Below are 72,089 nucleotides of genomic sequence, written 5' to 3'. Positions count from 1 at the left end.
TATTATGCAAAGCAGACGGCACAAAACGACATCTGCACACACAATACCCCATAACGACAAAGCAAGATTTTTTTCTTCACATTTGTTGAATATAAAAAATATTAATACCTTATTTACACAAGTATTCAGACCCTTTGATACGAGACTCATTTTGAGCTCAGGTGCATCCTGTTTTCATTGATCATCCACCTGTTGTAAATTCAATTGATTGGACATGATTTGGAAAGGTACAAACCTGTCTATATCAGGTCCCACAGTTGACAGTGCATGTCAGAGCAAAAACCAATTCATGATATCAAAGGAATTGTCTGTAGAGCTCTGAGACAGGATTGTGTCGAGGCACAGATATAGGGAAGGATACCAACACATTTCTGCACCATTGAAGGTCCCAAAGAACACAGTGAGATTACATTTATTGGACATTGATTGGACTAAATCGTTTTTGGTATATTTTAGTATATTAGTTGTCACTGTATTAGACTAAGCATAGGGGATTTGATGTTAAAATGTTGAAGATTAAATGGTGCTGGAATAGTGAAGGCAGCTCCTGTTTATTTTTTTATACTTGCGGGTAACGTGGTTCTAAATCAATAGTTGTTTAGTGGTCTGAAAATGATGAAACAAAGGTGTGGTTGAATTTATTCTGTCACGGTGTATTCTTATTGCCTCGGCCTTAGGCATACATGTCAAGGCATATGAACTAACATGTTATAGAGCAAACAACTCAACTATCACAAAACATAGGTTGTAATATGGCTAAATAAACTTCAGTTAGTGATAAATACGGCTGGTAGAATCCTGACTAGAACCAAAAAAAATTGATCATATTACTCCAGTGCTAGCCTCCCTACACTGGCTTCCTGTTAAGGCAAGGTCTGATTAAGGTTTTACTGCTAACCTACAAAGCATTACATGGGCTTGCTCCTACCTATTTTTCCGATTTGGTCCTGCAGTACATACCTACACGTACGCTACGGTCACAAGACACAGGCCTCCTAATTGTCCCTAGAATTTCTAAGCAAACAGCTGGAGGCAGAGCTTTCTCCTATAGAGCTCCATTTTTATGGAATGGTCTGCCTACCCATGTGAGAGACGCAGACTCGGTCTCAACCTTTAAGTCTTTACTGAAGACTCATCTCTTCAGTAGGTCCTATGATTGAGTGTAGTCTGGCCCAGGAGTGTGAAGGTGAACGGAAAAGCTCTGGAGCAACGAACCGCCCTTGCTGTCTCTGCCTGGCCAGTTCCCCTCTCTCCACTGGGATTCTCTGCCTCTAACCCTAGTACAGGGGCTGAGTCACTGGCTTATTGGTGTTCTTCCATGCCGTCCCTAGGAGGGGTGCGTCACTTAAGTGGGTTGAGTCACTGACGTGGTCTTCCTGTCTGGGTTGGCGGCCCCCCTTGGGTTGTGCCGTGCCAGAGATCTTTGTGGGCTATACTCAGCCTTGTCTCAGGATGGTAAGTTGGTGGTTGAAGTTATCCCTCTAGTGGTGTGGGGGCTGTGCTTTGGCAAAGTGGGTGGGGTTATATCCTGCCTGTTTGGCCCTGTCCGGGGGTATCATTGGATGGGGCCACAGTGTCTCCTGACCCCTCCTGTCTCAGCCTCCAGTATTTATGCTGCAGTAGTTTGTGTGTCGGGGGGCTAGGGCCAGTCTGTTATATCTGCAGTATTTCTCTTATCCGGTGTCCTGTGTGAATTTAAGTATGCTCTCTCTAATTCTCTCTCTCGGAGGACCTGAGCCCTAGGACCATGCCTCAGGACTACCTGGCATGATGACTCCTTGCTGTCCCCAGTCCACCTGGCCGTGCTGCTGCTCCAGTTTCAACTGTTCTGCCTGGGGCTATGGAACCCTGACCTGTTCACTGGACGTGCTACCTGTCCCAGACCTGCTGTTCTCAACTCGCTACAGACAGCAGGAGCGGTAGAGATACTCTCAATGATCGGCTATGAAAAGCCAACTGACATTTAGTCTTGAGGTGCTGACTTGTTGCACCCTCGACAACTACTGTGATTATTATTATTTGACCGTGCTGGTCATTTATGAACATTTGAACATCTTGGCCTTGTTCTGTTATAATCTCCACCCGGCACAGCCAGAAGAGGACTGGCCACCCCTCATAGCCTGGTTCCTCTAGGTTTCTTCCTAGGTTTTGGCCTTTCTAGGGAGTTTTTCCTAGCCACCGTGCTTCTACACCTGCTTTGCTTGCTATTTGGGGTTTTAGGCTGGGTTTCTGTTCAGCACTTTGAGATATCAGCTGATGTAAGAAGGGCTATATAAAAACATTTGATATGATTTACAGCTAAAGGCTATCAAATCTGGTCGTCTAGTGCATTGGGGACAGAGAATAAAAGGAGCAGATTTCTGGGTGTGGTAGAAAAGATTCAGGGCATAATGTACAGACAGGGGTTTGGTAGGGTGCGGGTACAGTGGAGGTAAACCTAGGCATTGAGTGACAATAAGAGGTTGCATCTCTGGAGGCGCTAGTTATGCTAGTTGAGGTCACCCTATTTGTGGGAGGTGGGGCAAAAGCGGTATCTGAGTCATGTTGAGTGGGGATAGGGGCTCCGCAGTAAAATAAAACAATGATAACTACCCTAAACAACAGTATACAAGGCATATTGACATTAGAGAGAGACATAAAGCGAGGCATAAAGCAATCACAGGTGTTGATTGGGTGAGCTAGCTAAGACAACAATGAGTAAGACAGCAACAGCTAATCAGCTAAGACAACAACAACAGGTAAAATGGCGATGAATGGGCAGAGAGGGTCAGTTAACTACACACAGGGCCTGAGTTCGAAGTCTGGGGCCGACAGATAAACAAAATGGAGTATCGTAATTAATGAACAGTCCAGCAGGCATCAGCTATGAAGCCAGATATCATAGGGTCCAGTGAACAGAAATAAATGAAACAGGGAAGTCGTTACTACGCTAACAAGCAGGAGACACAGCGTTCATAAAGGTTAGCAGGCCGGTGCTAGCAGAACCGACATCCGACAAAGGGCGGTTGAGGGAACATCGGACTGAATTACGTCGGCAGACCAGACGTGATGGATCGGCGGGGCTCCGTGTCGACAAAGGGTCCAGGTGAATTGGTTAAAGAGGTATTGTAGCTGGAGTAATTTTGTTTGCTAGCCGGGAGATGCGCCTGGCTCGGGGCTAACTTGTACTAGCTTCGGGACAAAGGCGTTAGCCACTCGGTAGCAGCTAGCTAGTTGCGATGATCCGATGCAAAGGTCCAGAGCTTACGGCAGGAATCCGGCGATGTAGTGGCTTCTAGTCGTGTTAGTGAAGAGTCCGGGGGGCATCAGCTGTGTAGCCGAGTGATCATAGGGTCCACTGAGCAGGCCGGGAGATGGGCCTGGCTCAAAGGCTAGCTTCGGGGCTGGGCCACTCGGTAGCAGCTAGCTAGCTGTGGTGATCTGGAGTAATGGTCCAGTAATGGAGTAATGGTGGAGAAAAGCAGTCCAATAATTCTCAGGGTTGATATTGCACTGAGCAGACTGGCGGGTTTTATCCAGGGTAAAAGCGGCTGGTGTCTGAGCTAGAGGTAAAGGCCGCTAGCAGTGGCTAACAATGACTAAATAGCTGGTAGCTAATTAGCTGGCTAGCATCTGATGGCTATCTTCTGATGGAGGTTCTAGCTGTAAGGTCTAAAAAAAATAGCGGATCCGTATCACATTGGGTGAGGCGGGTTGCCGGAAGGTATATTTAATTTAAAAATGGAAAAAGAGATTGAAATATATACAAAAGACGAAAAAAGACAATTTACACAGGACAACGACAAACACGTCTGCACTGCTACGCCATCTTGGATCACTATGTGATACTACGTTGAAGAATCTAAAATATATTTTGATTTGTTTAACATTTTTTGGTAACTACACGATTCCATATGTGTTATTTCACAGTTTTGATGTCTTCACTATTATTCTACAATGTAGAAAATAGTAAAACTAAAGAAAAAACCCTTGAATGAGTAGTTGTGTCCTAACTTTTGACTGGTACTGTAGGTGTATGGAAAATTGTTGACTGAGACATGGAAATGAAGAAAGTTTACATTCTGTCAAACATGTTATTGTTGAATCTCATGTATCCTAAGGGGGGAAGCACAGGGCAAATGTCTGGTTTCAGTCACAGATAAGGGAGGACAGGTGTGGATTAAGGAGGAGAGAGGAATTCGGCCCAGGTCACAGGTCAGATGGAGTGAGAAGGAACAGACCACAAAGGTTTTAGCGTCAGGCGGGGCCATGACTACACCAGTGAGAGGAACCAAACAAGTTCTTGACTAGCAACAGAGATGTATTGGCTGTCTAGATGTGCAAGGAGTTGATTCCGGCTAGTAGGAGGACAAAAATATATGTGTATGTGCAATCATGTTTTTGTATTTTGCAGTTGTTTAACCCAGTGGGTGAATGAACTTAGTTTGAGCTTTTCGTGAGTTTTTACTCTGTTTGTTCAGAACCTAACACAACCTTACCTAGTATAAATATCACCCAAAAAATTGACCCCACTACCATCAGTTGCCACCTCAATCATAAAAAGCTTGCCGTCAATGGGACTCCACCCGTTGTTTAGGCAGTCTTGATTCAGCTGGAAACAAACAGATTCAATCAGTGTTTTAGGACAATTTCAACAGTTATAATATGAAACAGTTTTAAAATAACTGACACTCTTCATCCTCTACTACTCTACTCCAGCTCTCACACTCTTTCCCAGATCTTACACTAATTAAGTAGATATCATCATTCTTGTTCACTGCCCAGCAGCCAAAGGGTCCACAACTGTAGTACTTCATACTTCCTGGCACTCTTGTCCATGGAAGGGGTGTCTGGTCCCTTGTGCGTGTCCGACAGTATGGAGTATCGTCCAACAATAAACTGAACACCTCCAGCATCCACCTGCTTCAGAAGGCCTGAAGACAACAAAGACAGACGGACAGACAAGCAAACGGGAGCACGTATCTGTGAATTCTGCCAAATGACTTACATGTTAAAATTGTAAAACATTAATCATTTTTTCAACACCCTGATGGTATCAGGAAAGCTAAGAAGCAGGTGTCCTCTGGATAAATATTGAGCAGTGCTCTCCACTTACCTGCAGCTTGCACCCAGTTACTGGCCACACACTTGTGAATTGAGTCTGCCTTGTTGATACCCCAGATCCCTGCTGGTCCTACAGTGATATGATTCAGGGAACCAGACAGGCAGACCCAATTATCACCTACCGGGTAGTAGGAAATTTTACTTGTGTCCGTTGCAACCACTTGCCCAGTCCTACATCAATCTGCATCAGATTCTTGATGTCCACTAGCTCCTGATTGTCCCATGCTATAGAGTCAAAGACATATGAGTAGATTGCACCAATAAAATCTTGATCAATTCCAAGTTCATCAAGCATGTTTCAGATGATGGTAACTTACCGTGACTGATGGTCAGGAGACAGAGGACCAATAGGACGGCTGCAGCGGCTCTCATGGTCTCTGTAGATCTACAGTATAAATTGAGATTTTACACCAGACTTCAATCGTCCCATTGCAGGGCTTTGCGCTTTAATAGCCCGGCACATAGCTTTAAAAGCAATGATGGCTTCCTGTTCCACCTGTTTATCAAAGAGTTGATGGGAGGCTGGACCGAGACAGGCTTTTCTGGTTCTTCTTTAATGGTTAGGGTAAATACAGACAATTAATGGATAGGTGAAAGACCTCGTTACCTAACTTCTACTGCAGCCCCGCTACTTAACTGCTGCAGCCCGGCTACCAAACTGCTGCAGCACCGCTCCCTAACTAATACTGCCCCGCTACCTAACTGCTGCAGCCCCGCTACCTAACTGCTGCAGCCCTGCTACCTAACTGCTGCAGCCCCGCTACCTAACTGCTACTGCCCTGCTACCTAACTTCTACTGCAGCCCCGCTACCTAACTAATACGGCCCCGCTACCTAACTGCTGCAGCCCCGCTACCTAACTGCTGCAGCCCTGCTACCTAACTGCTGCAGCCCCGCTACCTAACTGTTGGAGCGCCGCTACCTAACTGCTGCAGCTTCGCTACCTAACTAATACGGCCCCGCTACCTAACTGCTACTGCCCTGCTACCTAACTGATACTGCTGCAACTTAAAGGGAAACGCAACGCTGTTTTGTCAATCTCTCATATCAGTATCATGTTGAAATGGAATGTTATAACTATTTCTCCAGGCACGACAAGACTCTGGCTTCTATGAAACCTGGCCTGAGTAACCACAGACCAGATAAACAGATACAACAATCTCACTAGTGTAGACAGGGCAAACCCGTTTTCACAATTTCTGTTAGTTCCATTGATAGTACAATTATTTATTTTTTTATCAATATGCAGAAACAGTTTGTGATCCATTGAAAAGCTAATGTACTCAGATTACTTGTATTCTTTTTTAACTAACACATTATCAACTGCATATGCGCCAAGAACCCTGTTGTTTTGACAAGTGGCATTTGATCAGATCAAACACAACTGACAAATCTGGTGAATTATTTGTTTATCACTGGTAAGAAGAGAATTTGCTAAAGGCAGTCATCTACATTTTAGAGTGTCGGATGGAGATTCAGGGAGGCTGCCGAAACAGGGAAGGAAACCAAATCTGTTGCTTTTTATTTAACCACAAGTCACAATCGCTATCTTCGAACTCAAGATCATAAATAAACCAAGGCACAGCGTGCATGGAATTCCACATCTTTTTAATGAAAATGAAATTCACCAAAACAACAAACAGGAGCAAACCGAAAACGTGACGTTCTGGGGCTGCTCAAAGGCAGCTACACAAAAACAAGATCCCACAACTAAAGGTGGGGGGAAAAAGGGCTGCCTAAGTATGATTCCTAATCAGAGACAACGATAGACAGCTGCCTCTGATTAGGAACCATACTCAGCTCAACACAAAGAAATAGACAAACTAGATTGCCCACCCCACATCACACCCTGACCTAACCAAACTAGAGGAAAATAAACGTCTCTCTAAGGTCAGGGCGTGACATCACAACCATACAGGGTATATCAACATTGACAAGACTTGGCTGTTATTTCAGTGGTAGCAGACTGGGAAATATTTTAATGAGACATGTATTTTCAGCCAACAGAGTATTCTAAAGTTGTCAGTCTCAGCAAATTATACTCTCTTGTTTGATCCACTCAGCTATCTGTGTTGCAAAGGCAAACTTCAATATTTAAGTTCAAAAATGTTTTACACTGAGCAGAAATCATTGGGTTGATGGAGTATTCCATGTCTGCTGAACAATTACCCAATTTTAACTACAGCCATATCGAAGCTCACTGGACTTTTTTCAAGTGAAATGTTTTAAAGTGTACATTTATGTAAGGTGTTTATGTCGTGTCTGCGACCTAACTATTTGAACATTGATTGATGAGTAGTTATGGGATGCCTATTATGCTGCCTAGTTATGGGATGCTGATTGCTCATCTAAGATTGAACTATGAACATTTGAACCTTGACTGAGTGCCTAGTTATTGCACACTGATGGTAGATCGGGCTATGATCATGATGTAATATGAGAGATGATGAGCTATGACAAGGATTGCATTCTCAAGTGCCTTGCTCATACAGAATGATGGATGTTTTTGCCCACTACTAATTATTCTCAATGTGTGCACTGCATTGTGAAGCCAGACGTGGAGACGACCCAAAGACGACACAGGTCGTAGGTCACGTGCTTCATGCACATCAAGGATTTACATTAAAGTCTGAAAGGCACCTGCCCATAGAGCAAGTCAGGAGTATTTTTTTGGTTACCTGAAGATTGGATCACTTGCCTGAAAATGTAAATGAGCTGTTTATACTCAGAAGTGCCTTTTAACTACACATAGGGGTGGACTCATGTATTTTGGTTGTTATGTAAAAGAAATCTCAGAACAGGCTCAACTAGCCTGACTGCCATACATTGTCTGTCTTTCACTACACTTAAATGTAGAGGAACCAGAAAGATTTGTTTTAGGTTAGGACTACTGGAGTTAGTTTCAGTTGGCTTGAATTCACTTTTTTATATCACCGGCCCAATGATGCTACCTCAGAGCAGTGGGGCTAACTCAGAGCAGTGGGGCTACCTCAGAGCAGTGGGGCTACCTCAGAGCAGTGGGGCTACCTCAGAGCAGGCTTAACTTGCTTGACTGGTCAGTTCACTTTCCCCAGGAGGCAATAGGACAATCCTTACCGTCAATCCCTGCACATTTAGACATTGCTCCATCCAGTGCCCTCTGGTTTACTGGCTGTGATGCTGACTCTGTGTTGAAGAAAGAGGTGGGGTTCATGTGTTCAAAATGCCTTGAATCCCACAATATAATTTCCGTGATTTAGTGCTTCCAACCCCTTTGAAAAATTGAGTGTTTGAGCTGCATTGCATGAGTCTATTTATTCTGCATCTATTGAGACCAACCATATGTCTGTGTGACTAACGGGGGCTGAGCTAGAGCAGTGCTTGTGAGACCAGGGCAGACCCTGAAAACGGTTCTTCTCACAAAAACGTCTATAAAGTCTGAAGGGTTTGAGCTACAAATGATTACTGCTTTATTTTTATGAAATAGACTCCATTCTGAGTTGTGTGCTTGTCTTAATTATGAATATCTTTCTTTTACCGCAGTCGTACCCTGTACCTACCCTCTAAGCAGGGCCGGCCCGCTCATTAGGCAGGAATATTTTTATATCTTTATTTGACCTTTATTTAACCAGGTAGGCAAGTTGAGAACAAGTTCTCATTTGCAACTGCGATCTGGCCAAGATAAAGCATAGCAATTCGACACATACAACAACACAGAGTTACACATGGAATAAACAAAACATACAGTTAATAATACAGTACAAAAAAAGAAAACAAAAAGTCTATATACAGTGAGTGCAAATGAGGTAAGATAAGGGAGATAAGGCAATAAATAGGCCATGGTGGCGAAGTAATTACAATATAGCAATTAAACACTGGAATGGTAGATGTGCAGAAGATGAATGTGCAAGTAGAGATACTGGGGTGCAAAGGAGCAAGATAAATAAAATAAATACAGTAAGGGGATGAGGTAGATAGATGGGCTGTTTACAGATGGGCTATGTACAGGTGCAGTGATCTGTGAGCTGCTCTGACAGCTGGTGCATAAAGCTAGTGAGGGAGATATGAGTCTCCAGCTTCAGTAATTTTTGCAGTTCGTTCCAGTCACTGGCAGCAGAGAACTGGAAGGAAAGGCGACCAAAGGAGGAATTGGCTTTGGGGGTGACCAGTGAAATATACCTGCTGGAGCCCGTGCTACGAGTGGGTTGCTGCTATGGTGACCAGTGAGCTGAGATAAGGCGGGGCTTAACCTAGCAGAGACTAGATAACCTGTAGCCAGTGGGTTTGGCGACATGTATGAAGCGAGGGCCAACCAACGAGAGCGTACAGGTCGCAGTGGTGGGTAGTGTATGGGGCTTTGGTGACAAAACGGATGGCACTGTGATAGACTGCATCCAATTTGTTGAGTAGAGTGTTGGAGGCTATTTTATAGATGACATCGCCGAAGTCGAGGATCGGTAGGATGGTCAGTTTTACGAGGGTATGTTTGGCAGCATGAGTGAAGGATGCTTTGTTGCGATATAGGAAGCCAATTCTAGATTTCATTTTGGATTGGAGATGCTTAATGTGAGTCTGGAAGGAGAGTTTACAGTCTAACCAGACACCCAGGTATTTGTAGTTGTCCACGTATTCTAAGTCAGAGCCGTCCAGAGTAGTGATGCTGGACGGGTGGTTGGTGCGGGCAGTGATCGATTGAATAGCATGCATTTAGTTTTTCTTGCATTTAAGAGCAGTTGGAGGCCACGGAAGGAGAGTTGCATGGCATTGAAGCTCGTCTGGAGGTTAATTAACACAGTGTCCAAAGAGGGGCCAGAAGTATACAGATTAGTGTCTTATTCGTAGAGATGGATCAGAGAATCACCAGCAGCAAGAGCGAAATCATTGATGTATACAGAGAAGAGAGTCAGCCCGAGAATTGAACCCTATGGCACCCCCATAGAGACTGCCAGAGGTCCGGACAACAGGTCCTCCAATTTGACACACTGAACTCTATCAGAGAAGTAGTTGGTAAACCAGACGAGGCAATCATTTGAGAAACCAAGGCTGTCGAGTCTGCCAATAAGAATGTGGTGATTGACAGAGTCGAATGCCTTGGCCAGGTCGATGTATACGGCTGCACAGTAATGTCTCTTATCGATGGCTGAGGTGCACCCATGACCAGCTCTGAAACCAGATTGCATAGCGGAGAAGGTACGGTGGGATTCAAAATGGTCGGTAATCTGTTTGTTAACTTCGCTTTCGAAGACCTTAGAAAGACAGGGTAGGATAGATATAGGTCTGTAGCAGTTTGGGTCTAGAGTGTCACCCCCTTTGAAGAGGGGGATGACCGTGGCAGCTTTCCAATCTTTGGGAATCTCAGACGATACGAAAGAGAGGTTGAACAGGCTAGTAATAGGGGTTGCAACAATTTCAGCAGATAATTTTACAAAGATAGTGTCCAGATTGTCAAGCCCGGCTGATTTGTAGGGGTCCAGATTTTGCAGCTCTTTCAGAGCATCAGCTATCTGGATTTGGGTGAAGGAGAAATGGTGGGGGCTTTGGCGGGTTGCTGTGGAGGGTGCCGGGCAGTTGACCGGGGTAGCGATAGCCAGGTGGAAAGCATGGCCAGCCGTAGAGAAATGCTTGTTGAAATTCTCAATTATAGTGGATTTATCGGTGGTAACAGTGTTTCCTAGCCTCAGAGCAGTGGGCAGCTGGGAGGAGGTGCTCTTATTCTCCATGGACTTTACAGTGTCCCAGAACTTTTTTGAGTTTGTACTACAGGATGCAAATTTCTGTTTGAAAAAGCTAGTCTTAGCATTCCTAACTGCCTGTGTATATTTGTTCCTAACTTCCCTGAAAAGTTACATATCACAGGGGCTGTTCGATGCTAATGCAGAACGCCACAGGATGCTTTTGTGCTGGTCAAGGGCAGACAGGTCTGAAGTGAACCAAGGACTATATCTATTCCTAGTTCTACATTTTTTGAATGGGGCATGCTTATTTAAGATGGTGAGGAAGGCACTTTTAAAGAATAACCAGGCATCCTCTACTGACGGGATGAGGTCAATGTCATTCCAGGATACCCCGGTCAGGCCGATTGGAAAGGCCTGCTCGCAGAAGTGTTTTAGGGAGCGTTTGACAGTGATGAGGGGTGGTCGTTTGGTCGCAGACCCATTACGGATGCAGTCAATGAGGCAGTGATCGCTGAGATAGAAAACAGCAGAGGTGTATTTGGACGACGAGTTAGTTAGGATGATGTCTATGAGGGTGCCCGTGTTTACGGATTTGAGGTTGTACCTGGTAGGTTCATTGATAATTTGTGTGAGATTGAGAGCATCAAGCTTAGGTTGTAGAATGGCCGGGGTGTTAAGCATGTCCCAGTTTAGGTCACCTAGTAGCACGAGCTCAGAAGATAGATGGGGGGCAATGAATTCACATATGGTGTCGAGGGCACAGCTGGGGGCAGAGGGTGGTCTATAGCAAGCGGCAACAGTGAGAGACTTGTTTCTGGAAAGGTGCATTTTTAGAAGTAGAAGCTCGAATTGTTTGGGTACAGACTTGGATAGAAATACAGAACTCTTATGCTGCCGTCTATGGAAGCACATGAAACCGCATTCATAAAATGCGGTTTCAGGCGACACTGTAGGCTACGTTATACCGTAAATTTGATTGGACTGATCATGTCAACATCATACTTTCCAAATCTTAGCTAGCATGCTAGCTAGCAAGACAAGCATTCATCATCATGAATCACATTGACAATCTACTGGGAAATACTTTCCAATCCTTGTCATATGAAGATAAATTATAAATAAAACATCTCTTTGCTCATCGGCCACTGGACATAAACATTACACGACAAGTTGAAAATCACAAATTCAACAATGAGTGGTTTGGAAGGAATCAGTGGCTAATTGCAAGTGCCGCAAAGCAATCACTATTTTGCTTTCCCTGCCTGCTATTCGGTGGAGATGGTGTGTGGTCCAAGTCTAGGTTTAAGGTTTGAAAACATCTTTCTGAAAGGGTCTCATTATCAAGCTTAAAAGGATAAACATTCACACGCAACACTATGGGCCAGAAAAGGTTGAAATCATTGGCCATGCACCAATCCAGCATGACTTCATCCAGAGAATGCCAGACTTTGATGACAAAGTTTCATGATGACAAAGTTTGCCCACAAGAGGGACTGCCATGCCACCTTCCTGTTCAAGTGAGCACAGCACAACAATGGTGAGTCCAAAAATATTTATTGTAAACTGCTGCATAAATTATGTAGTATGCCAGGGAGATATGTAAACTGTAGCTGAGAAAGTAACACTTACTGTATGTTGTGTAGTATGCCGGTAGCCCATGTGTCACCATAAGAACTTGTTCCCTCTCCCCCTCAAAACTTAGCTGAATGTTCTGACGGGTGGTGCACCTGTAGCCAATAGCCAGTTTTAGAGAACTGTCATCATTGAATATTGTAGGAGCTTTTATTGTCTGCTTATATGCCCCTGTTATTTATCCTACGGTTCTGACTTGGTGTATAGGGAGAATACTGTAAGAACGGCCCATTCTGTTGCTGTCCATTTCAAAAGTGCTGAAACAAATAGGCATATCAACTACGTCCATTTAAACTCGCTCATTAATGTCTTAATCAAAATGATGGCTTCCCTCTTATCCGCTCATTGTTCCCTTATGCTGTATTTTGTACATCTCAATTGTTATGTTGCTTATATAGGTCTATCTCATTAGTATATTGTTCATAATTTTAGGTAATTTTTGACTTATGCATTTAATTGTTTTGCTTACTTTGTGTATTATAATTAGCTCAGGTGTTTTTCTCCATGAGGAGGGGACACTATACAATGTTGTTGGGTCTGTAACCATGTTTGCCAGTGACAGTCTCTTTCCATTCAAATATTTATTTTCAACAAAAAGTTTGTTTATAGACCCATGTAATTCCAGTTGATTTTGCAAGTGTTGTTTTGTTTGCTCAATGCGCTGTCTGAGAGTCGGTATATTGCCTATAAAAGTGCATCCTCGTGATTGTATTTTCCTTCCTTTTTAGACCACAAAGGCCTAATAAAATACTTCAAATGGTAGGCTAACCGTCTCTCTCTCTCTCTCTCTCTCTCTCTCTCTCTCTGTGTGTGTGTGTGGTGATTTAAAGAAGAGTAAAGGTATTAACCTCTCTAGGGCCAGTGGGACGATTTCGTCCCACCTACGTAACAGCCAGTGGAATCCCGGGGCGCGTTATTCAAATACCTTAGAAATGCTATTACTTCAATTTCTCAAACAAATGACTATTTTACACCATTTTAAGGCCTCAGCACATTGCTGAATTTATCTGAACTAACATCTGAATTTCAGTCAGTGTCCATTTTGAAAGTACTGAAGGAATAGGCCTACCTCGTCGCAGCTCGTTTGCTAATGATCAGAACAAACATGATTCATTTACTGAACATGAATGTAATAATGTTTGTGTATGGTTCAAAGTCTAAACTCATGTCGGCATTCACTATTATTGAAGCAGATAGTGATTCTTATCAAGTTACACAAATCCACAAGGAATCAATGTAAACCATATTTATTTAAGCAAATCAGCCATATCAGCTATGTTTTAAAAAATGCAGTAAATTAGGCCGAATGAACTGTATTGCTGCCAGACGAGGCTCAGCCTGGTCTCATAAACGTAAGTCTGGGACACTCAAATGAGTATGATATGTTAGGTTTGGTATGACATATGATTACTTAAGTCTGGGTGGATGGGTGGGCGTATAACGCGTTTGAATCTCATCACGGCTAGCTTTAGCAATTTAGCTAATTAGCAACTTCAACTACTTACTATTTATTAGGTACTTTAAAACTACTGAACATGTTAGCTAACCCTTCGCCTAACCTTAAACCTTTTAGCTAACCGTTCCCCTAATCTTAACCCTTTAACCTAACTCCTAAACTTAATCCCTAACCTAGCCTAGCTAACATTAGTCTGCTAGCTAACGTTAGCCACCTAACCAGAATATGTAACACATTGTACGCTTTGCAAATTCGTAAAATATAATACAAATTATAATTCGTAACATATCGTGTGAAAATGGTAATGGACATCCACAAATGAATAAATCCCATACGAAATGTAACATATCGTACTAAATAGTGGTCTCGGATTTACGTACAGAATAATACTAATTACTCTGAGACCAGGTTGCCAGGCTCCGCTGATAGCCAGGTGTATTGGTGGTAAGGATTCACTCCATGGTGCTGAAAGGAAAGCTCTGCTGTCGGGATAGCTTTATGTAGGCCCTAGTTTGTGGGCACTGTCTGTCACCCTTATACTGCAATTAATGGATTGTTTAATGCAGTGGTGTAAAGTATTTAAGTAAAAATACTTTAAAGTACTACTTAAGTATTTTGGGGGGTATCTGTACTTTACTTTACTATTTATATTTTTGCCAACTTGTACTTTTACTTCACTACATTCCTAAAGAAAATAATGTGCTTTTACTCCATACATTTTCCCTGACACCCAAAAGCAAATAGTCCGATTCACACCCTGATCAGAGAACATCCCTGGTCATCCCTACTGCCTCTGAACTGGTGGACTCACTAAACACACATGTATTGTTTGTAAATGTTGTCTCAGTGTTCAAGTGTGACCCTAGCGATCCGTCAATTTATTGTGCCGTCTGGTTTGCTTAAAATAAGGAATTTTTACTTGTACTTTTGATACTTATGTACATTTTAGCAATTCCATTTACTTTTAATACTTAAGTATATTTCAAACCAAATACTTTTAGACTTTTAATCAAGTAGTATTTTACTTGGTGACTTTCACTTGAGTCATTTTCTATTAAGGTATCTTTACTTTTACTCAAGTATGACAATTGAATACCTTTTACACCACTGGTTTAATGTTGTGTTGTGTCGTGGCGTTGCTGGAATGTATCTAAAACAATTTGTTCAGTTTGCCCCACCAACATGTACAGTCGTGGCCAAACATTTTGAGAATGACACAAATATAAATTTTCAAAGTCTGCTGCCTCAGTGTCTTTAGATATTTTTGTCAGATGTTACTATGGAACACTGAAGTATAATAAAGCATTTCATAAGTGTCAAAGGCTTTTATTGACAATTACATTAAGTTGATGCAGAGTCAATATTTGCAGTGTTGACCCTTCTTTTTCAAGACCTCTGCAATCCACCCTGGCATGCTGTTAATTAACTTCTGAGCCACATCCTGACTCATCGCAGCCCATTCTTGCATAATCAATGCTTGGAGTTTGTCAGAATTTGTGGGTTTTTGTTTGTCCACCCGCCTCTTGAGGATTGCCCACAAGTTCTCAATGGGATTAAGGTCTGGGGAGTTTCCTGGCAATGGTCCCAAAATATCGATGTTTTGTTCCCCGAGCCACTTAGTTGCCACTTTTGCCTTATGGCAAGGTGCTCCATCATGCTGGAAAAGGCAGTGTTTGTCACCAAACTGTCCCTGGATGGTTGGGAGAAGAAGTTGCTCTCGGAGGATGTGGTAGATACCATTTTTTATTCATGGCTGTGTTCTTAGGCAAAATTGTGAGTGAGCCCACTCCCTTGGCTGAGAAGCAACCCCAAACATGAATGGTCTCAGGATGCTTTACTGTTGGCATGACACAGGACTGATGGTAGCGCTCTCCTTGTCTTCTCCGGACAAGCTTTTTTCCGGATGCCCCAAACAATCGGAAAGGGGATTCATCAGAGAAAATGACTTTACCCCAATCCTCAGCAGTCCGATCCCTGTACCTTTTGCAGAATGTTAATCTATCCCTGATGTTTTTCCTGGAGAGAAGTGGTTTCTTTGCTGCCCTTCTTGACACCAGGCTATCCTCCAAAAGTCTTTGCCTCACTGTGCGTGCAGATGCACTCACACCTGCCTGCTGCCATTCCTGAGCAAGCTCTGTACTGGTGGTGCCCAGATCCCGCAGCTGAATCAACTTCAGGAGATGGTCCTGGCGATTGCTGGACTTTCTTGGTCGCCCTGAAGCCTTCTTCACAACAATTGAACCGCTCTCCTTGAAGTTCTTGATGATCCGATAAATGGTTGATTTAGGTGCAATCTTAATGGCAGCAATATCCTTGCCTGTGAAGCCCTTTTTGTGCAAAGCAATGATGCCAGCACGTGTTTCCTTGCAGGTAACCATGAATGACAGAGGAAGAACAATGATTCCAAGCACCACCCTCCTTTTGAAGCTTCCAGTCTGTTAAACGAACTCAATCAGCATGACAGAGTGATCTCCAGCCTTGTCCTCGTCAACACTCACACCTGTGTTAATGAGAGAATCACTGACATGATGTCAGCTGGTCCTTTTGTGGCTGGGCTGAAATGCAGTGGAAATGTGGGGGATTCAGTTCATTTGCATGGCAAAGAGGGACTTTGCAATTAATTGCAATTCATCTGATCACTCTTCACAACATTCTGGAGTATATGCAAATTGCCATCATACTAACTGAGGCAGCAGACTTTGAGAGTGGTTACATTTGTCTAGCTACATACCTCAGATGTTTACCAAAACAAGTGGTGGGATGTCTGTGTACTACAAACTGTAGCTTTAAAGGACATCCAACTTTTACATATTTTACCTTACACTGTCTACACATTTCTTTATAAGTCTATTATATGTTTAGATCTGATTTCACTTGCCAGAATTGATATATGTATCTATTTAAGTGTTTCTGTAAAGAGCTTCACAAAGAATGTACAGTAAGTATAAGATTTATACATAAAGAATAATAAGTATAAGTTATTACTACAACTGGAGGGGAAAAGGGTGGAACTATTCACATAGTTCAGTAGCAACCTTACCTGGTATAAACACTACCCGCAGAGTTGACCCCAAAGACACTACCATCAGTTGCCACCTCAATCATGGAAAGCTTGCCTTCAATGTGACTCCACCCCTTGTTTTGGCAGTCTTGATTCAGCTGGAAACAAACAGATTCAATCAGGGTTTTAGGACAATTTCAACAGTTATAATATGAAACAGTTTTAAAATAACTGACACTCTCCATCCTCTACTACTCTACTCCAGCTCTCCCACTCTTTCCCAGATCTTACACTCATTAAGTAGATATCATCATTCTTGTTGACTGCCCAGCACCCAAAGGGTCCGCAGCTGTAGTACTTCACAGCTCCTGGCAATCCTGTCCATGGAAGGGGTGAGCCTGGACCCTTGTAGCCAACTGTGGCACTACTTGTCAGACAGAATGGAGTATCGTTCATGTTAGCCCCCACAATAAACTGTTCACCTCCAGCATCCAACTGTTTCAGAAGGCCTGAAGACCACAAAGACAGACTGACACACAGACAATCAAACAAGTAGCACTTATGTGTGAGTACTGCAAAATGACTTGCAATAACAATGTTAAACTTGTAAAACATGAATAATTTTTCCAAGAACACCCTGATGGTATCAGGAAAGCTAAGAAGCATGTGTCTTCTGGATAAATATTGAGCAATGCTCTCCACTTACCTGCAGCTTGCACTCAGTTACCGGTGACATACTTGTAGATTGAGTTGGCCTTGTTGATTAAACAGCATGATCATTACACAGGTGCTGGGGAGAATAAAAGGTCAGTTTTGTCACACAACACAATGTCACAGATATCTCATGTTTTGAGGGAGCGTGCACTTGACAAGCTGACTGCAGTAATGTTCACCAGAGCTGCTGCAAGATCATTTTATGTTAATTTCTCTACCATAAGCCGCCTCCAAAGTCTTTTTAGAGAATTTGTCAGTATCTCCATCTGGCCTAATGCAGTCCATCTGTATGCCTTTGTGTGGGCGAGCGGTTTGCAGTGAAACGAGTGCAGGTAGGGTTATGGTATGCGCAGGCATAAGCTACAGACAACGAACACAAGTGCATTTTATCGATGGCAATTTCAATGTAAAGAAATACCATGATGACATCCTGAGGCCCATTGTGAGGCCCACTTTTTTTTATGGCATCTGTGACCAACAGATTCATATCTGTATTCCCAGTCATGTGAAATCCATAGATTAGGACCTAATGATTTCCTAAAATGAACTGTAACTCAGTAAAATCTTTGAAATTGTTGCATGTTTTTGTTCAGTATAGATAGCTACAATAGTTGTCTTGGTAACCAAACAGAGACTTACCAGTTTAGCTAACCAAACCATCAGTTGTGGCCTGCTATTATGATAATCAAATTCAACAATGCCAATAATGTTTTGAATTGAACTTTTGTAGGTTCAAAAGCAGCTCAAATGTAGAACATGTAAGAATGAACTTGCCATTGAATTGTAATGTTTTGATATACCGTTCGTTAGAGAGAAATAATGCACGCTCTAGAATGCCCTTCAAGACAATTAAAAACGAGTATTCGAAGATGCCATGATATAAGTGATTTTAAAGCTTCCGTTGTTTTCCTTTGTGACCCTCCTACTGTACTTGGTAGGTGGTATATTTGTAGAGTTGTTTGATAAGGTTGCTAAGCACCAAAGTGTTATAGTCTGGCACATGAGGAATTGAAAAGTTGTATGGTTGAGAGGGATGAGGCAAAAGAGATAGCAAATAGGTCTGGCTGTAATACCGATTGGCAAACATACCATAAATAGAGAAATCATGTGACTAAACTGAATAGAAAGAAGAAGAAACTACACTATGAAACAAAGATAAATAGCTTAAAGAATTATAGTAAAATGTTTTGGAGTTCCTTCAATGAAAATTTGGGCAAAAAGGCAAACTCCTCTCCATCATTCATTGAATCAGATTGCTCATTCATCACAAAACCCACCTGTATTGCCAACTACTTTAATGAATTTTTCATTGGCAAGAATAGCAAACTTAGGCATGACATGCCAGAATTTTATTTTTTATTTTTTGTCTATCAACAATGACAAGTCACCGAGGTCTGACAACTTGGATGGAAAATTACTTAGGATAATAGCGGACGATATTGCCACTCCTATTTGCCGTATCTTCATTAGAAAGTGTGCGCCCTCAGGCTTGGAGGGAAGAAAAAGTTATTCCCCTAACTAAAAATAGTAAAGCCAACTAGCTAACGTTAGACATTTAGCCAGAATGTGTAACATATTGTACGCTTTGCACATTTTTAACATATACTACCAATTGTAATTCGTAACATATCATACTAAATGGTAATGGACATCCACAAATGAATACATCCCATACAAAATGTAACATATCATACTAAATTGAGTGGATCGGATTTACGTACAGAATAATACTAAATACTCTGAGACCAGGTTGCCAGGCTCCGCTGAGAGCTAGGTGTAGTGGTGGTAAGCATTCTCTCCATGGTGCTGAAAGGAAGCTCTGCTGTTGGGATAGCTTTATGTAGGGCCTAACAGTTTGTGGGCAGTTTGTGTTGTGCAGTGGCTTTGCTGGCATGTATCTAAAAAAAAATTGGTTGAGTTTGCCCCACCAAGATTTCGATGCTAAAATCACCACTGGCAGAGCAACCTAAAATCCCTCTGTTCAATATCATAAAAAAAAACAATAACACAGAAATTACAATAGTTTCAAAATGAATGCTTTATTTTTGCAGGAAATGATTATATAATGAGATAATAAACAATGACAAGGATTCCATCCAATCCTATTGATGACCTCTGAAGCACAGCAAAACCCATGTGGATTGTGAGCAACATGACCATGCCCTAGTTTACACTACACTTAAATAGCCTCCATGGCAAAGATCTATTGAAGTGTTAATCAAGGAGTGGTCAAGAAAATATAACATCTTCATTGATATTTTTTTAAATGGCAATAAGATAATTGAAGAACTGAAAATAATAGGTAGAGCAATAGGTTTTAAAATGAAGGATTTTTATGAACTAATGAACTAAAGGCTTTTCCAGAAAGAGAGATCAATGAGTTCGCAAGTGAACTTTAGACACATCCCGAACGGCCTTCAGCTACAGAGAAGAGGCTAATGTGTGCACACCATGGTGCCGCCAGACTTGGAGACGACCCAAAGACGGCCCAGGTCGTAGGTCACGTGGCCCATGAGCATGCCCATTGGGATATTGCTCCATCCGGTGCCCTCTGGTTTACTGGCTGTGATGCCGTCTCTGTGTTGAAGAAAGGGTTGGGGTTCATGTTTTAAAGCTTATCCATTTTTTTTAAGTACATCCATTTTTGGACTTTAATAATTAAATATAGCCATAGATTTTTGAAGAATATAACTTCTGCATCTTGAGCTTTATTCAACCACATTAGAAGCCAAAATGTAAGCTTTTACTCAATTGTTTGTAAACAATGTTATTGTAAACAAACAATGTTTAGCTTTAAAAGAAAATATAAACTTTTTTTTTTTTTAAATAAAAAAATTGTTGTGTCTTTGCATCCGTAGCTCCATGTATGAATGTGAGAGTGGTTACATTTCTCTAACTACATTCCTCAGCTGTTTACCAGAACAAGTGGTGGGGTGTCTGGGAAGTTGTTGTTTTTTATCCCAAACTGTAGCTTTACAGGACATCCAACTTTTACATATTTTATCATACACTGTCTACACATTTCTTAATAAGTCCTATAAGTTTAGATCTGATTATATTTAACTGATTTTATTTATGTACCTACAATATTTTAGTTTTTGTGTAAGGAGATTCACATAGCATGTACTGTAAGGATCAGAGTTATAATTAAAGGTATACCATTATTATTCTAAGTTATTATTACAAGTCATTTTCAAGTTAATACTGTTGGGGGGGGGGGGGTGGTGGACCATACACATAGTTCAGTAGCAACCTTACCTGGTATAAACACTACCCGCAGAGTTGACCCCAAAGACACTACCATCAGTTGCCACCTCAATCATGGAAAGCTTGCCATCAATGTGACTCCACCCGTTGTTTTGGCAGTCTTGATTCAGCTGGAAACAAACAGATTCAATCAGGGTTTTAGGACAATTTCAACAGTTATAATATGAAACAGTTTTAAAATAACTGACACTCTCCATCCTCTACTACTCTACTCCAGCTCTCACACTCTTTCCCAGATCTTACACTCATTAAGAAAATATCATCATTCTTGTTGACTGCCCAGCACCCAAAGTGTCCGCAGCTGTAGTACTTCACAGCTCCTGGCAATCCTGTCCATGGAAGGGGTGAGCCTGGACCCTTGTAGCCAACTGTGGCACTACTTGTCAGACAAAATGGAGTATCGTCCATGTTAGCCCCCACAACAAACTGGTTACCTCCAGCATCCAACTGTTTCAGAAGGCCTGAAGACCACAAAGACAGACAGACGGACGGACAAGCAAACAAGGAGCACATATCTGTGAGTACTGCCAAATTACCTACAAGTTACAATTTAAAATATCAATCGTTTTTTCAACAGCCTGATGGTTTCAGGAAAGCTAATAAGCAGGTGTCCTCTGGATAAATATTGAGTAATGCTCTCCACTTACCTGCAGCTTGAACCCAGTTACCGGCCACATACTTGTAGATTGCATAGTCCTTGTTGACACCCCAGATCCCTGCTGGTCCTACAGTGATATGCTTCAGGGAACCAGGCAGACGGATCCATTTATCACCTACCAGGTAGTAGGGGATTTGACTTGTGTCCGTAGCAACCACTTGCCCCAGTCCTGCATCGATCTGCATCAGATTCTTGATGTTTACTACCTCCTGACAGTCCCATGCTATGGAGACAAAGACATATGAGTAGAGTATACCAAGAAAAACTTCAACTCCAAGTTGATCAAGCATGTTTCAGATGATGGTAACTTACCATGACTGATGGTCAGGAAACAGAGGACCAATAGGACGGCTGCAGTGGCTCTCATGATGTCTATGTAGATCTACAGTATACGTTTGGTTGTACACCAGACTTCAATTGTCCCATTGGAAGACTTTGCGCTTTTATAGCCCTGCACACAGCTGTCAGCAATGATGGCTCCTGTTCCACCTGTTTAGCGAAGACTTGATGGTGTCCGGTGTCTGGGAGAGGGGAGAGGAGAGTTCCTTTGTTCTTCTCACGTTTTCTCTGTTTACATTTTGAAATACAGTGCCTATAGAAAGTCCACACCCACCTTGGATTTCTTCAGATTGTATTCACAAAGTGGGATTAAAACGGATATAATAGCAATATAATGACAATTTTATCGTCAACAACCTACACAAAATACTCTGTAGTGTCAAAGTGAAAGAAATCTAATATACTTTGAAATGAATGCAAAATAAAACACAAATGTACCTCGATTATATAAGTTTTCACCCCCCTGAGAGGGAAGTGTTATTTTTACTGTACTTTTTGGTACCTTTTTGAATAATGTATTGTATGGTTGTATTTTACATGTCTGCTGGACTCGTAAGCTTTTCAAATAAACTTTTGTCCAGGTTCTAAACGTGTCCAGGTTCTAAAACACTGGACCAGTGGGTATCTGGATGTCGTGGCGGTCCACAGTGGTTCTTCCTGTTCACCTTACAGTGAAATGCTTAATTACAAGCCCTTAACCAACAAACTAGTTGAAATAAATAAGTATTAAGTAAAAAATGGATAAGTAAAAAATAAAAATAATAAATAATTAAAGAGCAGCAGTAAAATAACAGTAGTGAGGCTATATAGAGGGGGTACCGGTACATAGTCAATGTGTAGCACAGGTTAGTCGAGGTAATTGAGGTGGCAGTCTGAAGGATGAATCTGGGTTTGGCGGATGCCAGGAGAGAGTTACCTGCCCGAATGCATATTGCCAACTGTAAAGTTTGGTGGAGGAGAAATAATGGTCTGGGGGTGGTTTTCGTGGTTTGGGTTAGGCCCCACTATGTTATATAGTTTATGTAAAGGTGTTGTGGATCATGGCTAGACTGCAATTTGCAAGTGTTGCCACAGATTTCCAAGCAGACTTAACTCAAAACTGTAACTTGGCCACTCAGGAACATTCACTGTCTTCTTGGTAACCAACCAATGTAGATGTGTCTTAGTGTTGTCTTAGTGCCGCCCCCGGCAAGATGCCTCCCTGGGCGGCTGTCCATGTCGCCTATACCTAAATCCGCCACTGTATGTATGGGGGACAGAGGAAGGGTCAGCCCCCTATTATTTCACACAGAGTGAGTCCATATAACTTATGTGATTTGTTAAGCCACATTTTACTTTTGAACTACTTACGCAACAACTATATTTTAGTTCATTAATGGTTATTAATTTGTAAAACATTTCAGATTAGTTTTTTTTACTTTGACATTATGGAGTATTCATGGAGTATTTTGTGTAGATAAATGACAAAAACTATACAATTACATATTTTTCAATCCCACTTTGTAACACAACAAAATGGAGGTGTAGACTTTCTTTAGGCCTGTACGTTTGCTGTGTCAACCTACAGTAAATCACAAGCGCTGTGTGATCAACAATTGAAGTGTAGAGTATTCACATGCATAAAGATGGCAGCCTCCTCTGCTGAGAAAAACAGCCTAGACCAGGACGAGACTGTTGACGATGCTGGTGACCAGCCTTCGCTGTGTTTCCGTGGTCTCTTTGTTGTGTTTTTGTGATGACCAGACTTCACTGTGTTTTTGATGGTGACCAAAATAAGCCAGTCACCAGAATCAAGTCACGTCATGCTAGCTTGAAAAGGGATGTTTAATTCCTATCAGAATCCAGCCAGAGTGGGGATATCAACAATTTTGAACTTTTCTTCTCACACAATATGCATCCAGAATGACTGCCGGGGTTAGAAATAATACTAAATACGACTACCCAAACTGTTGGACGTGGTCAGACCAGCTTCACCAGCTTCGTCACCAGTATAACAGCATCACCATTGTAAGCTTGTATGTGTCCAAAATCCAGTGAAGGTTTGTCACCTGTGTCGAAAACACAGTGAATGAAGGCTTGTCACCATTGTCCAAAATACACTGAAGGCCTGTCACTAGCAAAACCAGCTACACCATGCTAGTCAGACCAGCTAGAACAAGAATAAACTGTCGCATGAATGTACAAAATCATCATCAGTTTTAACTGCATGAAGGACTATTACTGAGTCGTCCACAAACAACAGGTTGAGTTGGTTCTCGTACACTCTTAGGGAAAAAAAGGTGAGATCTAGATCCAAAAAGGGTTCTTCAGCTGTCCCCATAGGAACATTTTTTGAAGAACCCTTTTGGTTCCAGGTAGAACCCTTTTGGGAGGTCCTACATGGAGCCCAAAAGAGTTCTATCTGGAACCAAAAAGGGTTCTACTTTGAATCAAAAATAGTTATTCTATGGGGACAGCCAAACAACCCTTTTGGAACCCTTTTTTCTAAGAGTGTAGTGGCTACGACAGAATATACAGTATATATCGGAGTGGCGAGAGGAAGTCCCAGAGGTGAGCCTGTTGATGACGCCAGCTCCCCTGACAGGCACCCATTTACCCTCAACCTCTGGCTTCTAATGGTAAAAACGTCAAGTGTCCAGCCCACTAGATGAGTCCACACCTACAAGTGAAAGTCACCCAGTAAAATAGTCCATGAGTAATGGTCTAAATATACTATCAAAATTAAAAGTACAAATAATTTTGCATTCCTTATATTATGCAAAGCAGACGGCACAAAACGACATCTGCACACACAATACCCCATAACGACAAAGCAAGATTTTTTTCTTCACATTTGTTGAATATAAAAAATATTAATACCTTATTTACACAAGTATTCAGACCCTTTGATACGAGACTCATTTTGAGCTCAGGTGCATCCTGTTTTCATTGATCATCCACCTGTTGTAAATTCAATTGATTGGACATGATTTGGAAAGGTACAAACCTGTCTATATCAGGTCCCACAGTTGACAGTGCATGTCAGAGCAAAAACCAATTCATGATATCAAAGGAATTGTCTGTAGAGCTCTGAGACAGGATTGTGTCGAGGCACAGATATAGGGAAGGATACCAACACATTTCTGCACCATTGAAGGTCCCAAAGAACACAGTGAGATTACATTTATTGGACATTGATTGGACTAAATCGTTTTTGGTATATTTTGGTATATTAGTTGTCACTGTATTAGACTAAGCATAGGGGATTTGATGTTAAAATGTTGAAGATTAAATGGTGCTGGAATAGTGAAGGCAGCTCCTGTTTATTTTTTTATACTTGCGGGTAACGTGGTTCTAAATCAATAGTTGTTTAGTGGTCTGAAAATGATGAAACAAAGGTGTGGTTGAATTTATTCTGTCACGGTGTATAATTATTGCCTCGACCTTAGGCATACATGTCAAGGCATATGAACTAACATCTTATAGAGCAAACAACTCAACTATCACAACACATAGGTTGTAATATGGCTAAATAATAAACTTCAGATAGTGCTAAATACGGCTGGTAGAATCCTGACTAGAACAAAAAAATGTGATCATATTACTCCAGTGCTAGCCTCCCTACACTGGCTTCCTGTTAAGGCAAGGTCTGATTAAGGTTTTACTGCTAACCTACAAAGCATTACATGGGCTTGCTCCTACCTATTTTTCCGATTTGGTCCTGCCGTACATACCTACACGTACGCTACGGTCACAAGACACAGGCCTCCTAATTGTCCCTAGAATTTCTAAGCAAACAGCTGGAGGCAGGGCTTTCTCCTATAGAGCTCCATTTTTATGGAATGGTCTGCCTACCCATGTGAGAGACGCAGACTCGGTCTCAACCTTTAAGTCTTTACTGAAGACTCATCTCTTCAGTAGGTCCTATGATTGAGTGTAGTCTGGCCCAGAAGTGTGAAGGTGAACGGAAAAGCTCTGGAGCAACGAACCGCCCTTGCTGTCTCTGCCTGGCCAGTTCCCCTCTCTCCACTGGGATTCTCTGCCTCTAACCCTATTACAGGGGCTGAGTCACTGGCTTATTGGTGTTCTTCCATGCCGTCCCTAGGAGGGCTGCATCACTTAAGTGGGTTGACTCACTGACGTGGTCTTCCTGTCTGGGTTGGCGCCCCCCCTTGGGTTGTGCCGTGCCAGAGATCTTTGTGGGCTATACTCGGCCTTGTCTCAGGATGGTAAGTTGGTGGTTGAAGTTATCCCTCTAGTGGTGTGGGAGGCTGTGCTTTGGCAAAGTGGGTGGGGTTATATCCTGCCTGTTTGGCCCTGTCCGGGGGTATCATTGGATGGGGCCACAGTGTCTCCTGACCCCTCCTGTCTCAGCCTCCAGTATTTATGCTGCAGTAGTTTGTGTGTCGGGGGGCTAGGGCCAGTCTGTTATATCTGGAGTATTTCTCTTATCCGGTGTCCTGTGTGAATTTAAGTATGCTCTCTCTAATTCTCTCTCTCGGAGGACCTGAGCCCTAGGACCATGCCTCATTACTACCTGGCATGATGACTCCTTGCTGTCCCCAGTCCACCTGGCCATGCTGCTGCTCCAGTTTCAACTGTTCTGCCTGCGTCTATGGAACCCTGACCTGTTCACCGGACGTGCTACCTGTCCCAGACCTGCTGTTTTCAACTCTCTAGAGACAGCAGGAGCGGTAGAGATACTCTCAATGATCGGCTATCAAAAGCCAACTGACATTTACTCTTGAGGTGCTGACTTGTTGCACCCTCGACAACTACTGTGATTATTATTATTTGACCATGCTGGTCAATTATGAACATTTGAACATCTTGGCCTTGTTCTGTTATAATCTCCATCCCGCACAGCCAGAAGAGGACTGGCCACCCCTCATAGCCTGGTTCCTCTCTAGAAATCGTCCTAGGTTTTGGCCTTTCTAGGGAGTTTTTCCTAGCCACCGTGCTTCTACACCTGCATTGCTTGCTGTTTGGGGTTTTAGGCTGGGTTTCTGTACAGCACTTTGAGATATCAGCTAATGTAAGAAGGGCTATATAAATACATTTGATTTTGATTTGATTTACAGCTAAAGGCTATCAAATCTGGTGGTCTAGTGCATTGGGGACAGAGAATAAAAGGAGCAGATTTCTGGGCGTGGTAGAAAAGATTCAGGGCATAATGTACAGACAGGGGTTTGGTACGGTGCAGGTAGAGTGGAGGTAAACCTAGGCATTGAGTGACGATAAGAAAGGTTGCATCTCTGGAGGCGCTAGTTATGCTAGTTGTGGGAGGTGGGGCAAAAGCGGTATCTGAGTCATGTTGAGTGGGGCTAGGGGCTCCGCAGTGAAATAAAATAATGATAACTACCCTAAACAGTATACAAGGCATATTGACATTAGAGAGAGACATAAAGCAATCACAGGTGTTGATTGGGAGAGGTAGCTAAGACAACGAGTAAGACAGCAACGGCTAATCAGCTAAGACAACAACAATAGGTAAAATGGCGATGAATGGGCAGAGAGGGTCAGTTAACTACACACAGGGCCTGAGTTCGAAGTCTGGGTCCAAAAGATAAACAAAATGGAGTACCGTAATTAATGAACAGTCCAGCAGGCATCAGCTATGAAGCCAGATATCATAGGGTCCAGTGAACAGCAATAAATGAAACAGGGAAGTCGTTACTACGCTAACAAGCGGGAGACACAGCGTTCATAAAGGTTAGCAGGCCGGTGCTAGCAGAAGCGTCTTCACCGACATCCGACAAAGGGCGGTTGAGGGAACATCGGACTGAATTACGTCGACAGACCAGACGTGATGGATCGGCGGGGCTCCGTGTCGACAAAGGGTCCAGGTCAATTGGTTAAAGAGGTATTGTAGCTGGAGTAATTTTGTTTGCTAGCCGGGAGATGCGCCTGGCTCGGGGCTAACTTGTACTAGCTTCGGGACAAGGGCGTTAGCCACTCGGTAGCAGCTAGCTAGTTGCGATGATCCGATGCAAAGGTCCAGAGCTTACGGCAGGAATCCGGCGATGTAGTGGCTTCTAGTCGTGTTAGTGAAGAGTCCGGGGGGCATCAGCTGTGTAGCCGAGTGATCATAGGGTCCACTGAGCAGGCCGGGAGATGGGCCTGGCTCAAAGGCTAGCTTCGGGGCTGGGCCACTCGGTAGCAGCTAGCTAGCTGTGGTGATCTGGAGTAATGGTCCAGTAATGGAGTAATGGTGGAGAAAAGCAGTCCAATAATTCTCAGGGTTGATATTGCACTGAGCAGACTGGCGGGTTTTATCCAGGGTAAAAGCGGCTGGTGTCTGAGCTAGAGGTAGCAGTGGCTAACAATGACTAAATAGCTGGTAGCTAATTAGCTGGCTAGCATCTGATGGCTATCTTCTGATGGAGGTTCTAGCTGTAAGGTCTAAAAGAATAGCGGATCCGTATCACATTGGGTGAGGCGGGTTGCCGGAAGGTATATTTAATAAAAAAATGGAAAAAGAGATAGAAATATATACAAAAGACGAAAAAAGACAATTTACACAGGACAACGACAAACACGTCTGCACTGCTACGCCATCTTGGATCACTATGTGATACTACGTTGAAGAATCTAAAATATATTTTGATTTGTTTAACACTTTTTTGGTAACTACACGATTCCATATGTGTTATTTCACAGTTTTGATGTCTTCACTATTATTCTACAATGTAGAAAATAGTAAAACTAAAGAAAAACCCTTGAATGAGTAGTTGTGTCCTAACTTTTGACTGGTACTGTAAGGTGTATGGAAAATTGTTGACTGAGACATGGGAATGAAGAAAGTTTACGTTCTGTCAAACATGTTATTGTTGAATCTCATGTATCCTAAGGGGGGAAGCACAGGGCAAATGTCTGGTTTCAGTCACAGATAAGGGAGGACAGGTGTGGATTAAGGAGGAGAGAGGAATTCGGCCCAGGTCACAGGTCAGATGGAGTGAGAAGGAACAGACCACAAAGGTTTTAGCGTCAGGTGGGGCCATGACTACACCAGTGAGAGGAACCAAACAAGTTCTTGACTAGCAACAGAGATGTATTGGCTGTCTAGATGTGCAAGGAGTTGATTCCGGCTAGTGGGAGGACAAAAATATATGTGTATGTGCAATCATGTTTTTGTATTTTGCAGTTGTTTAACCCAGTGGGTGAATTAACTTAGTTTGAGCTTTTCGTGAGTTTTTACTCTGTTTGTTCAGAACCTAACACAACCTTACCTAGTATAAATATCACCCAAAAAGTTGACCCCACTACCATCAGTTGCCACCTCAGTCATAAAAAGCTTGCCGTCAATGGGACTCCACCCGTTGTTTAGGCAGTCTTGATTCAGCTGGAAACAAACAGATTCAATCAGTGTTTTAGGACAATTTCAACAGTTATAATATGAAACAGTTTTAAAATAACTGACACTCTTCATCTTCTACTACTCTACTCCAGCTCTCACACTCTTTCCCAGATCTTACACTCATTAAGTAGATATCGTCATTCTTGACTACCCAGCAGCCAAAGGGTCCACAACTGTAGTACTTCATACTTCCTGGCGCTCTTGTCCATGGAAGGGGTGTCTGGTCCCTTGTGCGTGTCCGACAGTATGGAGTATCGTCCAACAATAAATGGAACACCTCCAGCATCCACCTGCTTCAGAAGGCCTGAAGACAACAAAGACAGACGGACAGACAAGCAAACGGGAGCACGTATCTGTGAATTCTGCCAAATGACTTACATGTTAAAATTGTAAAACATTCATCATTTTTTCAACACCCTGATGGTATCAGGAAAGCTAAGAAGCAGGTGTCCTCTGGATAAATATTGAGCAGTGCTCTCCACTTACCTGCAGCTTGCACCCAGTTACTGGCCACACACTTGTGAATTGAGTCTGCCTTGTTGATACCCCAGATCCCTGCTGGTCCTACAGTGATATGATTCAGGGAACCAGACAGGCAGACCCAATTATCACCTACCGGGTAGTAGGACATTTTACTTGTGTCCGTTGCAACCACTTGCCCAGTCCTACATCAATCTGCATCAGATTCTTGATGTCCACTAGCTCCTGACTGTCCCATGCTATAGAGTCAAAGACATATGAGTAGATTGCACCAATAAAATCTTGATCAATTCCAAGTTCATCAAGCATGTTTCAGATGATGGTAACTTATCGTGACTGATGGTCAGGAGACAGAGGACCAATAGGACGGCTGCAGCGGCTCTCATGGTCTCTGTAGATCTACAGTATAAATTGAGATTTTACACCAGACTTCAATCGTCCCATTGCAGGGCTTTGCGCTTTAATAGCCCGGCACATAGCTTTAAAAGCAATGATGGCTTCCTGTTCCACCTGTATATCAAAGAGTTGATGGGAGGCTGGACCGAGATGATCGTGGACTTCAGGAAATAGCAGAGGGAGCAACCCCCTATCCACATCGACGGGACCACAGTGAAGAAGGTGGAAAGATTCAAGTTCCTCGGCGTACACATCACTGACAAACTGAAATGCTCCACCCACACAGACAGTGTGCTGAAGAAGGCGTAAATGCGCCTCTTCAACCTCAGGAGGCTGAAGAAATTTGTCTTGACACCTAAAACACTCACACACTTTTACAGATGCACAATTGAGAGCATCCTGTCGGGCGGCAACTGCACCAACCGCAACTGCAGGACTTGCTGCACTGTCGGAACTAGAAGCACAAGCATTTTGCTACACTTGCATTAACATCATGTGTACGTGACCAATAACATTTGATTTGAAGAACACTTTTAAGGCGTTACATACTGTAGCACCTTTGTTTTCTAAGAGTGAAGGCTTTTTAACTCTGGTATATTGAAATGACCATCGAACAGCAGGACATCTCCCAGATTCATCCTTTAGTGTTTGTGAAGTTCTATGCAGGTGTCCCCATCTGCTGCATGTTAATACATGTTCAGTATTGGGGGGGGGATTAGTCCGTCTATTTACAGAGCAATATGGTCTACAAAGAGTGTTCACAATGTACTGTTGGCAACTAGTCATTTGTTAATAATAAACTACACATGTCCGTCAAAGAGTAGTGTAGTGATTAGTGGGTAGTTACACATCTTTAATAGAGCACACTATAAAAGGTGTTGTCAAATATGTACCTGACACTACATAAATAAGGCACCTGTCAATCAAACTATGCATCAGGGACCTAAAGGTTCACCAGTTCCTGCACACTGTAGCACTGTAGTACTCTAGTCATATTTAACCTTCTGAGTAAGAAGATTCACAAAACAGATCTTTAACTGGATCTTTGCAGAGCTACCTTAAATCCCCCTGTTCAATATGATTTAAAACACACTGAAATGAGTTTCAAAATGAATGCTTTATTTGCGGGAAAATATGATATAATGAGATAATGACAAGGACTCCATTCAATCCTATTGATGACCTCTGAAGCACAGCAAAACCCATGTGGATCGTGACCGTGCCCAAGTTTACACTACGATCAAATAGCAGCCATGGCAAAGCTCAATTGAAGTGTTAATCAAGAATAAACTTTTATAACGTTATTGCTTGCCAAATTGTGTAAGAAAACATCATTGATAAATTCTTTATATCATTAAGATCAGTGTTTACTATTGATAGAGATAAAGTACTGAAAAATATAGTTAGAGCAATGGGTTTTAGAATGAAGGATTCTTGTGAATTAATGTTGAGAATTGAGATTGTTCCAGACAGAGAGATCAATGAGTTAGCAAGTGAACTTGTCAGATCCCGAACGGCCTTCAGATGCAGAGGAGAGGCTAATGTTTGCACACCATGGTGAAGCCAGACTTGGAGACGACCCAAAGACGGCCCAGGTCGTAGGTCACGTGCTTCATTGGCATGTACATTGGGATATTGCTCCATCCGGTGCCCTCTGGTTTACTGGCTCTGATGCCGTCTCTGTGTTGAAGAAAGGGGTGGGGTTTGCGTTCAAAGTTTATAAAACATTTGTGGACTTTAATAATTCTATATAGCTATTGATTTTTATAAGAATATCACCAATAACTCTAGAGCTTAACACAACTGCATCAGAAGCCAAAATGTAAGCTTTTATTCAATTGTTTCTAAACAATGTTATTTCCAAAAAAATGTGTAGCCCTTTGTATGAATTTGAGAGTGGTTATCTGTTTACCAAAACAAGCATGTACTGTAAGAACCAGAGTTATTCATAAAGGTATATCATTATTATTCTTAGTTATCATTACAAGTCATTTTCAAGTTAATACTGTTGGGGGGGGGTGGTGGACCCGGACCTGCTTTTCTGGTTCCTCACTAACGGTTAAGTAAAAGACAGACAATTTATGGTAAGGTGAAAGACCACCCTTCTTAACTGCTGCTACCCAGATACCTAACTGCTGCAGCGCTGCTACCTAACTGCTGCTGCCATGCTACCTAACTGCTGCTGCCATGCTACCTAACTGCTGCAGCGCCGCTACCTAACTGCTGCTGCCATGATACCTAACTGCTGCTACCCCGCTACCTAACTGCTGCAGCGCTGCTACCTAACTGCTGCTGCCATGCTACCTAACTGCTGCTGCCATGCTACCTAACTGCTGCTGCCCTGCTACCTATCTGCTGCTGCCCTGCTACCTAACTGCTGCTACCCCGCTACCTAACTGCTGCAGCGCTGCTACCTAACTGCTGCTGCCATGATACCTAACAGCTGCTGGCCCACTACCTAACTGCTGCAGCGCTGCTACCTAACTGCTGCTGCCATGCTACCTAACTGCTGCTACCCCGCTACCTAACTGCTGCAGCGCTGCTACCTAACTGCTGCTGCCATGATACCTAACAGCTGCTGGCCCACTACCTAACTGCTGCTGCCCCGCTACCTAACTGCTGCAGCGCCGCTACCTAACTGCTTCTGCCATGCTACCTAACTGCTGCAGCGCCGCTACCTAACAGCTGCTGGCCCGCTACCTAACTGCTGCTGGCCCGCTACCTAACTGCTGCAGCCCCGCTACCTAACTGCTGCTGCCCCGCTACCTAACTGCTGCAGCACCGCTACCTAACTGCTGCTGCCATGCTACCTAACTGCTGCAGCGCCGCTACCTAACAGCTGCTGGCCCGCTACCTAACTGCTGCAGCCCCGCTACCTAACAGCTGCTGGTCCGCTACCTAACTGCTGCAGCCCCGCTACCTAACAGCTGCTGCCATGCTACCTAACCGCTGCAGCGCCGCTACCTAACAGCTGCTGGCAACCTACCTAACTGCTGCAGCCCCGCTACCTAACAGCTGCTGGCCCGCTACCTAACTGCTGCAGCCCCGCTACCTAACTGCTGCTGCCATGCTACCTAACTGCTGCAGCACCGCTACCTAACAGCTGCTGGCCTGCTACCTAACTGCTGCTGCCCCGCTACCTAACTGCTGCAGCCCGCTACCTAACTGCTACTGACCTGCTACCTAACTGCTGCTGCCATGCTACCTAACTGCTGCTGCCATGCTACCTAACTGCTACTGCCATGCTACCTAACTGCTGCAGCCCCGCTACCTAACTGCTGCAGCCCCGCTACCTAACTGCTGCTGCCCCGCTACCTAACTGCTGCTGCCCCGCTACCTAACTGCTGCTGCCATGCTACCTAACTGCTGCAGCCCCGCTACCTAACTGCTGCTGGCCCGCTACCTAACTGCTGCAGCGCCGCTACCTAACTGCTGCTGCCATGCTACCTAACTGCTGCAGCGCCGCTACCTAACAGCTGCTGGCCCGCTACCTAACTGCTGCAGCCCCGCTACCTAACAGCTGCTGGCCCGCTACCTAACTGCTGCAGCCCCGCTACCTAACAGCTGCTGCCATGCTTCCTAACCGCTGCAGCGCCGCTACCTAACAGCTGCTGGCCCGCTACCTAACTGCTGCAGCCCCGCTACCTAACAGCTGCTGGCCCGCTACCTAACTGCTGCAGCCCCGCTACCTAACTGCTGCTGCCATGCTACCTAACTGCTGCAGCGCCGCTACCTAACAGCTGCTGGCCCGCTACCTAACTGCTGCTGCCCCGCTACCTAACTGCTGCAGCCCGCTACCTAACTGCTACTGCCCTGCTACCTAACTGCTGCTGCCATGCTACCTAACTGCTGCTGCCACGCTACCTAACTGCTACTGCCATGCTACCTAACTGCTGCTGCCATGCTACCTAACTGCTGCAGCCCCGCTACCTAACTGCTGCTGGCCCGCTACCTAACTGCTGCTGCCCCGCTACCTAACTGCTGCTGCCATGCTACCTAACTGCTGCAGCCCCGCTACCTAACAGCTGCTGGCCCGCTACCTAACTGCTGCTGGCCCGCTACCTAACTGCTGCAGCCCCGCTACCTAACTGCTGCTGCCCCGCTACCTAACTGCTGCAGCACCGCTACCTAACTGCTGCTGCCATGCTACCTAACTGCTGCAGCGCCGCTACCTAACAGCTGCTGGCCCGCTACCTAACTGCTGCAGCCCCGCTACCTAACAGCTGCTGGTCCGCTACCTAACTGCTGCAGCCCCGCTACCTAACAGCTGCTGCCATGCTACCTAACCGCTGCAGCGCCGCTACCTAACAGCTGCTGGCCCGCTACGTAACTGCTGCAGCCCCGCTACCTAACAGCTGCTGGCCCGCTACCTAACTGCTGCAGCCCCGCTACCTAACTGCTGCTGCCATGCTACCTAACTGCTGCAGCGCCGCTACCTAACAGCTGCTGGCCCGCTACCTAACTGCTGCTGCCCCGCTACCTAACTGCTGCAGCCCGCTACCTAACTGCTACTGACCTGCTACCTAACTGCTGCTGCCATGCTACCTAACTGCTGCTGCCATGCTACCTAACTGCTACTGCCATGCTACCTAACTGCTGCAGCCCCGCTACCTAACTGCTGCAGCCCCGCTACCTAACTGCTGCTGCCCCGCTACCTAACTGCTGCTGCCCCGCTACCTAACTGCTGCTGCCATGCTACCTAACTGCTGCAGCCCCGCTACCTAACTGCTGCTGGCCCGCTACCTAACTGCTGCAGCGCCGCTACCTAACTGCTGCTGCCATGCTACCTAACTGCTGCAGCGCCGCTACCTAACAGCTGCTGGCCCGCTACCTAACTGCTGCAGCCCCGCTACCTAACAGCTGCTGGCCCGCTACCTAACTGCTGCAGCCCCGCTACCTAACAGCTGCTGCCATGCTTCCTAAACGCTGCAGCGCCGCTACCTAACAGCTGCTGGCCCGCTACCTAACTGCTGCAGCCCCGCTACCTAACAGCTGCTGGCCCGCTACCTAACTGCTGCAGCCCCGCTACCTAACTGCTGCTGCCATGCTACCTAACTGCTGCAGCGCCGCTACCTAACAGCTGCTGGCCCGCTACCTAACTGCTGCTGCCCCGCTACCTAACTGCTGCAGCCCGCTACCTAACTGCTACTGCCATGCTACCTAACTGCTGTAGCCCCGCTACCTAACTGCTGCAGCCCCGCTACCTAACTGCTGCTGCCCCGCTACCTAACTGCTGCTGCCCCGCTACCTAACTGCTGCTGCCATGCTACCTAACTGCTGCAGCCCCGCTACCTAACTGCTGCTGGCCCGCTACCTAACTGCTGCTGGCCTGCTACCTAACTGCTGCTGCCCCCCTAGCTAACTGCTACTGCTGCAATGGATTATCTGGATTATCTCTTCTATTATGTCAATCTCTCATATCAGTATCATGTTGAAATGGAGTGGAATGTTAAAACTATTTCTCCAGGCACGATGTCACATTCTGACCTGTAAAGGTGTTATTTGTTAGTGTTTAGTTTGGTCAGGACGTGGCAGGGGGGATTTGTTTTATGTGGTTCAGGGTGGTTGTGTGTATGTGTCCATGTAGAGAGGGGTATTTGATTTATTAGTCAAGGGTTTTTGTTATTGTTCTATGTTAGTTTATTTCTATGTTCTGTCTAGTCATTTGTATTTCTATGTTTAGTTAATTGGTGTTGGGGCCTTCAGTTGGAGGCAGCTGTCTATCGTTGCCTCTGATTGAAGGTCCTATAATTAGGGGTGTGTTTGTATTGTGGGTAGTTGTAGTCTGTTTTGTGCTTGTCACCTGACAGAACTGTTAGTGTTGTTTCTGTTAATTGTATACGTGTTTATTTTTGTTTCTCCTTCTTATATTAAAAAGAGAAGATGAGTATACACTTCCCTGTTGCGTCTTGGTCCTCCACACACGACACTCGTTACACACGACAAGACAGTGAGTTCTATCAAATCTTTAACCACAGACCAGATAAAGAGATACAACATTCTCATTAGTGTAGCCAGGGCAAACCCATTTTCACGATTTCTGTTAGTTCCATTTATAGTCCAAAAAAATATGTTAAAAAAAAGAAACAATCTATTATCAACTTCAACGAATCACAACCTTACATAGAATATCAACATTGACAATTGTTGGCTGTTATTTCAGTGATAGCACACTGGGAAATGTGTTAATGAGACATGCATTTTAAACCAACAGAGTTTTCTAAAGTTTTGGGTCTGAATACTTTCCGAATGCACTTCTATTCTCATAGATTATATATATTTTAAATTAAAAATGATGAAAAATAATCATTTTTGCTAAGAGTATTATTACATTACTGACTATGACTTTTTAAACCACCAAGCTGTAACACGGGTCGTATAAAGGGGACCAAGGCGCAGCGTGTAGAGTGCTCATATTTACTTTTAATGAATATACTTAAACAAAACGACCGACAACAGTTCCGTCAGGTGACATACACTAAACAGAAAACCACTACCCACAAAACCCAGGAAGAAAAACCCCTACTTAAATACGATCTCCAATCAGAGGCAACGAGGATCAGCTGCCTCCAATTGGAGATCAACCCAAACAACCCCAACATAGAAATAGAAAAACTAGAACTAAAACATAGACATAGATAAACCCAAAACACCCTCTGTCACGCCCTGACCTACTCTACTATAGAAAATGACATCTTACTAGGGTCAGGACGTGACACAAGCAGTCTCTGCAAAATATACTCTCGTGTGATCAACTCAGCTATTTGTGTTTCAAAGTTCAATATTTAAGTTTACAAATTATTTTTAAAAATTCCACATTGATTAGAATGGGTTGATGGAGTATTCCATGCCAGCTCAACAATTTCCCAATTTTAGGTACAGCCATATCTAAGCTCACTGGACTTTTTCTAAGTTACATTTTTTTAATTTTACATTTATGTCGTGGCTGCGACCTAACTATTTCAACATTGATTGATGCCTAGTTATGGGATGCTGAATCCTCATGTAAGATTGAACTATGAACATTGACTGAGTGCCTAGTTATTGGACACTGATGGTAGATCGGGCTATGATCATGATGAAATAATGAGAGATGATGAGCTATGACAAGGATTGGATTCACAAATGCCTTGCTCATATCGAATTATGGATGTTTTTGCCCACTACTAATTATTATGAATGTGTGCACTACATGGTGAAGCCAGACTTGGAGATGACCCAAAACTCTATCGATGACATGGTGTGAATCAAGGAATGACAATATTAACATAGAGTGCTGAAATAAAGTATTACCATGAATGGACTAAATACAGAAATACATTTTAGAATAAAATAGTCTTACAAACAAAATGTCTGGTTACTGTAACAACATGTGAGAGCTTTGTCTAAATTTTCCAGTGACAAACAGCTGTGAGACTCAAAAGATAAACTTGACTGTAAAATATGATCTTAGATCAGCTTTAAAACTAGCGTTACAACTCCATAGACAGCTGTACAGGAGACGGTCAACTAGCAATACAACCCCTCAGACAGCTGTATAGGAGAGGGTCAACTAGCATTACAACCCCTCAGACAGCTGTACAGGAGAGGGTCAACTAGCATTACAACCCCTCAGACAGCTGTATAGGAGAGGGTCAACTAGCATTACAACCCCCCAGACAGCTGTATAGGAGAGGGTCAACTAGCATTACAACCCCCCAGACAGCTGTACAAGAGAGGGTCAACTAGCATTACAACCCCTCAGACAGCTGTATAGGAGAGGGTCAACTAGCATTACAACCCCCCAGACAGCTGTACAAGAGAGGGTCAACGAGCATTACAACCCCTCAGACAGCTGTACAGGAGAGGGTCAACTAGCAATACAACCCCTCAGACAGCTGTATAGGAGAGGGTCAACTAGCATTACAACCCCCCAGACAGCTGTACAAGAGAGGGTCAACTAGCATTACAACTCCTCAGACAGCTGTACAAGAGAGGGTCAACTAGCATTACAACCCCCCAGACAGCTGTACAAGAGAGGGTCAACTAGCATTACAACTCCTCAGACAGCTGTATAGGAGAGGGTCAACTAGCATTACAACTCCTCAGACAGCTGTACAAGAGAGGGTCAACTAGCATTACAACCCCTTAGACAGCTGTATAGGAGAGGGTCAACTAGCAATACAACCCCTCAGACAGCTGTACAGGAGAGGGTCAACTAGCATTACAACCCCTCAGACAGCTGTACAGGAGAGGGTCAACTAGCATTACAACCCCTCAGACAGCTGTACAGGAGAGGGTCAACTAGCATTACAACCCCCCAGACAGCTGTACATGAGAGGGTCAACTAGCATTACAACCCCCCAGACAGCTGTACATGAGAGGGTCAACTAGCATTACAACCCCCCAGACAGCTGTACATGATAGGGTCAACTAGCATTACAACCCCGCCAGACAGCTGTACAGGAGAGGGTCAACTAGCATTACAACCCCTCAGACAGCTGTACAGGAGAGGGTCAACTAGCATTACAACCCCTCAGACAGCTGTATATGAGAGGGTCAACTAGCAATACAACCCCTTAGACAGCTGTATAGGAAAGGGTCAACTAGCATTACAACCCCTCAGACAGCTGTATAGGAGAGGGTCAACTAGCATTACAACCCCCCAGACAGCTGTACAGGAGAGGTTCAACTAGCATTACAACCCCTCAGACAGCTGTACAAGAGAGGGTCAACTAGCATTACAACCCCCCAGACAGCTGTACAAGAGAGGGTCAACTAGCATTACAACCCCCCAGACAGCTGTACAGGAGAGGGTCAACTAGCAATACAACCCCTCAGAGAGCTGTACAGGAGAGGGTCAACTAGCATTACAACCCATCAGACAAGTACATACTGTAGAAACAACATGTGAGAATACCAAAGTCAGGATGATTGATTTGAAGTTATTCATGTAGTAAGTACATGGTAATAGATAAATAAAAGTATCTTGTACTTATAAGGTCCTCAATACTAACCTTTAGGACTAAAGATGACTACTATATAATTACATTGTATTACTTTGTATTTACTGAGTCAGTATGTACAGTTGGATGTTTACCTGTGAATTCACTGTATCACAATTCCAGTGGGTCAGAAGTTTACATACACTAAGTTGACTGTGCCTTTAAACAGCTTGGAAAATTCCAGAAAATGATATCATGGCTTCCTGACAGACGAATTGACATAATTTGGGTCAATTGAAGGTGTACCTGTGGATGTATTTCAAGGCCTACCTTCAAACTCAATGCCTCTTTGCTTGCCATCATGGGAAAATCAAAAGAAATCAGCCAAGACCTCAGAATTTCTTTGTTGTTTACCTCCACAAGTCTGGTTCATCCTTCAGAACAATTCCCAAACGCCTGAAGGTACCACGTTCATCTGAACAAACAACAGTATGCAAGTATAAACACCTTGGGACCACGCAGCCGTCATACCGCTCAGGAAGGAGATGCGTTCTGTCTCCTAGAGATGAATGTACTTTGGTGCGAAAAGTGCAAATCAATCCCAGAACAACAGCAAAGGACCTTGTGAAGATGCTGGAGGAAACAGGTACAAAAGTATCTATATCCACAGTAAAACGAGTCCTATATCGACATAACCTGAAAGGCCGCTCAGCAAGGAAGAAGCCACTGCTCCAAAACCGTCAGAAAAAAGCCAGACTATGGTTTGCAACTGCACATAGGGACAAAGATCGTACTTTTTGGAGAGTCAACTGGAGGTGGGGAGAGCTGCCACTTTCAAGGTGTGGGACTCTAACCCAGAAGTTTATAAGAAATCCTGCTATGCCCTGCGACGAACCATCAAACAGGCAAAGCATCAATAAAGGGCTAAGATGGAATCATACTCCACCTGCTTCGACGCTCGTCCTAAGTGGCAGGGCTTGCAAACTATTACAGACTACAAAGGGAAGCACAGCCGCAAGCTGCCCAGTGACACGAGCCTACTAGACGAGCTAAATTACTTCTATGCTCGCTTCAAGGCAAGCAACACTGAGGCATGCGTGAGAGCATCAGCTGTTCTGGACGACTGTGTGATCACACTCTCCATAGCCGAAGTAAGACCTTTAACCTCCCTGGGCAAGGTGGGACGCTTGCAAAAACCAAAACCACAGCTAAATGCAGCACTAACCTTTGATGATCTTCATCGGATGACACTCCTAGGACATTATGTTATACAATACATGCATGTTTTGTTCAATCAAGTTCGTATTTATATCAAAAACCAGCTTTTTACATTAGCATGTGATGTTCAGAACTAGCATACCCACCGCAAACTTCCGGTGAATTTACTAAATTACTCACGATTAACATTCACAGAATACATAACAATTATTTAAAGAAGTATAGATACAGAACTCCTTTATGCAATCGCGGTGTCAGATTTTAAAATAGCTTTCGGCAAAAGCACATTTTGCAATATTCTGAGTAGATAGCCCAGCCATCACGGCTAGCTAATTTGACACCCACCAAGTTTGGCCCTCACCAAACTCAGATTTACTATAAGAAAAATTGGATTACCTTTGCTGTTCTTCGTCAGAATGCACTCCCAGAACTTCTACTTCAACAACAAATGTTGTTTTGGTTCCAAATAATCCATAGTTAAATTGAAATAGCTCCGTTTTGTTCGTGCGCCGGCATTTCGTGACAATTGTTTTCAAAATATTTCATTACCGTACTTCGAAGCATGTCAAACGCTGTTTAAAATATATTGTTATGCGATTTTTCTCGTAAAATAGCGATAATATTCCAACCGGGCGACATTGTATTCATTCAAAGACTGAAAGAAAAACATGGAGTCCTCTCGTGGACGCTCATCTCCAGTGTCATTGTTCCCTACCTGACCACTCACAAAAACTCCTGCTGTTTTTCGCCCAGAGACTGCAGAGACATCATTCCACTTTCTGGCGCCTTCTGAGAGCCAATGGAAGCCTTAGAAAATGTCACGTTACAGCAGACATGCTGTATTTTTGATAGAGATGCCACAGAAGGAGAACAAATTGTCAGACAGGGCACTTCCTGTATGGAATCTTCTCAGGTTTTGGCCGGCCATATGAGTTCTGTTATACTCACAGACACCATTCAAACAGTTTTAGAAACTTTAGAGTGTTTTCTATCCAAATCTACTAATTATATGCATATTCTCATTACTGGGCAAGAGTAGTAACCAGTTTAAATCGGGTACGTTTTTTATCCGGCCGTGCAAATACTGCCCCCTAGCCCCAACAGGTTTTAAACAGGTCAACATTCACAAGGCTGTGGGGCCAGACGGATTACCAGGACGGGTGCTCCGGGCATGTGCTGACCAACTGGCAGGTGTCTTCACTGACATTTTCAACATGTCCCTGATTGAGTCTGTAATACCAACATGTTTCAAGCAGACCGCCATTGTCCCTGTGCCCAAGAACACGAAGGCAGCCTGCCTAAATTACTACAGACCCGTAGCACTCACGTCCGTAGCCAGGAAGTGCTTTGAAAGGCTGGTCATGGCTCACATCAACACCATTATCCCAGAAACCCTATACCCATTCCAATTTGCATACCGCCCAAACAGATCCGCAGATGATGCAATCTCTATTGCACTCCACAGTGCCCTTTCCCACCTGGACAAAAGGAACACCTATGTGAGAATGCTATTCATTGACTACCGCTCAGCATTCAACACCATAGTACCATCATAGCTCATCGCAAAGCTAAGGATCCTGGGACTAAACACATCCCTCTGCAACTGGAACCTGGACTTCTAGACGGGCTGTCCCAAGGTGGTGAGGGTAGGTAGCAACACATCTGCCACGCTGATCCTCAACACTGGAGCCCCCCAGGGGTGCATGTTCAGTCCCCTCCTGTACTCCCTGTTCACCCATGACTGCATGGCGAGGCACGACTCCAACACCATCATTAAGTTTGCAGATGTCACATCAGTGGTAGGCCTGATCACTGACAACGACGAGACATCCTATAGGGAGGAGGTCAGAGACCTGGCCGGGTGGTGCCAGAATAACAACCTATCCCTCAAAGTAACCAAGACTTCCGACCACCCCCCCATTCTCATCGATGGGGGTGTTGTGGAGCAGGTTGAGAGCTTCAAGTTCCTTGGTGTCCACATCACCAACAAACTTGAATGGTTCAAACACATCAAGACAGTCGTGAAGAGGGCACGACAAAGCCTATTCCCCCTCAGGAAACTAAAAAGATTTAGCATGGGTCCTGAGATCCTCAAAAGGTTCTACAGCTGCAACGTCGAGAGCATCCTGACTGGTTGCATCACTACCTGGTACGGCAATTGCTCGGCCTCCGACCGCAAGGCACTACAGAGGGTAGTGCGTACGGCCTGTACATCACTGGGGCTAAGCTGCCTGCCATCCAGGACCTCTACACCAGGCGGTGTCAGAGGAAGGCCCTAAAAATTGTCAAAGACCACAGCCACCCCAGTCATAGACTGTTCTCTCTACTACCACATGGCAAGCGGTACCAGAGTGCCAAGTCTAGGCCAAAAAGGCTTCTCAACAGTTTTTACCCCCAAGCCATAAGACTCCTGAACAGGTAATCAAATGGCCACCCGGACTATTTGCATTGTGACCCCACCCCAACCCCTCTTTTACGCTGCTGGTACTCTCTGTTCATCATATATGCACAGTCACTTTAACCATATCTACATGTACATACTACCTCAATCAGCCTGACTAACCGGTGTCTGTATGTAGCCTCGCTACTTTTATAGCCTCGCTACTGTATATAGCCTCGCTACTGTTATTTTCCCTGTCTTTTTACTGTTGTTTTTATTTCTTTACTTACTTATTGTTCACCTACTACCTTTTTTGCACTATTGGTTAGAGCCTGTAAGTAAGCATTTCACTGTAAGGTCTACCTGTTGTATTTGGCGCACGTGACAAATACACTTTGATTTGATTTGAAATGACCTCTGGTCTGATGAAACTAAAATAGAACTGTTTGGCCATAATGACCACCGTTATGTTTGAAGGAAAAAGGGGGAGGTGTCAGGTGTGTGCGTACTGGTAGCGAAGTCAGGTGCAGGAGAGCAGAGATTTGTGAACAGGTGCACACTTTATTGAGGCAAAGGTGCAAAACGCGCAAAACAGTCACAAGAATTATGTTTAACAATAAACATCTTCGTGAAAATACCATGGAAGAAACAAACCAGTCTGGTGCGTCAACAATAAACAGGTAACACAAACAATCTTTCACAAAGACATGGGGAACAGAGGAATAAATACATGTAGATTGATTGGGGAATGAAAACCAGGTGTGCAGGGAACAAGACAAAACAAATGGATACATGAAAAATGGAGCGGCGATGGCTAGAAAGCCGGTGATGTCGACCGCCAAACACCGTCCGAACAAGGAGAGGAGCCGACTTCGGCGGAAGTCGTGACAGGAGGCTTGCAAGTCGAAGAACACCATCCCAACCGTGAAGCACGGGGGTGGCAGCATCATGTTGTGGGGGTGCTTTGCTGCAGGAGGGACTGGTGCACTTCACAATATAGATGGCATCATGAGGAGGAAAATTACATGGATATATTGAAGCAACATCTCAAGACATCAGTCAGGAAGTTAAAGCTTGGTCGCAAATTGGTCTTCCAAATGGACAATGACCCCAAGAATACTTCCAAAGTTGTGGCAAAATGACTTAAGGACAACAAAGTCAAGGTATTAGAGTGGCCACCATAAAGCACTGACCTCAATCCCATAGAAAATGTGTGGGCAGAACTGAAAAAGTGTGTGCGAGCAAGGAGGCCTACAAACCTGACTCAGTTACTTCAGCTCTGTCAGGAGGAATGGGCCAAAATTCACCCAACTTTTTGTGGGAAGCTTGTGGAAGGCTACCCAAAACTTTTGACCCAAGATAAACAATTTAAAGGCAATGCTACCAAATACTAATTGAGTGTATGTAAACTTATGACCCACTGGGAATGTGATGAAAGAAATAAAGTTGAAATAAATCATTCTCTCTACTGAAATTCTGACATTTCACATTCTTAAAATAAAGTGGTGATCCTAACTGACCTAGGACAGGACATTTTTACAAGGATTAAATGTCAGGAATTGTGAAAAACTGAGTTTAAATGTATTTGGCTAAGGTGTATGTAAACTTCCGACTTCAACTGTAGTCCTTACTTGTTTGCTACCAAGTAAATACGTGGGGACTAAATAGTTAGCAACAATTCTTTTTTGTTACTAAGTATTTACCTAGTTATTGCCTAGTAATAACCGGGCTGTAAAATGAAGGCTTACGTAAATTAGCAATTTGCCTATTTGCCTAGCAATATGTTGTGGAAACCATTTGTAGACCATGTTTGTATTGTTGGCAACTAGTCGTCTGTTAATATACTGAACAAAAATATTAATGCAACACGCAACCATTTCAAATATTCTGTAACTGAATCTATAACTGAGTAAAATATTTGAAATGGTTGCGTGTTGCATTAATATTTTCGTAAGGAAATCAGTCCCAAATCTATATATTTTTCACATGACTGGGAATACAGATATGCATCTGTTGGTCACAGATACCTTTAAAAAAGATAGCTGCGGGATCAGAAAGCCAGTCAGTATCTGGTGTGACCAACATTTGCATCAAGCAGCGTGACACATCTCCTTCGCATTGTGTTGATCAGGCTGTTGATTGTGGCCTGTGGAATGTTGTCCCACTCCTCTTCAATGGCTGTGCAAAGGTGCTGGATATTGTTGGGAACTGGAACACACTGTCATGCACATTGCTCGAGAGCATTCCAAACATGCTCAACTGGTGACATGTCTGGTGAGTATGCAGGCCATGGAAGAACTGGGACATTTTTAGCTTCCAGGAATTGTGTACAGATCCTTGCGACTTTATCATGCTGAAACATGAGGTGATGAATCACACGGCAATGGGCCTCAGGAGCTTGTCACGATATCTCTGTTAGTTGTCCGTACTTTATGCCTGCCCATACTATAAGCCCATGCCACCATGAGGCACTATGTTCACAACGTTGACATCAGCAAACCGCTCGCCCTACACAACACCATATACGTGGTCCTGCCAAAACGATGTTGGAGGAGGCTTATGGTAGGGAAATTAACATTACATTATCTGGCAACAGCTCTGGTGGACATTCCTGCAGTCAGCATGCCAATTGCATGCTCCCATAAAACTTGAGACATCTGTGGCATTGTGTTTGTGAGAAAACTGCACATTTCAGAGTGGCCTTTTATTGTCCCTAGCACAAGGTGCACCTGTGTAATGATCATGCTGTTTAATCAGCTTCTTGATATGCCACACCTGTCAAGTGGATGGATTATCTTGGCAAAGTAGAAATGCTCACTAACAGGGATGCAAACAAATTTGTGCACAGAAATTGAGAGAAATTAACTTTTTGTGCTTATGGAACATTTCTGGGATCTTTTATTTCAGCTCATGAAACATAGGACCAACACTTTACATGTTGCAGTCATATTTTTGTTCAGTATAATAAATTACACATTTACCCAACTTTAATAGAGCAGACTGTGTGAAAGGTGTTGTCAAATGCTTTATTTAAATCAACATAACAAATATGTACACTACTGTTCAAAAGTTTGGGGTCACTTAGAAATGTCCTTGTTTTTGAAAGAAAATGAATTTTTTTTGTCCATTAAAATAACACCAAATTGATCAGAAATACAGTGTAGACATTGTTAATGTTGTAAATGACTATTGTAGCTGGAAACAGCAGATTACTTTTGGAATATCTACGTAGGTGTACAGAGGCCCATTATCAGAAACCATTTATTAGACCACTTCCCTTTATCCACATTTTTTTACGTTACAGCCTTATTCTAAAATAGATGTATGTAAAAATCATCAATCTATAAACAATACCCCATAATGACGAAGCGATAACAGGTTTTTAGAAATGTTTGCAAATGTATTAAAAATAAAAAAACAGAAATACCTTATATACACCGCTCTAAAAAATAAAGGGAACACTAAAATAACACGTCCTAGATCTGAATGAATGAAATAATCTTATTAAATACTTTTTTCTTTACATAGTTGAATGTGCTGACAACAAAATCACACAAAAATAATCAATGAAAATTCAATTTATCAACCCATGGAGGTCTGGATTTGCAGTCACACTCAAAATTAAAGTGGAAAACCACACTACAGGCTGATCCAACTTTGATGTAATGTCCTTAAAACAAGTCAAAATGAGGCTCAGTAGCATGTGTGGCCTCCACGTGCCTGTATGACCTCCCTACAACGCCTGGGCATGCTCCTGATGAGGTGGCGGATGGTCTCCTGAGGGATCTCCTCCCAGACCTGGACTAAAGCATCCGCCAACTCCTGGACAGTCTGTGGTGCAACGTGGCGTTGGTGGATGGAGCGAGACATGATGTCCCAGATGTGCTCAATTGGATTCAGGTCTGGGGAACGGGCGGGCCAGTCCATAGCATCAATGCCTTCCTCTTGCAGGAACTGCTGACACACTCCAGCCACATGAGGTCTAGCATTGTCTTGCATTAGGAGGAACCCAGGGCCAACCGCACCAGCATATGGTCTCACAAGGGGTCTGAGGATCTCATCTCGGTACCTAATGGCAGTCAGGCTACCTCTGGCGAGCACAGGGAGGGCTGTGCGGCCCCCCAAAGAAATGCCACCCCACACCATGACTGACCCACCGCCAAACCGGTCATGCTGGAGGATGTTGCAGGCAGCAGAATGTTCTCCACGGCGTCTCCAGACACTGTCACGTTTGTCACATGTGCTCAGTGTGAACCTGCTTTCATCTGTGAAGAGCACAGGGCGCCAGTGGCGAATTTGCCAATCTTGGTGTTCTCTGGCAAATGCCAAACGTCCTGCACGGTGTTGGGCTGTAAGCACAACCCCCACCTGTGGACGTCGGACCCTCATTCCACCCTCATGGAGTCTGTTTCTGACCGTTTGAACAGACACATGCACATTTGTGGCCTGCTAGAGGTCATTTTGCAGGGCTCTGGTAGTGCTCCTCCTGCTCCTCTTTGCACAAAGGCGGAGGTAGCGGTCCTGCTGCTGGGTTGTTGCCCTCCTACGGCCTCCTCCACGTCTCCTGATGTACTGGCCTGTCTCCTGGTAGCGCCTCCATGCTCTGGACACTACGCTGACAGACACAGCAAACCTTCTTGCCACAGCTCGCATTGATCTGCCATCCTGGATGAGCTGCACTACCTGAGCCACTTGTGTGGGTTGTAGACTCCGTCTCATGCTACCACTAGAGTGAAAGCACCGCCAGCATTCAAAAGTGACCAAAACATCAGCCAGGAAGCATAGGAACTGAGAAGTGGTCTGTGGTCACAACCTGCAGAACCACTCCTTTATTGGGGGTGTCTTGCTAATTGCCTATAATTTCCACCTGTTGTCTATTCCATTTGCACAACAGCATGTGAAATTTATTGTCAATCAGTGTTGCTTCCTAAGTGGACAGTTTGATTTCACAGAAGTGTGATTGACTTGGAGTTACATTGTGTTGTTTAAGTGTTCCCTTTATTTTTTTGAGCAGTGTACATAAGTATTCAGACCCTTTTTCTTTGAGACTCAAAATTGAGCTCAGGTGAATCCTGTTTCCATTGATCATCCTTGAGATGTTTCTACAACTTGATTGGAGTCCACCTGTGGTACTTTCAATTCATTGGACATGATTTCGAAAGGCACACACATGTCTATATAAGGTTGACAGTGCATGTCAGAGCAAAAACCAAGCCATGAGGTTGAAGGAATTGTCCGTAGAGCTCCGAGACAGGATTGTGTCGAGGCACAGATCTGGGGAAGGGTATCAAAAAATGTCTGCAGCTTTGATGGTCCCCAAGAACACAATAGCCTCCATCATTCTTAAATGGAAGAAGTTTGGAACCACCAAGACTATTCCTAGAGCTTGCCACCCAGCCAAACTGAGCAATCGGAGAAGGGCCTTGGTCAGGGAGGTGACCAAGAACCCGAGTTCCTCTGTGGAGATGGGAGAACAGCATTCCACCAATCAGGTCTTTGTGGTAGAGTGGCCAGACGGAAGCCACTCCTCAGTAAAAGGCACATGACAGCCCGCTTGGAGTTTGCCAAAAGGCCCCTAAAGGAATCTCAAAACATGAGAAACAAGATTCTCTGGTCTGATGAAACCAAGATTGAATGCCAAGCGTCACATCTGGAGGAAACCTAGGCACCATCCATATGGTGAAGCATGGTGGTGGCAGCATCATGCTGTGAGGATGATTTTCAGCGGCAGGGACTTGGAGACTAGTCAGGATCAAAGGAAAGATGAACAAAGGAAAGTACAGAGAGATCCTTGATGAAAACCTGCTCCAGAGCGCTCAGGACCTCCGACTGGGGCCCAGCTTCACCTTCCAACAGGACAACGACCCTAAGCACACAGCCAAGATAGCGCTGGAGTGGCTTTGGGACAAGCCTCTGAATGTCCTTGAGTGGCCCAGCCAGTTCCTGGACTTGAACCCGATCGAACATCTCTGGAGACACATGAAAATAGCTGTGCAGTGACGCTCCCCATCCAACCTGACAGGGCTTGAGAGGCTCTAAAGAGAAGTATGGGAGAAACTCCCCAAAAAAAGGTGAGCCAAGCTTGTCGAGTCATACCCAAAAAGACTCGAGGCTGTATTCGCTGCCTAAGGTGCATCAACAAAGTACTGAGTAAAGGGTCTGAATACTATGTAATTGTGATATTTCCGTTTGCAAATAATTCTAAAAACCTGTTTTTGCTTTGTCATTATGGGGTATTGTGTGTAGATAGATAAGGATAAAAAAAACAATTTAATCCATTTTAAAATAAGGCTGTAACATAACAAAATGTGGAAAAAGTCAAGGGGTCTGAATACTCATTAGTATCTTATTCATAATTTTAGGTAATGTTGGAATGATGCTTTTCATTGTTTTGCATACTTTGTGTCTTATAATAAGTTAATGTGCTTTTCTCCACGAGGAGGGGATACTATATAATGTTGTTGGGTCTTTAACCATGTTTGCCAGTGACAGTCTCTTCCCATTCAAATATTGTTTTCAACAAAAAGTTCAGTAATAGACCTATGTAATTCCAGTTGATATTGCAAGGGTTGTTTTGTTTGTGCAATGTGTCTGTATATTGTCTATAAAGGTGGATCCTCATTATTGTATTTTCCTTTCTTTTTAGACCTTATAGGCCTATTAAAATACTTAAAATGGTAGGCTAACCGCATCTCTCTCTCTCTCGCTCTCTCTCTCTGTGGTGACTTAAATTAAATGTTGAGGCCTCTTCTTTAAGGCCTCAACATCTTGCTGAATTTATCTGAACTAACATCTATCTGAATTTCTGTCTGTGTCCGTTTTGAAAGTGCTTAAGGAATAGGCCTACCTCATCGCAGCTCGTTTGCTTGCACTTGCTTATACTTAAAGATAAGTGTTAATGACCAGAACAAACATGAATTTACTGAACAGAAATGTAATAATGTTTGTGTATGATTCAAAAGTCTAGATTAATGTCAGCATTTGTTATTATTGAAGGAGAATGTGGTTCTTATCGAGTTACACAAATCTACAAGGAGTCACTAGAAACCATATTTATTTAAGTCAGCCATATCAGCTACGTTTTTTTTAAATGCAGTAAAAGAAGTTGAATAAACTGTTTCGCTGCCAGACGATGCTTAGCCTGGTCTCATAAACATATGTCCAGGACTCAACAATTTGTATGATATGTTAGGTTTGGTATTGTTAGACAAGACAGATGGTTACTTAAGTCGGGGTGGATGTGTGGGCGTATAAAGGGAGCATCTAGAAAACCAAAGGTTGCTAGTTCAAATCTCATCACGGATTACTTTAGCATTTTAGCGAATTGGCAAATTGAACTACTTACTACTGTTTAGCTACTTTGCAACTACTTAGCATAACCCTTCTCCTAACCTTTAACCTAACTCCTAAACTTAACCCCTAACCTAGCCTCGCTAACATTAGCCATCTATCTAACGTTAGCCACCTAGCCAGAATTCGTAACATATTGTACGCGTTGCAAATTCATAACATAATACCAATTGTAATCTGTAATATATCATACGAGATGGCTGATGGACATCCACAAATGAATACATACCATACGAAATGCAACATGTCATACTAAATGGACTGTTTAGATTCATGGTGCCGTGTGGCTCAGTTGGTAGAGCATAGTGTTTGCAACGCCAGGGTTGTGGGTTCGATTCCCACGGGGGACCAGTACGGGAAGAAAAAAAAAATGTATGAAGTGTATGCATTCACTACTGTAAGTGGCTCTGGATAAGAGCGTCTGCTAAATGACTAAAAAGTAAATTTACATACTGAATAATACGGAATGCTCTGAGACCAGGTTGCCAGGCTCTGCTGAGAGCCAACTCTAGTGGTGGTAAGGAAATACTCCATGGTGCTGAAAGGAAAGCTCCGCTGTTGGGACAGCTTTATGTAGGCCCTAACAGTTTGTGGGCACCGTTTCTCACCCTTATAGTGCAATTAATGTATTTTTTAATGTTGTGTTGTGTAGGGGCTTTGCTGGCATGTATAAAAAGAAATTGGTTGAGTTTGCCCCATCAAGATTTACATGCTAAAATTAACACTGGCAGAGCAACCTAAACTTCCCCCTGTTCAATAAGATTATACAAAAATTACAAGTTTAAAACTGAATGATTTATTTTTGCGGGAAATTATTATATCATAAGATAATAAGCAATGAGAAGGATTACATTCAACCCTATTGATGACCTCTGAAGCACAGCAAAACATGTGGATTGTGACCAACATGACCTTGCCCAAGTTTACATTATGATCTAATAGCCTCCATGGCAAAGATCTATTGAAGTGTTAATCAAGAAGTGATCAAAAAATGTATGATTTAAAAAAAATGTCAGTAAGATCAGTGATTACTATTGATAGAGATAAAGTACTGTACAGACTTGGAGACGACCCAAAGACGGCCCAGGTCGTAGGTCACGTGGCCCATGAGCATGCCCATTGGGATATTGCTCCATCCGGTGCCCTCTGGTTTACTGGCTGTGATGCCGTCTCTGTGTTGAAGAAAGGGTTGGGGTTCACGGTTTAAAGCTTATCCTTTTTTTAAGTACATACATTTTCGGACTTTAATAATTGTATATAGCCATTGATTTTTGAAGAATATAACTTCTGCCTCTTGGGCTTAATACAACCGCATCAGAAGCTAAAATGTACATTTTTACTAAATTGTTTGTAAACAATGTTATTGTAAACAAACAATGTACAGCTTTAATAAACATGTTTCAAAGAAAAATAAAAAATACATTTGTCTGTCTGTGCATTCATAGCTCTATGTATAAATTTGAGAGAGGTTACATTTGTCTAGCTACATGTGACTGTTGTCTAGCTACATGTGACTGCTGTCTGTGACATTCAACTTTTACATATTTTACCTTACACTGTCTATACATTTCTTTATAAGTCTGTTATATGTTTAGATCTGATTTAATTTGACAGATTTTATTTATGTATCTATTTAAATGTTTCTTTAAAGAGCTTCACTGTCACGCCCTGACCTTAGAGAGCCTTTTTATTCTCTATTTTGGTTAGGTCAGGGTGTGACTAGGGTGGGTACTCTAGTTTTTTGTATTTCTATGTTGGCCTGGTATGGTTCCCAATCAGAGGCAGCTGTCTATCGTCGTCTCTGATTGGGGATCATATTTATGGTTACTCTTTATTGTTTTGTTGCCGGTTATCATAAATAAAATTATGATTAACCTATCCCACGCTGCATCTTGGTCCGACCATCATTACAACGACATTCGTGACACTCACAAAGCATGTACAGAGTCGTGTCTTTGGCATCATTAAAACTGAAGACTTATTTATCAAATAACTCTCTGTAATTATTATTACGCGATTAACCTGATTCATCATGTAACTGTAATTAACTAGGAAATCGGGGCACCAAGGAAAATATTCAGATTACAAAGTTATAATTTTCCTAATATAACTTTCAGATATTTTAATATGTGATCAATTAGCCTTCGAATTAATTAATTATTATTTACCTCGCGTTAGTCTCATTCCAAACGTCGTAAATTGTTGGTTATCTGCACGAACCCAGTCTTCACTATGAGTCATCCATACATCAATTGTCTTAAAATCATTTATTTACTAACTAAGTAATTCACAGAAATGCATAACAAACAGTAGATATGGTTACAAAGAAATGATAGAGGAATGTGCCCTAGTGGGCTAAACCGGCATGGCGGCTTGTTAGACAAACGGGGAGTGGGGGGTCAGCTGAGGAGACACTACAGAGTTGAATATTATAACAATTGAAATGCTAATCCTTTGCACATGAACGCTCACTCATTCGGGCACAATTGCAATCAATATATATATTTATGCTCAGTGTGTCGTCGGGATCTCTGTTGAAACGTTCGTTTCTGTTGAAGAGTCTGTCCGCCCTCTCTCGCTCTCTGTCGTGGTTAGAATGGATAGTTCAGAGTGACATTCATTCATGTCGTTATAGGATAGGTGTTTCGGCGGTTGTCGGTCTTCCCGTTCAATGATACCGAATTCCTAGCTGCAGACTAGTAATTAGTACCAAAGACTTGTTCTAATTCTGTCGGTATCAATAGTCTAAGAGTATAACCACATGGGATGGTTAAAAGATTCAGCAAGAGAAATGCAGGGTCTGCAACCTTTAGCCATCTCATTATCGAGGTAAGCTGGTCTCCTCTCAAACCTTGGCCCTCTCGTTATCGAGGTAAGCTGGTCTGAAGTGGGAAAACCCAGGTGGGGATTTTATTCGGAACATCGAAAAGGCTGTCTCATGACGCCAGGTCCTGTCTGTGCCCCTAGGGGCGTGCCAATGACTTAGTGAAACTTTAAACAGAAATACAATTCTCTCACATTAACATCATTACATAGCATCCCATCACCTCACAAATAGCTTCATCCTTATTCATTCATTTTATACAACCATTAGATGTAAGTCTCATACCTGAGACTCTTCTATAAACATGGTTATGGTAATGTGGCTGTATTGTTTCTCATGAATTTCACAAAATTGAACCAAACGGACCAGTTCGTAGCTGGATTCTTCACCGATCTTTTATACCTTCTCCAGAACCTGAATATTGTTCGGTTGTCAAGTTCTGTGAGGTGGAAGAAATTCCTTTGTTCTCTCTATGAAAACTCACTCTCTCTATACTGTCTGGCCATGAGGCAGGATCTTCTCTAGGAATTTACGACCTCTTCTGACCACAGCAGCCTGGGTGTGGGAGACAGAGGTAGGGGGATGGTGCATAGAAAAAGGCTGTTGCAGAGGGAGGGGGGGAATAGTGCTCGCTGTATCCAAAGAGGGCAACGTCATGACAACAGTAAGGATCAGAGTTATTCATAAAGGTATATCATTATTATTGTAAGTTCTTATTACAAGTCATATTCAAGTTAATAATGTTGAGGGGGAAAGGGTGGAACTATACACATAGTTCAGTAGCAACCTTACCTGGTATAAACACTACCCGCAGAGTTGACCCCAAAGACACTACCATCAGTTGCCACCTCAATCATGGAAAGCTTGCCATCAATGTGACTCCACCCCTTGTTTTGGCAGTCTTGATTCAGCTGGAAACAAAATGATACAATCAGGGTTTTAGGACAATTTCAACAGTTATAATATGAAACAGTTTTAAAATAACTGACACTCTTCATCCTCTACTACTCTACTCCAGCTCTCACACTCTTTCCCAGATCTTACACTCATTAAGAAGATATCATCATTCTTGTTGACTGCCCAGCACCCAAAGCGTCCGCAGCTGTAGTACTTCACAGCTCCTGGCAATCCTGTCCATGGAAGGGGTGAGCCTGGACCCTTGTAGCCAACTGTGGCACTACTTGTCAGACAGTATGGAGTATCGTTCATGTTAGCCCCCACAACAAACTGGTCACCTTCAGCATCCAACTGTTTCAGAAGGCCTGAAGACCACAAAGGCAGACAGACACACAGACAATCAAACAAGTAGCACTTATGTGTGAGTACTGCAAAATGACTTGCAATAACAATGTTAAACTTGTAAAACATGAATAATTTTTCCAAGAACACCCTGATGGTATCAGGAAAGCTAAGAAGCATGTGTCTTCTGGATAAATATTGAGCAATGCTCTCCACTTACCTGCAGCTTGCACTCAGTTACCGGTGACATACTTGTAGATTGAGTTGGCCTTGTTGATTAAACAGCATGATCATTACACAGGTGCTGGGGAGAATAAAAGGTCAGTTTTGTCACACAACACAATGTCACAGATATCTCATGTTTTGAGGGAGCGTGCACTTGACAAGCTGACTGCAGTAATGTTCACCAGAGCTGCTGCAAGATCATTTTATGTTAATTTCTCTACCATAAGCCGCCTCCAAAGTCTTTTTAGAGAATTTGTCAGTATCTCCATCTGGCCTAATGCAGTCCATCTGTATGCCTTTGTGTGGGCGAGCGGTTTGCAGTGAAACGAGTGCAGGTAGGGTTATGGTATGCGCAGGCATAAGCTACAGACAACGAACACAAGTGCATTTTATCGATGGCAATTTCAATGTAAAGAAATACCATGATGACATCCTGAGGCCCATTGTGAGGCCCACTTTTTTTATGGCATCTGTGACCAACAGATTCATATCTGTATTCCCAGTCATGTGAAATCCATAGATTAGGACCTAATGATTTCCTAAAATGAACTGTAACTCAGTAAAATCTTTGAAATTGTTGCATGTTTTTGTTCAGTATAGATAGCTACAATAGTTGTCTTGGTAACCAAACAGAGACTTACCAGTTTAGCTAACCAAACCATCAGTTGTGGCCTGCTATTATGATAATCAAACTCAACAATGCCAATAATGTTTTGAATTGAACTTTTGTAGGTTCAAAAGCAGCTCAAATGTAGAACATGTAAGAATGAACTTGCCATTGAATTGTAATGTTTTGATATACCGTTCGTTAGAGAGAAATAATGCACGCTCTAGAATGCCCTTCAAGACAATTAAAAACGAGTATTCGAAGATGCCATGATATAAGTGATTTTAAAGCTTCCGTTGTTTTCCTTTGTGACCCTCCTACTGTACTTGGTAGGTGGTATATTTGTAGAGTTGTTTGATAAGGTTGCTAAGCACCAAAGTGTTATAGTCTGGCACATGAGGAATTGAAAAGTTGTATGGTTGAGAGGGATGAGGCAAAAGAGATAGCAAATAGGTCTGGCTGTAATACCGATTGGCAAACATACCATAAATAGAGAAATCATGTGACTAAACTGAATAGAAAGAAGAAGAAACTACACTATGAAACAAAGATAAATAGCTTAAAGAATTATAGTAAAATGTTTTGGAGTTCCTTCAATGAAAATTTGGGCAAAAAGGCAAACTCCTCTCCATCATTCATTGAATCAGATTGCTCATTCATCACAAAACCCACCTGTATTGCCAACTACTTTAATGAATTTTTCATTGGCAAGAATAGCAAACTTAGGCATGACATGCCAGAATTTTATTTTTTATTTTTTGTCTATCAACAATGACAAGTCACCGAGGTCTGACAACTTGGATGGAAAATTACTTAGGATAATAGCGGACGATATTGCTACTCCTATTTGCCGTATCTTCATTAGAAAGTGTGCGCCCTCAGGCTTGGAGGGAAGAAAAAGTTATTCCCCTAACTAAAAATAGTAAAGCCAACTAGCTAACGTTAGACATTTAGCCAGAATGTGTAACATATTGTACGCTTTGCACATTTTTAACATATACTACCAATTGTAATTCGTAACATATCATACTAAATGGTAATGGACATCCACAAATGAATACATCCCATACAAAATGTAACATATCATACTAAATTGAGTGGATCGGATTTACGTACAGAATAATACTAAATACTCTGAGACCAGGTTGCCAGGCTCCGCTGAGAGCTAGGTGTAGTGGTGGTAAGGATTCTCTCCATGGTGCTGAAAGGAAGCTCTGCTGTTGGGATAGCTTTATGTAGGGCCTAACAGTTTGTGGGCAGTTTGTGTTGTGCAGTGGCTTTGCTGGCATGTATCTAAAAAAAAATTGGTTGAGTTTGCCCCACCAAGATTTCGATGCTAAAATCACCACTGGCAGAGCAACCTAAAATCCCTCTGTTCAATATCATAAAAAAAAACAATAACACAGAAATTACAATAGTTTCAAAATGAATGCTTTATTTTTGCAGGAAATGATTATATAATGAGATAATAAACAATGACAAGGATTCCATCCAATCCTATTGATGACCTCTGAAGCACAGCAAAACCCATGTGGATTGTGAGCAACATGACCATGCCCTAGTTTACACTACACTTAAATAGCCTCCATGGCAAAGATCTATTGAAGTGTTAATCAAGGAGTGGTCAAGAAAATATAACATCTTCATTGATATTTTTTTAAATGGCAATAAGATAATTGAAGAACTGAAAATAATAGGTAGAGCAATAGGTTTTAAAATGAAGGATTTTTATGAACTAATGAACTAAAGGCTTTTCCAGAAAGAGAGATCAATGAGTTCACAAGTGAACTTTAGACAGATCCCGAACGGCCTTCAGCTACAGAGAAGAGGCTAATGTGTGCACACCATGGTGCCGCCAGACTTGGAGACGACCCAAAGACGGCCCAGGTCGTAGGTCACGTGGCCCATGAGCATGCCCATTGGGATATTGCTCCATCCGGTGCCCTCTGGTTTACTGGCTGTGATGCCGTCTCTGTGTTGAAGAAAGGGTTGGGGTTCATGTTTTAAAGCTTATCCATTTTTTTTAAGTACATCCATTTTTGGACTTTAATAATTAAATATAGCCATAGATTTTTGAAGAATATAACTTCTGCATCTTGAGCTTTATTCAACCACATTAGAAGCCAAAATGTAAGCTTTTACTCAATTGTTTGTAAACAATGTTATTGTAAACAAACAATGTTTAGCTTTAAAAGAAAATATAAACATTTTTTTTTTTTAAATAAAAAAATTGTTGTGTCTTTGCATCCGTAGCTCCATGTATGAATGTGAGAGTGGTTACATTTCTCTAACTACATTCCTCAGCTGTTTACCAGAACAAGTGGTGGGGTGTCTGGGAAGTTGTTGTTTTTTATCACAAACTGTAGCTTTACAGGACATCCAACTTTTACATATTTTATCGTACACTGTCTACACATTTCTTAATAAGTCCTATAAGTTTAGATCTGATTATATTTAACTGATTTTATTTATGTACCTACAATATTTTAGTTTTTGTGTAAGGAGATTCACATAGCATGTACTGTAAGGATCAGAGTTATAATTAAAGGTATACCATTATTATTCTAAGTTATTATTACAAGTCATTTTCAAGTTAATACTGTTGGGGGGGGGGTGGTGGACCATACACATAGTTCAGTAGCAACCTTACCTGGTATAAACACTACCCGCAGAGTTGACCCCAAAGACACTACCATCAGTTGCCACCTCAATCATGGAAAGCTTGCCTTCAATGTGACTCCACCCGTTGTTTTGGCAGTCTTGATTCAGCTGGAAACAAACAGATTCAATCAGGGTTTTAGGACAATTTCAACAGTTATAATATGAAACAGTTTTAAAATAACTGACACTCTCCATCCTCTACTACTCTACTCCAGCTCTCACACTCTTTCCCAGATCTTACACTCATTAAGAAAATATCATCATTCTTGTTGACTGCCCAGCACCCAAAGTGTCCGCAGCTGTAGTACTTCACAGCTCCTGGCAATCCTGTCCATGGAAGGGGTGAGCCTGGACCCTTGTAGCCAACTGTGGCACTACTTGTCAGACAAAATGGAGTATCGTTTATGTTAGCCCCCACAACAAACTGGTCACCTTCAGCATCCAACTGTTTCAGAAGGCCTGAAGACCACAAAGTCAGACAGACGGACGGACAAGCAAACAAGGAGCACATATCTGTGAGTACTGCCAAATTACCTACAAGTTACAATTTAAAATATCAATCGTTTTTTCAACAGCCTGATGGTTTCAGGAAAGCTAATAAGCAGGTGTCCTCTGGATAAATATTGAGTAATGCTCTCCACTTACCTGCAGCTTGAACCCAGTTACCGGCCACATACTTGTAGATTGCATAGTCCTTGTTGACACCCCAGATCCCTGCTGGTCCTACAGTGATATGCTTCAGGGAACCAGGCATGCGGATCCATTTATCACCTACCAGGTAGTAGGGGATTTGACTTGTGTCCGTAGCAACCACTTGCCCCAGTCCTGCATCGATCTGCATCAGATTCTTGATGTTTACTACCTCCTGACAGTCCCATGCTATGGAGACAAAGACATATGAGTAGAGTATACCAAGAAAAACTTCAACTCCAAGTTGATCAAGCATGTTTCAGATGATGGTAACTTACCATGACTGATGGTCAGGAGACAGAGGACCAATAGGACGGCTGCAGTGGCTCTCATGATGTCTATGTAGATCTACAGTATACGTTTGGTTGTACACCAGACTTCAATTGTCCCCTTGGAAGACTTTGCGCTTTTATAGCCCTGCACACAGCTGTCAGCAATGATGGCTCCTGTTCCACCTGTTTAGCGAAGACTTGATGGTGTCCGGTGTCTGGGAGAGGGGAGAGGAGAGTTCCTTTGTTCTTCTCACGTTTTCTCTGTTTACATTTTGAAATACAGTGCCTATAGAAAGTCCACACCCACCTTGGATTTCTTCAGATTGTATTCACAAAGTGGGATTAAAACGGATATAATAGCAATATAATGACAATTTTATCGTCAACAACCTACACAAAATACTCTGTAGTGTCAAAGTGAAAGAAATCTAATATACTTTGAAATGAATGCAAAATAAAACACAAATGTACCTCGATTATATAAGTTTTCACCCCCCTGAGAGGGAAGTGTTATTTTTACTGTACTTTTTGGTACCTTTTTGAATAATGTATTGTATGGTTGTATTTTACATGTCTGCTGGACTCGTAAGCTTTTCAAATAAACTTTTGTCCAGGTTCTAAACGTGTCCAGGTTCTAAAACACTGGACCAGTGGGTATCTGGATGTCGTGGCGGTCCACAGTGGTTCTTCCTGTTCACCTTACAGTGAAATGCTTAATTACAAGCCCTTAACCAACAAACTAGTTGAAATAAATAAGTATTAAGTAAAAAATGGATAAGTAAAAAATAAAAATAATAAATAATTAAAGAGCAGCAGTAAAATAACAGTAGTGAGGCTATATAGAGGGGGTACCGGTACATAGTCAATGTGTAGCACAGGTTAGTCGAGGTAATTGAGGTGGCAGTCTGAAGGATGAATCTGGGTTTGGCGGATGCCAGGAGAGAGTTACCTGCCCGAATGCATATTGCCAACTGTAAAGTTTGGTGGAGGAGAAATAATGGTCTGGGGGTGGTTTTCGTGGTTTGGGTTAGGCCCCACTATGTTATATAGTTTATGTAAAGGTGTTGTGGATCATGGCTAGACTGCAATTTGCAAGTGTTGCCACAGATTTCCAAGCAGACTTAACTCAAAACTGTAACTTGGCCACTCAGGAACATTCACTGTCTTCTTGGTAACCAACCAATGTAGATGTGTCTTAGTGTTGTCTTAGTGCCGCCCCCGGCAAGATGCCTCCCTGGGCGGCTGTCCATGTCGCCTATACCTAAATCCGCCACTGTATGTATGGGGGACAGAGGAAGGGTCAGCCCCCTATTATTTCACACAGAGTGAGTCCATATAACTTATGTGATTTGTTAAGCCACATTTTACTTTTGAACTACTTACGCAACAACTATATTTTAGTTCATTAATGGTTATTAATTTGTAAAACATTTCAGATTAGTTTTTTTTACTTTGACATTATGGAGTATTCATGGAGTATTTTGTGTAGATAAATGACAAAAACTATACAATTACATATTTTTCAATCCCACTTTGTAACACAACAAAATGGAGGTGTAGACTTTCTTTAGGCCTGTACGTTTGCTGTGTCAACCTACAGTAAATCACAAGCGCTGTGTGATCAACAATTGAAGTGTAGAGTATTCACATGCATAAAGATGGCAGCCTCCTCTGCTGAGAAAAACAGCCTAGACCAGGACGAGACTGTTGACGATGCTGGTGACCAGCCTTCGCTGTGTTTCCGTGGTCTCTTTGTTGTGTTTTTGTGATGACCAGACTTCACTGTGTTTTTGATGGTGACCAAAATAAGCCAGTCACCAGAATCAAGTCACGTCATGCTAGCTTGAAAAGGGATGTTTAATTCCTATCAGAATCCAGCCAGAGTGGGGATATCAACAATTTTGAACTTTTCTTCTCACACAATATGCATCCAGAATGACTGCCGGGGTTAGAAATAATACTAAATACGACTACCCAAACTGTTGGACGTGGTCAGACCAGCTTGACCAGCTTCGTCACCAGTATAACAGCATCACCATTGTAAGCTTGTATGTGTCCAAAATCCAGTGAAGGTTTGTCACCTGTGTCGAAAACACAGTGAATGAAGGCTTGTCACCATTGTCCAAAATACACTGAAGGCCTGTCACTAGCAAAACCAGCTACACCATGCTAGTCAGACCAGCTAGAACAAGAATAAACTGTCGCATGAATGTACAAAATCATCATCAGTTTTAACTGCATGAAGGACTATTACTGAGTCGTCCACAAACAACAGGTTGAGTTGGTTCTCGTACACTCTTAGGGAAAAAAAGGTGAGATCTAGATCCAAAAAGGGTTCTTCAGCTGTCCCCATAGGAACATTTTTTGAAGAACCCTTTTGGTTCCAGGTAGAACCCTTTTGGGAGGTCCTACATGGAGCCCAAAAGAGTTCTATCTGGAACCAAAAAGGGTTCTACTTTGAATCAAAAATAGTTATTCTATGGGGACAGCCAAACAACCCTTTTGGAACCCTTTTTTCTAAGAGTGTAGTGGCTACGACAGAATATACAGTATATATCGGAGTGGCGAGAGGAAGTCCCAGAGGTGAGCCTGTTGATGACGCCAGCTCCCCTGACAGGCACCCATTTACCCTCAACCTCTGGCTTCTAATGGTAAAAACGTCAAGTGTCCAGCCCACTAGATGAGTCCACACCTACAAGTGAAAGTCACCCAGTAAAATAGTCCATGAGTAATGGTCTAAATATACTATCAAAATTAAAAGTACAAATAATTTTGCATTCCTTATATTATGCAAAGCAGACGGCACAAAACGACATCTGCACACACAATACCCCATAACGACAAAGCAAGATTTTTTTCTTCACATTTGTTGAATATAAAAAATATTAATACCTTATTTACACAAGTATTCAGACCCTTTGATACGAGACTCATTTTGAGCTCAGGTGCATCCTGTTTTCATTGATCATCCACCTGTTGTAAATTCAATTGATTGGACATGATTTGGAAAGGTACAAACCTGTCTATATCAGGTCCCACAGTTGACAGTGCATGTCAGAGCAAAAACCAATTCATGATATCAAAGGAATTGTCTGTAGAGCTCTGAGACAGGATTGTGTCGAGGCACAGATATAGGGAAGGATACCAACACATTTCTGCACCATTGAAGGTCCCAAAGAACACAGTGAGATTACATTTATTGGACATTGATTGGACTAAATCGTTTTTGGTATATTTTGGTATATTAGTTGTCACTGTATTAGACTAAGCATAGGGGATTTGATGTTAAAATGTTGAAGATTAAATGGTGCTGGAATAGTGAAGGCAGCTCCTGTTTATTTTTTTATACTTGCGGGTAACGTGGTTCTAAATCAATAGTTGTTTAGTGGTCTGAAAATGATGAAACAAAGGTGTGGTTGAATTTATTCTGTCACGGTGTATAATTATTGCCTCGACCTTAGGCATACATGTCAAGGCATATGAACTAACATCTTATAGAGCAAACAACTCAACTATCACAACACATAGGTTGTAATATGGCTAAATAATAAACTTCAGATAGTGCTAAATACGGCTGGTAGAATCCTGACTAGAACAAAAAAATGTGATCATATTACTCCAGTGCTAGCCTCCCTACACTGGCTTCCTGTTAAGGCAAGGTCTGATTAAGGTTTTACTGCTAACCTACAAAGCATTACATGGGCTTGCTCCTACCTATTTTTCCGATTTGGTCCTGCCGTACATACCTACACGTACGCTACGGTCACAAGACACAGGCCTCCTAATTGTCCCTAGAATTTCTAAGCAAACAGCTGGAGGCAGGGCTTTCTCCTATAGAGCTCCATTTTTATGGAATGGTCTGCCTACCCATGTGAGAGACGCAGACTCGGTCTCAACCTTTAAGTCTTTACTGAAGACTCATCTCTTCAGTAGGTCCTATGATTGAGTGTAGTCTGGCCCAGAAGTGTGAAGGTGAACGGAAAAGCTCTGGAGCAACGAACCGCCCTTGCTGTCTCTGCCTGGCCAGTTCCCCTCTCTCCACTGGGATTCTCTGCCTCTAACCCTATTACAGGGGCTGAGTCACTGGCTTATTGGTGTTCTTCCATGCCGTCCCTAGGAGGGCTGCATCACTTAAGTGGGTTGACTCACTGACGTGGTCTTCCTGTCTGGGTTGGCGCCCCCCCTTGGGTTGTGCCGTGCCAGAGATCTTTGTGGGCTATACTCGGCCTTGTCTCAGGATGGTAAGTTGGTGGTTGAAGTTATCCCTCTAGTGGTGTGGGAGGCTGTGCTTTGGCAAAGTGGGTGGGGTTATATCCTGCCTGTTTGGCCCTGTCCGGGGGTATCATTGGATGGGGCCACAGTGTCTCCTGACCCCTCCTGTCTCAGCCTCCAGTATTTATGCTGCAGTAGTTTGTGTGTCGGGGGGCTAGGGCCAGTCTGTTATATCTGGAGTATTTCTCTTATCCGGTGTCCTGTGTGAATTTAAGTATGCTCTCTCTAATTCTCTCTCTCGGAGGACCTGAGCCCTAGGACCATGCCTCATTACTACCTGGCATGATGACTCCTTGCTGTCCCCAGTCCACCTGGCCATGCTGCTGCTCCAGTTTCAACTGTTCTGCCTGCGTCTATGGAACCCTGACCTGTTCACCGGACGTGCTACCTGTCCCAGACCTGCTGTTTTCAACTCTCTAGAGACAGCAGGAGCGGTAGAGATACTCTCAATGATCGGCTATCAAAAGCCAACTGACATTTACTCTTGAGGTGCTGACTTGTTGCACCCTCGACAACTACTGTGATTATTATTATTTGACCATGCTGGTCAATTATGAACATTTGAACATCTTGGCCTTGTTCTGTTATAATCTCCATCCCGCACAGCCAGAAGAGGACTGGCCACCCCTCATAGCCTGGTTCCTCTCTAGAAATCGTCCTAGGTTTTGGCCTTTCTAGGGAGTTTTTCCTAGCCACCGTGCTTCTACACCTGCATTGCTTGCTGTTTGGGGTTTTAGGCTGGGTTTCTGTACAGCACTTTGAGATATCAGCTAATGTAAGAAGGGCTATATAAATACATTTGATTTTGATTTGATTTACAGCTAAAGGCTATCAAATCTGGTGGTCTAGTGCATTGGGGACAGAGAATAAAAGGAGCAGATTTCTGGGCGTGGTAGAAAAGATTCAGGGCATAATGTACAGACAGGGGTTTGGTACGGTGCAGGTAGAGTGGAGGTAAACCTAGGCATTGAGTGACGATAAGAAAGGTTGCATCTCTGGAGGCGCTAGTTATGCTAGTTGTGGGAGGTGGGGCAAAAGCGGTATCTGAGTCATGTTGAGTGGGGCTAGGGGCTCCGCAGTGAAATAAAATAATGATAACTACCCTAAACAGTATACAAGGCATATTGACATTAGAGAGAGACATAAAGCAATCACAGGTGTTGATTGGGAGAGGTAGCTAAGACAACGAGTAAGACAGCAACGGCTAATCAGCTAAGACAACAACAATAGGTAAAATGGCGATGAATGGGCAGAGAGGGTCAGTTAACTACACACAGGGCCTGAGTTCGAAGTCTGGGTCCAAAAGATAAACAAAATGGAGTACCGTAATTAATGAACAGTCCAGCAGGCATCAGCTATGAAGCCAGATATCATAGGGTCCAGTGAACAGCAATAAATGAAACAGGGAAGTCGTTACTACGCTAACAAGCGGGAGACACAGCGTTCATAAAGGTTAGCAGGCCGGTGCTAGCAGAAGCGTCTTCACCGACATCCGACAAAGGGCGGTTGAGGGAACATCGGACTGAATTACGTCGACAGACCAGACGTGATGGATCGGCGGGGCTCCGTGTCGACAAAGGGTCCAGGTCAATTGGTTAAAGAGGTATTGTAGCTGGAGTAATTTTGTTTGCTAGCCGGGAGATGCGCCTGGCTCGGGGCTAACTTGTACTAGCTTCGGGACAAGGGCGTTAGACACTCGGTAGCAGCTAGCTAGTTGCGATGATCCGATGCAAAGGTCCAGAGCTTACGGCAGGAATCCGGCGATGTAGTGGCTTCTAGTCGTGTTAGTGAAGAGTCCGGGGGGCATCAGCTGTGTAGCCGAGTGATCATAGGGTCCACTGAGCAGGCCGGGAGATGGGCCTGGCTCAAAGGCTAGCTTCGGGGCTGGGCCACTCGGTAGCAGCTAGCTAGCTGTGGTGATCTGGAGTAATGGTCCAGTAATGGAGTAATGGTGGAGAAAAGCAGTCCAATAATTCTCAGGGTTGATATTGCACTGAGCAGACTGGCGGGTTTTATCCAGGGTAAAAGCGGCTGGTGTCTGAGCTAGAGGTAGCAGTGGCTAACAATGACTAAATAGCTGGTAGCTAATTAGCTGGCTAGCATCTGATGGCTATCTTCTGATGGAGGTTCTAGCTGTAAGGTCTAAAAGAATAGCGGATCCGTATCACATTGGGTGAGGCGGGTTGCCGGAAGGTATATTTAATAAAAAAATGGAAAAAGAGATAGAAATATATACAAAAGACGAAAAAAGACAATTTACACAGGACAACGACAAACACGTCTGCACTGCTACGCCATCTTGGATCACTATGTGATACTACGTTGAAGAATCTAAAATATATTTTGATTTGTTTAACACTTTTTTGGTAACTACACGATTCCATATGTGTTATTTCACAGTTTTGATGTCTTCACTATTATTCTACAATGTAGAAAATAGTAAAACTAAAGAAAAACCCTTGAATGAGTAGTTGTGTCCTAACTTTTGACTGGTACTGTAAGGTGTATGGAAAATTGTTGACTGAGACATGGGAATGAAGAAAGTTTACGTTCTGTCAAACATGTTATTGTTGAATCTCATGTATCCTAAGGGGGGAAGCACAGGGCAAATGTCTGGTTTCAGTCACAGATAAGGGAGGACAGGTGTGGATTAAGGAGGAGAGAGGAATTCGGCCCAGGTCACAGGTCAGATGGAGTGAGAAGGAACAGACCACAAAGGTTTTAGCGTCAGGTGGGGCCATGACTACACCAGTGAGAGGAACCAAACAAGTTCTTGACTAGCAACAGAGATGTATTGGCTGTCTAGATGTGCAAGGAGTTGATTCCGGCTAGTGGGAGGACAAAAATATATGTGTATGTGCAATCATGTTTTTGTATTTTGCAGTTGTTTAACCCAGTGGGTGAATTAACTTAGTTTGAGCTTTTCGTGAGTTTTTACTCTGTTTGTTCAGAACCTAACACAACCTTACCTAGTATAAATATCACCCAAAAAGTTGACCCCACTACCATCAGTTGCCACCTCAGTCATAAAAAGCTTGCCGTCAATGGGACTCCACCCGTTGTTTAGGCAGTCTTGATTCAGCTGGAAACAAACAGATTCAATCAGTGTTTTAGGACAATTTCAACAGTTATAATATGAAACAGTTTTAAAATAACTGACACTCTTCATCTTCTACTACTCTACTCCAGCTCTCACACTCTTTCCCAGATCTTACACTCATTAAGTAGATATCGTCATTCTTGACTACCCAGCAGCCAAAGGGTCCACAACTGTAGTACTTCATACTTCCTGGCGCTCTTGTCCATGGAAGGGGTGTCTGGTCCCTTGTGCGTGTCCGACAGTATGGAGTATCGTCCAACAATAAATGGAACACCTCCAGCATCCACCTGCTTCAGAAGGCCTGAAGACAACAAAGACAGACGGACAGACAAGCAAACGGGAGCACGTATCTGTGAATTCTGCCAAATGACTTACATGTTAAAATTGTAAAACATTCATCATTTTTTCAACACCCTGATGGTATCAGGAAAGCTAAGAAGCAGGTGTCCTCTGGATAAATATTGAGCAGTGCTCTCCACTTACCTGCAGCTTGCACCCAGTTACTGGCCACACACTTGTGAATTGAGTCTGCCTTGTTGATACCCCAGATCCCTGCTGGTCCTACAGTGATATGATTCAGGGAACCAGACAGGCAGACCCAATTATCACCTACCGGGTAGTAGGACATTTTACTTGTGTCCGTTGCAACCACTTGCCCAGTCCTACATCAATCTGCATCAGATTCTTGATGTCCACTAGCTCCTGACTGTCCCATGCTATAGAGTCAAAGACATATGAGTAGATTGCACCAATAAAATCTTGATCAATTCCAAGTTCATCAAGCATGTTTCAGATGATGGTAACTTATCGTGACTGATGGTCAGGAGACAGAGGACCAATAGGACGGCTGCAGCGGCTCTCATGGTCTCTGTAGATCTACAGTATAAATTGAGATTTTACACCAGACTTCAATCGTCCCATTGCAGGGCTTTGCGCTTTAATAGCCCGGCACATAGCTTTAAAAGCAATGATGGCTTCCTGTTCCACCTGTATATCAAAGAGTTGATGGGAGGCTGGACCGAGATGATCGTGGACTTCAGGAAATAGCAGAGGGAGCAACCCCCTATCCACATCGACGGGACCACAGTGAAGAAGGTGGAAAGATTCAAGTTCCTCGGCGTACACATCACTGACAAACTGAAATGCTCCACCCACACAGACAGTGTGCTGAAGAAGGCGTAAATGCGCCTCTTCAACCTCAGGAGGCTGAAGAAATTTGTCTTGACACCTAAAACACTCACACACTTTTACAGATGCACAATTGAGAGCATCCTGTCGGGCGGCAACTGCACCAACCGCAACTGCAGGACTTGCTGCACTGTCGGAACTAGAAGCACAAGCATTTTGCTACACTTGCATTAACATCATGTGTACGTGACCAATAACATTTGATTTGAAGAACACTTTTAAGGCGTTACATACTGTAGCACCTTTGTTTTCTAAGAGTGAAGGCTTTTTAACTCTGGTATATTGAAATGACCATCGAACAGCAGGACATCTCCCAGATTCATCCTTTAGTGTTTGTGAAGTTCTATGCAGGTGTCCCCATCTGCTGCATGTTAATACATGTTCAGTATTGGGGGGGGGATTAGTCCGTCTATTTACAGAGCAATATGGTCTACAAAGAGTGTTCACAATGTACTGTTGGCAACTAGTCATTTGTTAATAATAAACTACACATGTCCGTCAAAGAGTAGTGTAGTGATTAGTGGGTAGTTACACATCTTTAATAGAGCACACTATAAAAGGTGTTGTCAAATATGTACCTGACACTACATAAATAAGGCACCTGTCAATCAAACTATGCATCAGGGACCTAAAGGTTCACCAGTTCCTGCACACTGTAGCACTGTAGTACTCTAGTCATATTTAACCTTCTGAGTAAGAAGATTCACAAAACAGATCTTTAACTGGATCTTTGCAGAGCTACCTTAAATCCCCCTGTTCAATATGATTTAAAACACACTGAAATGAGTTTCAAAATGAATGCTTTATTTGCGGGAAAATATGATATAATGAGATAATGACAAGGACTCCATTCAATCCTATTGATGACCTCTGAAGCACAGCAAAACCCATGTGGATCGTGACCGTGCCCAAGTTTACACTACGATCAAATAGCAGCCATGGCAAAGCTCAATTGAAGTGTTAATCAAGAATAAACTTTTATAACGTTATTGCTTGCCAAATTGTGTAAGAAAACATCATTGATAAATTCTTTATATCATTAAGATCAGTGTTTACTATTGATAGAGATAAAGTACTGAAAAATATAGTTAGAGCAATGGGTTTTAGAATGAAGGATTCTTGTGAATTAATGTTGAGAATTGAGATTGTTCCAGACAGAGAGATCAATGAGTTAGCAAGTGAACTTGTCAGATCCCGAACGGCCTTCAGATGCAGAGGAGAGGCTAATGTTTGCACACCATGGTGAAGCCAGACTTGGAGACGACCCAAAGACGGCCCAGGTCGTAGGTCACGTGCTTCATTGGCATGTACATTGGGATATTGCTCCATCCGGTGCCCTCTGGTTTACTGGCTCTGATGCCGTCTCTGTGTTGAAGAAAGGGGTGGGGTTTGCGTTCAAAGTTTATAAAACATTTGTGGACTTTAATAATTCTATATAGCTATTGATTTTTTATAAGAATATCACCAATAACTCTAGAGCTTAACACAACTGCATCAGAAGCCAAAATGTAAGCTTTTATTCAATTGTTTCTAAACAATGTTATTTCAAAAAAAATGTGTAGCCCTTTGTATGAATTTGAGAGTGGTTATCTGTTTACCAAAACAAGCATGTACTGTAAGAACCAGAGTTATTCATAAAGGTATATCATTATTATTCTTAGTTATCATTACAAGTCATTTTCAAGTTAATACTGTTGGGGGGGGGTGGTGGACCCGGACCTGCTTTTCTGGTTCCTCACTAACGGTTAAGTAAAAGACAGACAATTTATGGTAAGGTGAAAGAAAGACCACCCTTCTTAACTGCTGCTACCCAGATACCTAACTGCTGCAGCGCTGCTACCTAACTGCTGCTGCCATGCTACCTAACTGCTGCTGCCATGCTACCTAACTGCTGCAGCGCCGCTACCTAACTGCTGCTGCCATGATACCTAACTGCTGCTACCCCGCTACCTAACTGCTGCAGCGCTGCTACCTAACTGCTGCTGCCATGCTACCTAACTGCTGCTGCCATGCTACCTAACTGCTGCTGCCCTGCTACCTATCTGCTGCTGCCCTGCTACCTAACTGCTGCTACCCCGCTACCTAACTGCTGCAGCGCTGCTACCTAACTGCTGCTGCCATGATACCTAACAGCTGCTGGCCCACTACCTAACTGCTGCAGCGCTGCTACCTAACTGCTGCTGCCATGCTACCTAACTGCTGCTACCCCGCTACCTAACTGCTGCAGCGCTGCTACCTAACTGCTGCTGCCATGATACCTAACAGCTGCTGGCCCACTACCTAACTGCTGCTGCCCCGCTACCTAACTGCTGCAGCGCCGCTACCTAACTGCTTCTGCCATGCTACCTAACTGCTGCAGCGCCGCTACCTAACAGCTGCTGGCCCGCTACCTAACTGCTGCTGGCCCGCTACCTAACTGCTGCAGCCCCGCTACCTAACTGCTGCTGCCCCGCTACCTAACTGCTGCAGCACCGCTACCTAACTGCTGCTGCCATGCTACCTAACTGCTGCAGCGCCGCTACCTAACAGCTGCTGGCCCGCTACCTAACTGCTGCAGCCCCGCTACCTAACAGCTGCTGGTCCGCTACCTAACTGCTGCAGCCCCGCTACCTAACAGCTGCTGCCATGCTACCTAACCGCTGCAGCGCCGCTACCTAACAGCTGCTGGCCCGCTACCTAACTGCTGCAGCCCCGCTACCTAACAGCTGCTGGCCCGCTACCTAACTGCTGCAGCCCCGCTACCTAACTGCTGCTGCCATGCTACCTAACTGCTGCAGCGCCGCTACCTAACAGCTGCTGGCCTGCTACCTAACTGCTGCTGCCCCGCTACCTAACTGCTGCAGCCCGCTACCTAACTGCTACTGACCTGCTACCTAACTGCTGCTGCCATGCTACCTAACTGCTGCTGCCATGCTACCTAACTGCTACTGCCATGCTACCTAACTGCTGCAGCCCCGCTACCTAACTGCTGCAGCCCCGCTACCTAACTGCTGCTGCCCCGCTACCTAACTGCTGCTGCCCCGCTACCTAACTGCTGCTGCCATGCTACCTAACTGCTGCAGCCCCGCTACCTAACTGCTGCTGGCCCGCTACCTAACTGCTGCAGCGCCGCTACCTAACTGCTGCTGCCATGCTACCTAACTGCTGCAGCGCCGCTACCTAACAGCTGCTGGCCCGCTACCTAACTGCTGCAGCCCCGCTACCTAACAGCTGCTGGCCCGCTACCTAACTGCTGCAGCCCCGCTACCTAACAGCTGCTGCCATGCTTCCTAACCGCTGCAGCGCCGCTACCTAACAGCTGCTGGCCCGCTACCTAACTGCTGCAGCCCCGCTACCTAACAGCTGCTGGCCCGCTACCTAACTGCTGCAGCCCCGCTACCTAACTGCTGCTGCCATGCTACCTAACTGCTGCAGCGCCGCTACCTAACAGCTGCTGGCCCGCTACCTAACTGCTGCTGCCCCGCTACCTAACTGCTGCAGCCCGCTACCTAACTGCTACTGCCCTGCTACCTAACTGCTGCTGCCATGCTACCTAACTGCTGCTGCCACGCTACCTAACTGCTACTGCCATGCTACCTAACTGCTGCTGCCATGCTACCTAACTGCTGCAGCCCCGCTACCTAACTGCTGCTGGCCCGCTACCTAACTGCTGCTGCCCCGCTACCTAACTGCTGCTGCCATGCTACCTAACTGCTGCAGCCCCGCTACCTAACAGCTGCTGGCCCGCTACCTAACTGCTGCTGGCCCGCTACCTAACTGCTGCAGCCCCGCTACCTAACTGCTGCTGCCCCGCTACCTAACTGCTGCAGCACCGCTACCTAACTGCTGCTGCCATGCTACCTAACTGCTGCAGCGCCGCTACCTAACAGCTGCTGGCCCGCTACCTAACTGCTGCAGCCCCGCTACCTAACAGCTGCTGGTCCGCTACCTAACTGCTGCAGCCCCGCTACCTAACAGCTGCTGCCATGCTACCTAACCGCTGCAGCGCCGCTACCTAACAGCTGCTGGCCCGCTACGTAACTGCTGCAGCCCCGCTACCTAACAGCTGCTGGCCCGCTACCTAACTGCTACTGACCTGCTACCTAACTGCTGCTGCCATGCTACCTAACTGCTGCTGCCATGCTACCTAACTGCTACTGCCATGCTACCTAACTGCTGCAGCCCCGCTACCTAACTGCTGCAGCCCCGCTACCTAACTGCTGCTGCCCCGCTACCTAACTGCTGCTGCCCCGCTACCTAACTGCTGCTGCCATGCTACCTAACTGCTGCAGCCCCGCTACCTAACTGCTGCTGGCCCGCTACCTAACTGCTGCAGCGCCGCTACCTAACTGCTGCTGCCATGCTACCTAACTGCTGCAGCGCCGCTACCTAACAGCTGCTGGCCCGCTACCTAACTGCTGCAGCCCCGCTACCTAACAGCTGCTGGCCCGCTACCTAACTGCTGCAGCCCCGCTACCTAACAGCTGCTGCCATGCTTCCTAACCGCTGCAGCGCCGCTACCTAACAGCTGCTGGCCCGCTACCTAACTGCTGCAGCCCCGCTACCTAACAGCTGCTGGCCCGCTACCTAACTGCTGCAGCCCCGCTACCTAACTGCTGCTGCCATGCTACCTAACTGCTGCAGCGCCGCTACCTAACAGCTGCTGGCCCGCTACCTAACTGCTGCTGCCCCGCTACCTAACTGCTGCAGCCCGCTACCTAACTGCTACTGCCCTGCTACCTAACTGCTGCTGCCATGCTACCTAACTGCTGCTGCCACGCTACCTAACTGCTACTGCCATGCTACCTAACTGCTGCTGCCATGCTACCTAACTGCTGCAGCCCCGCTACCTAACTGCTGCTGGCCCGCTACCTAACTGCTGCTGCCCCGCTACCTAACTGCTGCTGCCATGCTACCTAACTGCTGCAGCCCCGCTACCTAACAGCTGCTGGCCCGCTACCTAACTGCTGCTGGCCCGCTACCTAACTGCTGCAGCCCCGCTACCTAACTGCTGCTGCCCCGCTACCTAACTGCTGCAGCACCGCTACCTAACTGCTGCTGCCATGCTACCTAACTGCTGCAGCGCCGCTACCTAACAACTGCTGGCCCGCTACCTAACTGCTGC

General features: G+C 43.8%; 1 long non-coding RNA gene, 1 other non-coding gene and 2 pseudogenes across 2 annotated transcripts; all 4 read right to left on the bottom strand.

Annotated features, from left to right (window-relative positions):
• The window catches only part of LOC123728261 (fish-egg lectin-like), a 9,457-nt pseudogene extending 3,982 nt beyond the window's left edge, over positions 1–5,475 (bottom strand).
• Positions 5,476–20,848: 15,373 nt separating this feature from the next.
• On the bottom strand, positions 20,849–21,944 carry LOC145861420 (uncharacterized). The gene is made up of 3 exons (XR_014381216.1): positions 21,797–21,944; positions 21,070–21,707; positions 20,849–20,936 (listed from the first exon to the last, which is right to left on the bottom strand). It is a non-coding gene; the product is annotated as an uncharacterized LOC145861420 (long non-coding RNA).
• Positions 21,945–31,133: 9,189 nt separating this feature from the next.
• Positions 31,134–54,248, bottom strand: LOC145861338 (fish-egg lectin-like; annotated as a pseudogene).
• A 1,963-nt stretch (positions 54,249–56,211) lies between these two features.
• LOC106590936 (uncharacterized) lies at positions 56,212–58,557 on the bottom strand. Its single transcript, XR_014381215.1, has 3 exons — positions 58,432–58,557; positions 57,705–58,342; positions 56,212–57,571 (listed from the first exon to the last, which is right to left on the bottom strand). It is a non-coding gene; the product is annotated as an uncharacterized LOC106590936 (transcript).
• Between the last annotated feature and the right edge of the window lie 13,532 nt (positions 58,558–72,089).

The sequence above is a fragment of the Salmo salar genome, chromosome 17 (assembly GCF_965601325.2).
Source record: "Salmo salar chromosome 17, fSalSal1, whole genome shotgun sequence".
Taxonomy (NCBI): domain Eukaryota; kingdom Metazoa; phylum Chordata; class Actinopteri; order Salmoniformes; family Salmonidae; genus Salmo; species Salmo salar.
Note: the sequence above shows the minus strand (reverse complement) of the source record. Positions and strands in the feature narration are given on the sequence as shown.